Genomic DNA, 71,630 nt, shown 5'->3' with positions numbered 1-71,630 from the left:
CATCGCTATGCATATTTATCTCGTGACTGCAAGTCATTGAAAAGTTTACTTTTAAGAAACTAGCTTATTTATTTGTTGCGTGTTTATTGACCTATTCATCCATATAATTTTTGTTTTTCTGTTCATATATATTTTTTTATGCTGTATATTTAGTGTAAGGCTAAACCAAGTAATACGTCTCGCTCAAAGCAGCTGTTGGAATTCATGTGTAAGACTGGCCATTAGTGAAATGAAAGTTATTGAATATTTGCTTTTGCGCGATACTGTATAATACTGTACAAGGTTTTACTAACGTTTAACGAATTGGATGGAACCCTCTATAAGACCATGCATTTGAATGAAACCTGACAAAAGATATTTGTCTGCTGGCAAGACGCGCCCTAGCCTGTTCCAGACTCCCGGTAGTTGGGGACGAGCGAGTAAAAAAAGGCGAGCGAGAGAAACAACGAGGGAGGACTAAGGCGAGGAAGGGAAGGGACGTTCCTCGCCTTAGTCCTCACTCGTTTTTTCTCTCGCCAGGAACCCATTACCCCTTTTTTTTCGCTCTTGCCCAACTATGTTTCATATAATTCCCTTCTAGTCTGAAACGTCTCGCCCCATACTCTTTGAGAGAAATCGGACTGCAAACACAAGCACTCAAAGAAGTTTCAAAGGACTCTAATTAGAACTTACCTGCAGAAGGGGCTTGGAAACTAGGGGACGGAGCGCTTGGTGTACTGTTTCCAACGTCGTTGATAGAGACAACACGGAACGTATAGCGTACCCATGGAGACAGTGCTATTTGTGTCCAGCCCTTCTCGGGTTCAGTTTCCTCAGCAATCATGTGCCATGCTTTGGGCGCAAACTGTGTCGTGTGTTCAATGATGACTTTCTTTATTGGACTATCATTTGATTTGCCCAAGGTCCAGGTTACATTGACAAATTCTCCTCTGGTTTTTCCATAGTTGATATTCACGTTTGTCGGTGGATCAGGAGGACCTGTTTGAGATAGGCGAAAAAAAAAATTGAATTCTAGTCCGGCATAGGCTAACTAATTATTCGGTCACCAACGGACCACAAACATCTGGGCGTATTAACGAGGTAGCCGTATTAAAGGGGTTCTTTAAACAAGAAAATGACTGACTGAGCTTTTGTTCAGGCCAGAATAACGAGGTGGCCGTAAGGCAGGATTTCACCGTACAGTCACTGCAAGAGGTTATTGTGTTTTCCATACCTTAAAGTAGCTAGGAGTGCTGCTATCTGTAATCTCTCTGGCCAATCACAAAGGACATAGACAACACAGAGAACCAATCATAACTCGAAGCAAATTCATGTAGCTTACGCGAAGCGCGGGAAAACGTCTGCAAGCGAGTCACGATTCGTGGTGGTTTTGGCCGTTCTTTAATCTTTTTAACAACAACACTGTACATAAACATATTTTTTTTACCTTTAACTTTCAGTATCACATTCTTGACAGCAATGATCTTTTTGCTGCCCACTATCTGGCAGGTGTAGAGGCCTGAGTCAGAGTACTGGGCGCCAGTGATTTTCAAGTAGCCCCTCATGTCACTGGTATGCGACAGACGGTCCATGCTCTCCGTTCTGGTGATTTGCACGTGATTGTTAGACACGATTGGGACAACATATCTGGACCACTGAAATGTGACCTCTATTGCACCAATTGTTTTTACACCGCACATAATCCTGATGTCTCGCCCGAGGACAACTGAAGTCGATCGATTCATGTTTTTGGTGAAGATGATGTAGTCTAGGATGAAACAACGGTAAATTGGCTCAACGCTAATGTCATGGACAGGGTTTCATTAACGTTTTCGCAGGAGGGCAACTGGTTTTCACAGGCGGACAAAACTATCGTGTACGGTCATACTTCGAGCTCTGTTCTGACCAAAAAATTCCCGGGAGGAGGGGGGAAAACTGATATGAAAAGGCCGGGGATACTCGTCGGAAAATTTGAATTAAACCCCTATAAAGGAGACCAATCTGGGTGTGGCTTGAACTTTTTTATTTCGTCGATTGCACCCTGAAAGATAATTTGACGGCTAAAAATAGTGGCGTTTCTTCATGACCACTCTTAATATGAGAGTTCCTCCACCCTTCCCCCCGCACTTCGGGCCAAAAATGTGGCGAAATCACTGTTATAGATTCCAGGGGGTGGAATTCAAACAGAACCGAAAGTATTTAGACCTTACCGAGGACGTTGAGATGTCCCTTCCTTGCAGCTTTGCCCAGTCTGTTAGAAGCCTCGCAGATGTAATAGCCGGAGTCTGCTTTCGTAACATTACTGATTCTTAAATTTCCATTTGACAAAATCCGAAACCTGCTGTTGCTTTTGAGGTTCAAAGAGCCATTGAAGAGCCAGCGAATGGTAGGCTTGGGTTCTCCTGTTGGTCGACATGTCAGCTCAACACTTGTGTGGATAAGTACATTTGTGTTGGGTTGTGGAACTTTGCTGCCTGGGCCAAATCCAGCAGGAATTTCTGAAGAGATAGAAAGCAAAGAAAATGTGCATTTGCTAAAACCTTGAATGTTTAAAGATCCCGTTTGTGCTTGAAGTTTGTTGAGGTACTAGATATATGCAGTTTTCTCATCGTGCATTGACATTGAGTACAGTTTTGAATATGCACCAGAAGTATATTTATGGACTATAGAACTACATTCAGTCATTTAATCATTTTCTAATGGATGGTGCTATCAGTGATTCAATCAGTTCTTCCGTCCGTCCGTCTGTCCGTCAGTCAGTTGAATGTATCCTGTGTGACATGCAACCCCAGATCACTGTTGCTTTTCCATCTACTGTCTGTCAGTCTGTCAGTTAGTTCTATTCACCAATCCGTCCCTGTGTCCGTCCGTCCGTCAGTCCGTTTGTCCATTCGTTTATGTGTCCATCCAGGGATATTCAAGCTTGCAATAACTTTACATACGAATTCCGTAAATATTGATAATTTTACCTGAAACAGTGAGCTCAATATCGGCATGTAACTGGCCATGTTTGTTGTTAACAAAACACTGGTACATGCCATTGTCTTGACGTGTCAAGTCTTTTATTGTCAAGTTTCCACCAGTAATGTTGTGTCTGTTTGTCCATATGAGGGGTTTTCCATTCAAGAACCACGTGTATGTTGTTCTTGGTATTCCGAAGGCGATACAGGGTATGGTGACTGTGGTGTTCGATCCTGCTGTAGTGTGCCTTGGCTTCAGGATCCACTCCGGTTTAGCTGTAGAAAACAAATCACACTTTCTGTTACTCAAGAAGATCCACACAGTCAGCGAAGTGCGTTCCAATCATTTTGATAGCAAAACAACAACAACAACAGCAACAACAACAATAACAACAATACTCTTCGGTATTATGAAGCGACCAGCGGTATCGCTCCTCTCTCGGAATGCAGGGTGCACCAAACTCTCTCCGATTGTGCGGAATAGGTCGAAATTAGAGTCGGACAAATTTCAAGGCAACGGGCTTAGTCCCGCGCGGCCAAAATGTAACCATCACGCACTCAACTTGCGTTGACTTAGGTCGGGTGGCCAAACGGTGAACAACTTGCGTCGACTTGCGTGTAAATTTTATCTCGACCAAAGAGAGCGTAAGTTATCGCAAGTCAACACACGTGCACGCAAGTCCTGGCCAAACGAGCCCGCAAGTAGACCCCTGACCCAAGATTTCAACTTGCGTCTACTTGCGACAGAGCAACTTTATACCTTCCATTCTTATTACTGTAGTTTTTGTGTCTGACTGTCCTGCCTTGTCACTGGCCCTGCATTTGTACTTCCCTGCGTCATCGGGACCAAAGCTGTCGATCACCAGTCTGTTGACGTTCCCTGTCGTTTTTCCTAACGGCGCATGGATTCCTTTCTTTACCAGTTTGATTCTGGGGACTGGTCTGAAGTTAAGGTAAAAAGAAAAAAAGAATTGAACCCTTGCTGGAGAAAATTGACACTTTGTGAACTATATTCAAGGTCATGAGGCGAGAAACTTTGTTACTAAACATAGACACCAGCTTTGTGAAATCTACCAGCCAAATTAATGATTTCACGCTGCTGCTGTGCACACTGCTATCGCTAATGCTACAGCTACTGCTAGAGATCAATCATGTCTCGATATCTTTCTCCGCAGTTCAAATACATTATCTTCATATATTTACTTACATCTTCATCATCTACGGGTATTTTACGAACTCACGGCTTGACCAGCTCCCAGTTGGATTGATGGCTCAGTTGGTAGAGAACTGCTCTAGTATTGCAGAGGTCATGGGTTGGAATCCCGTTCAAGCCTGAATTTTTTTTTGTCAGGCTTTAATTTCAAAGCCGCTTAAGCTGTCTATGTAATTGCGATGACCGATCATGTCTTCATGCTAGTGTTATTGTTGCTGATTCTGTGCCTCTTTCGTCACTGCTTCTACTTATGTTAATACTTCATTGTATAAGTGATTTCACAACTGCAAACGCTCAATTAATCTACCGCATCCAAGCTGGTTCAGTGTGCTTACCTGCCGTAAACAATACACTCTAGGACAAATTGTTCTCCCTTTATGGCCGTCCTTGGCGCGCTGAAATCATCAGATACACTTGGTGGCTTGTTCAGTGGAACTTGTCCTGTTAATGTAAATAACGAACTAGTGTTTTTTTGGCTTGGTCAAGTCTCTCTGAAACCAGGTAGGGCATCAAGTGCATGTATCAATAATTATGTATGCAAGGCATAAATTATCCTATATTTTCCTGGCTATACGTGGCAGGAGCATTGGCCTCATGATTAGTGCGCTCAACTCCGGGACAAAAGGTGCAGGCTTTAGTCCTGCCAGTTACGTTGTGTTGAGTTCTGGGCGCATTTTATGCTGGGGGTAACCCTACGATGAACCAGCATCCCATCCAGGGGGGAGTAGAAGTATTCCCAGTCGCTTTATGCTACCGAAACCGGAGGTAAGCGCAGGCCTGATGGTCCACTTCGCTTCGAAAAAATGTTCAAATGTTCTTGCTCATAGTGGTGAATGCACCGGCTTAGTTACGCCTAGCTAGTTCACAGCGCATGTCACTTAAAACTGAAAGAAACAAATATAGCTACTAAACATAATAGGGTTAAAAGTCGCAACAGGCGGGAAGCAGACCAGCTGGCCATTTACAAGCATGACCGAGCAGTTGAACTTTGGTCTACCGAGAAACAACTCCAGCTAAGTGGTCAGAGCGGGACTTGAACACGCCACCTTCGGATTTCAAGTTCGGCGCCCTCAGTGACCTCTCGGCCACGCTGCCTCATTGTATGCAGACTTTAGTTTTTCTTACTTACCTGGCGATACAAAAAGAGAAACCGTTCTGACAACTTTCTTGGTTATGAACACATTAGTGACAGTGCATACGTAAACTCCTGCATCTGACTTCTCTAGAAAAGCAAAGTGCAGGTCCCCCTCTTGGCTGATAGCTCGGCGTGGTGACTGGCTCGGCAGCTGATTCCCCCCTTTCGTCCATTTGATTGTACGGTGTGGAAAAGAGTCTGGAGCATTGCATCTTATGATGAGATGCGATCCCTCTTCGCCGTCAACACCCCAGTCGCCGACACCAGTGAATGGATTAAGATCTGGGGAGGATGTAGATACATCATTGAGCGTGTTGAGGTAAAGAGCTGGTAATACATTATGAACGTAATGCTCAACAGCTACCATTTAAATGGCCACGGACGTAAACCACCTTGTTCAGCATACTGAACAGTACCACATGAAAGTACTGCTCAATAGCTTTCATTTGAATGGTCGCACACTACGGTTTCATTTACAGACCTAAAACATAGAACCACCTTGTACAGCATAATACACACCAACATAAGAAATTACCGCTTAATATCTTTCATTAGAACCGACATACTCCAGGGTTTACCCACAAACTTCAAGTAAGTCAGTCAACAATAAACAGAACCTTTTACTCTTCATCAGAAGGTGACATCCACGCTGAGACTCTTATGAGTCGCTTGGCTCTTAGTAAAAGAAGACCGTGTCTCCACACAAAAATGTTTGTAATAAGGTAACAGTGACGCCACTTACAAGCAAATTTAACCCTTGCCGTCCGACTAATGATTGCCCCTTTCCTGTTGGACACCAGACAGTAGTACGAGCCGTCATCTCTACCTTCCAGTGCGTTCTTGACAAGTATAGACCCATCACTAGTTACGTGTATGTGGTTATTCCGCACAGTATTGACTTGCTTGTCGTTGTGATACCAAGTGACAGTGGAGTCTGGGGACTTGATGCACAGAAGGGAGAAACTGGTCGATACTACGGTGACATCTTGAGGTTCGCTGAGAATTACTGGTTTTCGGGTACTACCTGTTGGTAAATGGAGTAAAAAGGTGTTTTTAAAAGAGATACGCTGTGCACGTGGAACGGAGAGCCTTCATCAGAAAGTCCGGAAGTTTTGTTTTGAAAACAGAAGACAACTGTGGTTCGTAGCAACGGATAGTCGCAGGTACTTCACCAGAATTTCTGGAAGTTTTTTGAAAACGGAAAGCAACCGCGGTCAGTGCGTTTGCGGGCTTGAACCCCTGGTCGGATTGCTGAGCTTTGTTCGTGCAATATGCTGCACCATCACAGTGCCTTTTTCCATCCGGGAGTATCGAAGGTTAATTGAATGTTGTAACGTTAGATATTTTCGCTGGTGACTTACTTCCGTAAAGTTCCCACTTTTCAGTCGATAAAGCGAGACAGTTTCTTTAGAAACTGATTCCCTGTAATAATTTTATTTGTCAAGTACCGATTTAGTAGTACTCCTATTCTTTCAGTCAGCTTTTAAACACATTTGCGAGCATACGACATTTTTGTAACGTACTTACCAACTTTCAAGAGCAGTAGTAGCGCAAGTAACTTAATGATGAATACATTATTCCACCAGCTGGCGCTCATTTTGTAGTTGATTCATACCTAAAAAGACCGTCAAACAAAGACACAAATAAATAAATAAATTAAATAGATCAAGAAAAAATGTCTAGTTTCTATCAGTAGTAGGCTCGATTAGCAGCCGCTGTTCAGGATAGGAGCCTGTGCTTTTCCCCTTGGGGAGGATCATAGGCCAGACTCGAGAGAGGGGCGGAAGTCGAGTCTTTCAGTAGCCGAAGAGCGCAGTCACTCAATCTCTACAATCTATCGTCGTGTAACGAAGAGTTTCCGGAGTTCGTTGACGGGGCACTAGAGTTTTGCATAGTAGGGAATGTTAGCATGAGAGAACTGAATGCTCTAATACACCACAAGGAACTGGGCCAGCACGTGGGGTGTTACTTTAATCCTACTGGTGGCTCAAGAGATGGTACAAAGATGGACAACGTTTTGATTGCTATTATATCACCACCCTAGTTTTCTTACTTTACAAATTTTATCGAATGTTAAGGTTCGAATTACGTCTAGTCTACAATTTACAATTTCAATCGCAATTAGACGGATCCTACTTATAATTCACAAGTCATCCCAAATAATTCAGCTTAATCGGGACATGTTCCTCTCTTGGTAAATGATGACGGCTCAGGGAAACCAACGTTGAAAATGTTTATACTAACGACATTCTTGTCTGTCTTAGCTCTGAACCGCTTCGAGAGTTTGAGAGATAAATGTTGCTTATTGTATCCATTAGTTTTTGAGCTCACGTTTCTTTCGAAGAGGTTAAATATTAGTAGATTTTCGAAAAGCGCAACGTGAGCAATTGGCTTTCATGTTGGAAACCGTAGTCGACTTTTGCATTGGTCTTTTTTGCGTATAGTTTTGCAACAATGCTACCGTTGAAACACTGGTGATTATCATTCGATGCATTTTTTTCCTCCTTTTTTAATTGCCTGGAGTCCTTCACGTGACCTGCATATAATGTTGCTGCAAATAATATTCTGCTTATGTGTAATTGTAACCACGCTCTTGTGTGAAAAATGGCAGATTGTTTTCCGTGAGCTGCTAGAAAGTGATTTTAAAGGAGCTCAGTCATGACATTTATGAGTTATTTTGGCCCCGTAAAAAATTACCTTTAAATTGAAGGAAACCTGAAAATATCAGTTTACTTAGACTGAAAAACGCCAAAGAGATAATAATAAACCGTAAAAGAACAAGTATGATTAAGGATGGAGAAGATTGACGCGGATTACAAACGACGAACTTAAAAAATTTAGGCAAACCTTTTCAAGTCGCGCAAACCGTGACGTAGCTCCATTAAACATTAAACAAACTTGGTGATCGAGTGATAAAACAATTATTGAATTCGGTTATGGCGAAATATCGTGATTTCAGTATCTCGCAGATCGACTGTTAGCCTTCGGCTTCTTCAAACAATTGATAATCTGCTGGCCTCTGACAAATCACGATGTTTTGCTCAACCTCGGCCAATAATTGTCAATTATGTGCTCTAATATACTTAAAATGAACACTCTAGATAGTTTTCCGTTCAATAAGTAAGACCAGATTATATTTTTGAAGAAAATTAACTGAGAATTTATGTAGATCAGTTTCGCCTCCACTTACGTCAAATTTTATCGAAACTTTTACTTAAAGTAGCCTTGCACTGAATACAGTTTTTACACTTCAAAGAACGAGTCCAAACTGCTCTTGGTTAACGAAATTCTGCTTCTTCATTTGCTAAAAACGCTGTGTTTCACTGCGTTCCACACCGCTTTTGTATACGGCAACTGGAAAACTAACGAACTGTAGTTTACCTTGAGTTTCTGAGATCCAGGTTTTGAGAAATGCTCCTCGCATTCTTCAGAGATCATTCCCTGCCATAATCAAGTATGCTACAAAGTAACTTAGTTTATCTCAGCGGGTAAAGAATGTAGTTAAATCACTGTGGTCACCGAGACCCCAGGTGTCGGAAATTTCCTGCGAGCAAATGGAATATGGCACGTGAAATATCTTTTTGTTGCCGTAGTCATTTTGAAGATCAATCGCAACAGAGATGCCTTAAAATCCTTTGAAAGGTGCACGCAAATGTTCACAGTGTTCGATTTAGCCCGTGCTGATTCTGCTAAAGTTGCTAATAAACTGAGAAAATTAGCTACCTTAAACTGCGTTGCAGTCTTTTCCAGTGCAAGAAGCCACTGGCTTAACTAAATGACTTTAAAACATATGGCCACTTTCTAATTTCCCGAAGTTTGTGAACGAGTTGTAGCGAAAGTGATGAAATATTATTTTAACCTCGGGCGCATAACTTTTAAATATTTCTCATGCAAAACCTCAAATACCCTTGAAGCTTTCATCGCGCTGGCAGTTTTGAGTTTCGTCGTAAAAGGAAATTAAATCTCAATTAGTTACTTGTGCTTACAGTGTTTCGGAAATGTAGTAATTAAATGACAGTTTTCACTGCAAGGAATCCTGTTTACCGTGCAACAGTGTCTTTCACTTTGCGGTGAATCTCTTTGTTTTAAAAATCTCTGGGTGGTGGTTGAGACACAAGGCTGTGGCAGGTATGGTGTGAAATAGAGTTGTTTACCTAATACACTCCCTTATAACCTATTTATTGAATTTTACCAGCTCGTGTGCCTACCTGCTGTAGTTATTGCCGTATCGGAAGCTCTGATTAACACACTACCTGCCAACTCGTGCAATTCATTAAATATTTTGTCTTGCCTGCATGCGACTGCCTCACTACCGCTGTTCGCTACATAATGGGATCTTATTCAAAGGGCAAACAACAATTCATAAGAGAAAAAACAATTGTTTCGTTGCCTAGAAAGCCACATTTTGCATTCAAATGGAGCCTGGGAAAATTTCTGCCTTGTGATTTTTCTCAGAAAAGCCAGGTCGATTTAATGAATTAATCTCGTTTTTAGAAAATAATTACAGGTACATAAAATGCCTCGTGTAGTGATGAAGTCGGCAAACTTAAGTCAGTATTTCATGTGAATCAGTTTTCAAAAGATTTATAAAGATTTTCGCAAACTAAACTTTCAACATTGAGGTAAACATTTTCCGAACAGATCTATTTTGATGACTTTACTTGAGAATACAAAGTAATTGACGAATTCCTTCTTTTAAACGTTTTAAAGTTTAAAAGCATTAGAATTCCCTCGCGCGCGAAGACTAAATTAGCGGGTAGGCTCTTAAACCAAGTTGAAATTTTATGTTCGTCATGAGAGGTAATCCACTCTTTTTGTGAAGAATAAGCCTACTTATCTTCCTTTGACAGAACAGGGTCTTGAAGTTCCACACTTGATTGATATGCAAATAAAGTTTTCTAACACATTCATAATTGAAAAGTGTCAAATGAATGGAAATTTCTATAGTGTAGTGAAAACAACACTTAGGCACGTCTTTATTACCTATCACCTGCGTACAGATTCAGTCGAAACGTTTTCTTTCGGACGCGTTGAATAACTTTCACCTTTCTGTACCATTCACGCTATTTTTCCTGTGCTAGAGTTTTTTCAATTTTTCTTTGCTTGTTTTTTCCATAAAACCACAGGAAGCAATTTAAACAATTTTGCCACTCTAAATGGCAATTCGCGGACAGTAAATATATATATGTAGAGATGTATACAGATTTGAAACAAGGGCTTTATCGTTTTTCGGGTATAAGATCTAAGGTGCTCAATTTGTCTGAGAAATTCGCTTTGTGTATTTACAGTTTGTGGTGTGTTTTTACACGCTGAGAGACGAAATAAAAATATCTTATCGTAACTTCCGTCCTTGTCAAAATTCTTCGAGTAATCATTAAATTTAACTTGAAGTTTCCAACCTTAAGACGTCAAAACAGGAAACAAAATCTTGAAAATTCAAAGACGGTTTCACGTACGAAAACTGGTTATAACCAGGCAAATTTTGTGAGGCGACTTTGGAGTAAAGATTTAAGTCGTACTTAAGAGAGTTAAAATCAGATTAAATTTTTAAGGCGCAAAATTGCACGTATTTAAAAATAGTGTTCGTACTCGGTTATGAATGTTTACGTACCTTGCTGTATTTCAACTTTTTTTTTTTCTATTCTTGATACTATCCCTTTGGGCTTGAAGTGTTTCAATCGATCCTCTTGGGAGTATCACAATTACATATCTTAAGAACAACCGCAAGCACAAGTTGAGAATTCGTTCGAAACAAACGAGCTTGATCTCAACAGCAGCACGACTAATATCTAAATGTTAATGTTATGGAGGGGGTCAGGTTATCTTGAGCAAATTATTGTCCGTGCCAGATGTCCTGAAGCCGTCTTGATACATTTACATAGATCAATTAACACTTTTGTATGGATTGCTTTTATCCAATTGTTTGCCCGAGATTGTCCTCCTTATTACAGCTTTCACTTCCTACCAAATTATACTGCGATTGTTGGGGGTTATTTTATTCGCCGCGCTCCTCTTGGCACCGTTCCTCTCGTTATGTGTCGCCTTGTAACTGGTCCACGAACAGGAACTTTGAACATCCTATCAGTTTTGATTATCGCATCTTGTCGTGAATTAAATTTATCGCAACGTTTTTGTCTTTTGGAGTTTTTCGTGTGGTCGTGCATTAATTAAACGTGTAGTTCTGTTTTGTGTAAGCACTGTACCCCGCAAATTTGGCCAAAGTTAATTGAAATAATCTATTTTTATGCCCTATCTAACTTAGTATTTTTTCCGCAGAAAAAACTGATTGGGCAAAGTCTGCAATTACGTGGAACCAAGGTTTCTTACTGGGCAAAAGATTTTTAATTTGCGGCTTGTACTGTTAAATTAGTTCCGAAGTCTATGTCAATTTTATACATTATTCACGCGATAAGCACTACTGCAAGAATCATCATCGAACCAAACACAAAGACATGAAGTCTGCGAGCTAGACCTTAACAGTATTTTTCTGCCATTATAGCTGCTTTGGTTAATTTGAGGAATTTGCGAGAAGGTGAACATTTTATGAGCTTAGTCCATCTCTCTCCTTGCGTCATCGTAAAACCCACACTATAAACTTTCCGGAAGATATTTATCTATTAGCCTAGGGTAGAACGCATTTGGACAACGTTTCATTTGGTGTATATCCGTATACAAGCGAGAGCTCCCTATACGTAAACGGACCCCATCGGCAACCTTTTGTTTTTCTTCCATCGTAATTATCTCACCGAGTGAACAGCTGCCCGTTGTTGATATGATAAAAATCGCGAAACTTCGCGACGTTCGAAACTTTTAAGAAGATGTTTAGTGGATGAGAAAATTAAAAAATCTGTTGTCTTGGTGGATGGAAATGCAGCGTTTCACTTGACTTCATCTGTAAAGAAGCGCGTTTTATTAATGCTATTTCCGGCGCTTGCAGCTGTACTGTAGCGATTTGTTTACCCTGAACGAAACCGTTGACGCGAGGCACTGAGTGACTGACTTCCTTTTCAATATAAAACGAAACTGAGATTTTAAAAGTATATGTATAAAAAGAAAACTTTAAATTTAACACTCGCTGATTCAGGGGGTGTAATACGACAAATTATTTTACACTTTAATACTTGCGCTCCTTTCTGCCTGCAGCTGAATCTTGTTTAGCCTACAACAGGTCCACAGGTATTTTGGCTCACTTTCAGTGTCTTACTTAAAACTTCTGCTCCAGTTTCTACCGCGGTAAAAGTGTTTATGGCCTCGTCGAAACTTAAATGGAAATTGTAGTGCAGGACATGTATCACGCTGAGGTGCCCAGCACGATTTTAAAACAGATGTATTTCGCCAAGCGACAATTTGAATTTGACATCGCGTGATCTTTACTGGGCGATGTTTCCAAAAATTTGATTCACCATTCGATCCTTGAAAAACGCGTGCGTTTTGTTACAAAAATTGCGCTCTAATTGTGCGATAAGTAACGAATTGTTTTCCAAATAGGGGTGGGTTATTTTTCGAAAACAAGAAGCCGCCAAACGAGACGGGCGATTTTACTGTCTCCTCCAGCATTGTTTGTTTGGAATTGTTCTTATCTAAGATGTCATCTCTTAGTGGGTAACACAAAGATGGTTGCAGAGTGAGACTTAGTTGAAAAGAGTGTTTAGATAACTCTCAGCGCAGCTGTGCCCTGCGACCACGATTCACGATCGATGACAGCTGGCCCCTGAATTGAGATCTAAGGGGATTTTTTTTTCTTACCTCTTAATAATGGAAAACCTGCTTTCTGAAAAGAAAGATAATCTCATTAACACCATTAGCGTAGGTGTTGATAAGTGCTATTTAACTGTATTCTAATTTACGCGGAAATAAAATAAGTTGCATACTGTACTATACACTACCGTCCGCCCCTTTGTGCATTTTCGCGCCCATTGGAAATGAACATTTTTCCTACGTAATGTAGACAATGATATCAGTCCGTTATAAAGTAAGGGCCGTATCTACGGGCTGATATGGACAAGTTATCAACTAATAATGCCGTAGTATTGTAATTTCATTGTAGTTATTGTTAACATTCCATGCGGTTTTCGTGAGCAAGGGGTTGCTCCGTGACTCTGTGCAAGTACAAATGTGAAGACAATAAGGAAGTCACTGAACTTTATAGAAATGAAGATGGTTTGTTCGACGCAAAAACTTTGGTCAGATTCTATGGGTTCATGGCATCCGTTCACGTGTGTCGGAAGGATCAGACTGTTTTGCACGCTGTGAAATCCTATTAATAGTTGTTAATCGTTTTATTTTGAGATTTCTTCAGATTAGCTAAAGGGTGATATGATCAGATTGCACCGAATTACTTCGCCAGTTCGCTTAAAACCTGCATTTTCCCCCTACTCGATTCATCGCTGTTCTCTTCGCATTTCAACATTGTTCATACACTTTCCAAGCCCCTCATGGGGTTAAACGCATGATAAACATAGTTAATGCAGATGAAAGTAATTCCGTACTCGAAAGGCACGCGAGCAATGAATAGAATACCTGCTTTTAAAGGACCTATACTGTAATAATAAGCTGTGATATTTACTGTCACTGCGGTATTTAACACTGTGGTTCACTGTCGAGGTGGTTTATTTTCCGCAACATTCTCTGCGTTGAAGCCACTAACCGCAAGACACTGTTCCTGTTGAATTATTCTAAGCAACATAACTAGAAGCAAATTGTGTAAGACTGGCGACTGAGCGGAGTCTAAATTAGAGGCCGATCCTAAAGTGAGATATTTTTAGTCCGGCGGTGTACCGTAACTTTGTATAAGCGCTGATGCTATTTTAATACTGTCCCCAGACTTCGAACTGTTGAGAAATCGTACTTTAAGAATGTACGAAATCGATTTTAATTACACAATGGAAAGAATATTAAACAGTTCGGAGTACTGTCACTAAGTCGGCACTTGTTGTTTGAGGAGTAAGACATGGCTTAATGGAGTCTCTTCAAACGAAAGGGTGCGATTTGTAGACTGCAGAAAAACAAGTTCACTGCTTATACGAATGACTCCTGTGCTCCATATAAACAGCAAAGGAAAACAAATACTCAGGGCAATATTCAATGGCGCTGATGTTACACTACGTTGAAATATGTACTTGAGGGTTAATCCACTTTGTAAAAGAGAAATGCTTGAAAGCGCGCGCACGGTTGGACGAGAGCTGCGAACTTAACACGGCAATCGAACACACCTGATGGAAATGTAGCCGCGAGATTTATAAGTGAGAGAAAAATCCGGCAGAGTGTTAAGCAAAACAAAATACTCATGCCAAGCCTGTTATTAAGCTTCTTTAGTACTGGCTTTAACGTGTTTTCTAGCCTACCTTTCGTAGGATGCCTCGTACCATCCCCGTCATAGGTTGCGAGGAAGTGTAGCCTCTGCAGTGGATGATCTGCCTCAATCTGCCGCTCGCTAGTGCTTGTATAATACTTGGTTTGTTGTGGCGAAGTAAAGGTTTCTTTACGCGCAGCGGGGATGACATTAATACAATGCATGATTGACAGGCGGCCTTACCCAACAGGGCTGTTAAATTAAGAAAGAATGCTATAAATCAAATTTCCGATCATTTATTTTTAACGAGCTTCACTCGCCAGCGAGTTTCGAAGTTTCAGGCGTGTTAAATACGATGCCTGCGTTTGCCCGCGAGAACTCGCTCGCTGCCTTAACCTTACTAAACCATTCTCGTCGATAGCCCTACTGAATCTTCTTCGATTTATCGACATCTGTGTAATCTTTGGGCGATTTATGTGCGCCACAAATTGACCTTAGAAAGGCTAGAGTTGATCTCTTTATCATATACTTTACAGTCTTTCCTTTTCCACCCCACGCGCTTTTTGATCAAATTCGCGATTACCTTTGGTTAACTACTTGTTTTGAAAGCTGTCTTGTTATCAGGTTGAGTCCCTTTGAGAGCGTTTGGTCTTTGTTTTCTAAACAAAGATTCACACAAAAGAAAGCGTTTCTATCATCAAGTCTTTTATGCCCCTAGTGCCAGGCGTGAAAATTTAAATTCTTAATACAGATTGTCTAACATTTCTCTTGATGTAAGTGGTAAGAATTTCGTGGTTCATATTTTTCTCTTTACTCGCCGCCTGTCTGGTTGACAATAGAGTGATATTGAATTTGTGATTCAAAGGATTTTACAACGATTATTACAATAAAATATTATAATCTAGTATATTTCTCTTGTATCAGGTATCATTAGGCCAGCTATAGTTTTATCCCTAAGTTCCTAGGAGTGATGCGGCATCTAATGTGATGTTCTATCAAATTCTCACAATTGTCACTCATAGCAATCCATAAAGTCAGTAAGGAGAGTCTACAGTATGAAGTAAAGAGTAAAAGAACCGCCAAGATTTGGAAAGATTACCACCTAATTACAACAACACGCGATGCTTTTTCGAGTGTCATTAGCAACCAACTTTCATTAAAATGACTATAGTGCTTGCTAAATCCAAGGTCAGCTTCAAAAGTCTTTAGTTTCCACCTGTCCCGGGGGGCGACGGTACTTTCTCAAATGGGCTTCATAGGTTTAGGGCCCCCGCTTCGATTAGCTCTCCTGGCTCTGGAACTAGTTGCGGGGCAGCAATTCTTGAAACTGTATGTAAGGAAATAGCATTAGATTAAAGTTAATGTTAGTTATGTTGAGTTAGTTGAAGTTTGTTCTCAAATAGGCTATGGTTTTTGTATTCCAGTCTTAAACTGGGTATGTTTTTTTAGAAGAAGCTACTTCTTCATCATTATCGATGAGACCATCAACAGTACTATAGCCCTCCACAATGCCTTGAACATCGGTCTGAACTGGTAACTAATTGTAAGACAGGTCTGAAACAGGTCAAGGCTTAAATAGGGCCGGGGAAATCGGGGGAGGGGGGATTGGGAAGCAGGTCGCACACCCCCACCTAATTTTTCTGGGAGACCGCCTGGATGTTTCGTCAACCTGAGATCATCGAGAGTGTTGACTAAAGAGGGTTTCTTGGTAGCCATGATGTCTTCCAGATTTTGTTACCCGAGTAGATAAATCTGTAAAAAGTGGATGGTGGATTAGTAATGGATCGAGGGTTGGAGATTGAAGTTTTTGTAGATATATTTATTTCTGCGATTAGAATAAAAAAGGTCATCACGTTAACGGGTTTCCCGAGGCCTGGGTTTGGAGAATCCTCGGGGATGTTCGTTGTCCCGCTTAGGGATGTAAATCACGGACATCGCTCTTAGTTATGTGGTTCAGGACAAAATGCCCTTATTTTTAGCCGTCAAGGTATCTTTTGGGGCCGCACTCGAAGAAATAATAAAAAGAAACGCCCTCTGTCCGTTTTATAGTGTATATGCAGTGGGTCAAAGAAAGCTGTCCACGCCCAGTTTTTGTCCTTCAGGGGTTTAATCAAAATGTTACGATGAACATCCCCGATCTTTTCATATGGGAGTTCGCCCGGGGTTTGATTCTCTGTGCATGGCATGCACCATTAGCGGAAAATACGACCACCTTGAAGAATACGGGAGTTTCGTCTTATATCAATAAAAAAAGAAATCGTTATCTTTGAACTGACAGGTTTAATAATTTTGTAAATCTTGCATACCAAGTTAACAAGACAATGTAATGTAGCACAGAAATGTGATTAAAACTAGATGGCGAAATTCGACTGAAATGAGATTATTTCTACAACTTTTATATTCTACTGATTATTAGGTGCTTCTTTCGAGCACTTTCCTTTTCTTAACCGACACTATCTCGTTTTAGGGGAGAAGAGAAAACTAATGCTTATCGAGTTATATCTTCGCCTCTGTTTCTTGTTTTTCTGTCAAAAATCAATTATTAGAAAATCTTCGAGTTGGCCAATTCGTTTACGCTAGTGAAATGCAACATTTTCCCTAGTTCAAGTTAACCTTCATCCCCTAGGTTTTGTTTAATTCCTCAGTTTATTATGATAAGTTCGCGGAAAAACGTTTTGTATAAGATTTTAAATAAACTTGTTGGGGTTGTTATTGTTTAGCACAGGTTTCGTTTTACCGAAACATAAACGTAGGTCATCTTCGCGTGCTGGTATTTTAAAATGTCTTGAGTTAATGTTCAATTATCGGCTTTTTGGGAGGATTTACTCTATAATCCGCTTATCATAAGCTGCATTGATCTCTTTCAAGATAAATCATCGCAAACTGAGAGGAAATAAACAACAGAGATTTTTTTTATGATGATCTTCCGTAACCCTTCATTGGTTAAATGTAACCAATGCCTGTAATTTCTCTTTACAATATCACTACGTTGTCTACTGGACACGTGCTGAAAGTTAAAAAAGTGATCATGTACACACTAGGTATCTTAAGTTTTGTTCAAGACTGCACTGTTTGCGTCTCTGAGAAAGAGACTATAGTCTGGAAACGTCAGGATTTTATCCTCAAAACATCTGTCACGGGCTTGACGTGAAAATATGCCGCTAGCCTGCGAGCAGGCTCACTTGTTGTTTGGGTAGCGTATCGCGGGCAAGGGCGGAGGAGCCGTAACCGCGAGCCGGCGAAGCCGGCAAGAAGAATGGGGAGAAGAATGGGCGAGAAGAATGGGGCCATTCTTCTCGCCGGCTTTGCCGGCTCGCGGTTGCGGCTTCGCCGCCCTTGCGCGGCCCGCGATATGCTACCCAAAAACAACAATTGAGCCTGTTCGCAAGCTAATATGCCGCACTTTCAACACGGCGCTATTGAAAATTTGAATGGCCGCCACAAAAGTAACAAGAACTCACAGATATTGGAATTCTGATCTGCTGTAATATCAGCTTTTCTTCACAGGGGAGAGTGAAAGTTGGGCGCGAATTTCTCGGGGTAGAACACCGCTTGTCTTCATCTCAGGTTTTCTGTTCGGGGATAGTTTTAAGAGGAAGACTGCGAAAGAGCAGAGGGTGAGGTAGAGGGCGTCAAACAAAAGGAACATATTTCGTTGGGGTTGTGACGCTTATTGGAAAACAACATGGGGCTTATTGGAAGGGAGCTCTTAGCGGTTATTGGTATTCGGTGGCCTAATAGTTAGTAGCCTGAGTATCGGGCTCTTTGAAGGGAAGTAGGTAGGGAAGGAAAAAGGAGAAAGAAAAAAATTAAGGAAGAAAAGGCCTTCCTCCGCTTCTATGCTCCCCCCTCTCCCATCCCCTTGGATTCGGGCAACCTCGCTCCCAAGGGTCCTCTCTCTACCTCGAGAAGTACCCTGGTTGCGGCTCGTCACGTGCCTATCAGTACAAATCAAATCCGCACAGAAGGTGGGTCTTTGATTTAATTTTGTCAACACTGTCTATGGAGGTGAAAGTTGCGCTGCCTTACAGACGTTACTTTGAAGTTAAGCAAATTTGTCAGAGATCCTGCCTGACCGGTGCTTCGTTTCTATCTGAACATCTATAAGTGTGAGATGTTGATTGAGTGGGAAGTTTGCTTATTTTTCACTATTTTTTCAAATCAAGCTTTAATATTCAGCGCGCAAACGTTGTTGATGTCAAGTTCTTCGTAAAATCTTTTCGCCGCAAGAGAATGGAATTACCGTCAAACTGTCGATGAGAGTAATTCAATCAAATTCAAAACTACCTTTGTAGTCGAACATACGACGTATTTAGCTCTAACGGAACGAGTAAATACCTTCGTTGTGATTCTGCCGAATGAAAAATAAAATTAAATTCACCGCGCGGTTCATTTATTGTGGTGGTCGTCATTGCTAAGTTCTTTGCCAAATTTTTTCACTGCCACAAATTCTAAAGATCGTCCAACTATCGACGGGGAAAATTCAGCTAAATTCAGTGCTAATCTTTTAGCCGAACATTGAACGCATTGAACTCCTATATCGAATGTGTCAATGCCTTCGCTGTGATTTTTGCCGATCCACAACGGTAGGGTTACAAATTTCACTCCCTACTGGGCTTAGTAGGCAAGCTCAGTGCTGAGACAAACTGTAACTTTCCAGCCACTCTCTTCAATCGTATCTCTTGAATCTGCTAAAATCTAGCAGACACGTGACCAGCCGCAACAAGGGTACTTTCTCGAGGTAGAGAGAGGACCCTGGGAACGAGGTTGGGACTCGGGTTAAGGCGGGGGTCTACATGAAGGCCATATCTCGTTCACGTTTCAAGCAGTCAAGAATCTCTCTGCTCATCCCACATATCTATGTTTTGGGCTGTTTAGTAAATTTTTTGTTCATTTTTAGGTATATTTGAGATAAATAGTTTTTCTCAAAGGATTAGTAAAATTTATGGGAATAGGAAATTTTGAAAATTTGGTGTTGTTTTAAAATTAGAATTTGAAGTTAAAAATTCGTAGACGGCGCTAAGCTTATTTTCGTCCTATAGTACCATGAAATTGCTGTTTCTGCTGAATTTCTAATCTTGACAGACGTGTTAAACTTATGATTTTCTTCACATCCATTAGCTTGACAGTAGCTACAGCTTGAAGGACCTTAAAATCTTTTTGGTTGGTGCCCTGGACTGGACTTTTTGGTTAGTGCCCTGGACTCCAGATTGAGCGGCGCTGAAGGGTCCTTGAGGAGATTGTGTGGTACAGTCCTCTGCAAAACACAACTGCCTCTTGCCACCTACAATCCTGGTCACAAGTTTTGGGACAGTTCACGGCAGATGACTTCACAGGCAGCCTCTCTTAAGACCAAAACCGCGTAAGTCCGCCTGCCCCCTCCCCCCTGCCAATGTTGATAAAAATCTTCAAAACAAAAAAAACTTGACAATAGCTTCAGAAGAGCCACGTTTCAAGAATTGTTCGCCTCCTAGAACAGTATTCGCCAACTAAAGTGACGATAAGATAGATATTCACGTCTTATTCCAGAAATAACGATTTTTCAGCAATCATGTTTGGTTTCAACACAACTGTCTAACCACTTTCTATTGCCCCTTTTTCCTTTTTAACACTCTTCACTCTTCAGAATAGCTTCTTTTTCTTTCAGCATTGCTCTGGGGGAGGGGGGTCTATTATACTTGCTTCTATTCATCTTTTCCTTAAAACGTCAAGGACATTGTTGAAATCGTGTGTTTTAGCGCGCATTGTCACGCGTTTATTTGGAAAGATTGAGATGGAATCGAGATTCCCGTTTATTCTTTGCTTCCGTATGTGCATGACGTATATGCATCTTGTGTATGACCTTTACTTGCTAATGCTTATGCCTGTGCTGATTCTTATAGTAAAAACCAATTTTAAATGAGGGTCCAATTAACAATGGACATGAGATGGTAGACAGCTATAATCATTTCATAACCAACAAGCGCGACTGGAATAATTGTTTCATTAAAAGCGCCCCCAGTATATATTAAAAAAAAAAACTCAAAAAAAAAAAAAAAAGAAAAGAAATGAAAATAACCCCAAAATTCACGCATACGCTTGCCCTATTTGTAGAGCATGGTATAACCCATGATGGCTAAGCTATTGAAAACTCTCGAATTGCATTATCGAATAATCGTGTCATAACGTCATTCCGAAAAATTAGCCGTCAACCGTCAAAACGGCTTATTTTTAACAGTCAATCGTCAAAGGGACACCCCCTCTCCCAATTGAGACCCTGTTAAAAGGCGTTAGCTCTCTATGGTCTCAAAAAGCTAGGTACAGGGGCGCTGTGTGATAACATCTTCAGTTATCGATTTCTTGTTTCACCACAGCGTACCCAGGTGCACGGCAGGACTAGGCCATGACCATAATGGGATTTACATGGACTTTTATTACCAACTTGGAGACACCGGGGGATTGATAGTGAATGCATAATTTGCTAGAGAAACATAACAGTGGATATAAAGGAAACAAAACTACACCAGGGGCCCGTTTCTCGAAAGTCTCGAAAGTTTTCGCACCCGGAAAGCCTTAACAAAATCTCAAACCTTATGATTACAGAGCTATTTTATTAACATATTTTCAATATGAAGAGAGGTACTCTTCATACAAAAAGTTTCAGGCGTTTAAACCTCTCTGTTTTTCTGCCCGAAATGGAAGCTCTTCGGATCGTCTCACAGGATTGGCTGAGAACATGATATACAAACAATAGTAACAATGGGCCCTAGCCCTAAAACAACAGAGCTTCGTGCTAACAAGATCCAATGAAATTAGAGGTTCTAGAGTGCTTCATGACAACAAGGAAAGACGGGCCCCAGGTTTGGAAGTATTTCACTATTTTGACTGAGTAATGTCACTTTTATTTATCATAATATTTATTAACACTAACAGTTGTAGGTATTAACCTTTTAAGCAACTTCTCATGTTACAGTCTTACCGATAGGATTTTTGTGGATGTACATACTACGATATTCAGCTACAGCTTCATCTATGTACGTAAAGTACTGAATGAAAAAATTATCATTATTTTGATCCAAATGTCGACTGCATCGTCACATCATTTCAGTTACAAACGTTATACCTGATCTCTCGTATCTGCTCAGTTTCCAAAAATTATAGCGTCGAAAACGTTTTTTTTTCTGAATAAATATACGGGGGGTAGACTTCATCTTATTAGTTTGGTGATATTTTGATTTTTCTTTTCAAATTTTAATATGAGTCTGAATATCAAGAGCGAGGGAAAAATGACCGCGAAAAATCTGGGGCGAGAAGCGCACGCAGATTATGCGCGACCATATTTCTCTCGCACATTTGAGTACTCTTCACCTCTCGCTCCTTCATCGAAATCTTGTTTTCCGCCTACAAGGTCTCACAAAGTTCTAGAAGTAAATTTTCAAGTCATCTCCTCTTACCCTGCTTATTCATGAAAAAAAGGCTGAAACGTCCGGAAATTAAAAAATTAAGCTCGAGTAATACTGGATGCTGACACAAAAGCTGAAAAGCGAACAGTGTGAAACCTTTTAAACAATTAGGTTGGGTTCCATTTTACCATGAAGCGAAAATAAATAAGTCAATATGGCATATAAACGGATTTTAGGGAAGAGTCTGTCTTATCTTACCCAGGTGCTTGTTAGAAATGCAGACGTGAACGGAAGAACAAGCAGGCATGGCCAATTAAGCTTGTCTGCCTCCCGGGGGGTACTCCCAGATAAGTTGGGTGGGGGTGTGAGGCCCACTTCCCAAAACCCTTACCCTATTTATGTCCAAAATCTGCGATTTTCCCTACCCTATTTATGACCTGGCCAAAAATTCGATACCCTGTTCATGATCGCTGGCGCAGTTGTCCTAAACTTAAGTTATCAGTGAAGGGCTTTTGTTGAGGTTCTTATTGATAATGATGAAAACGTGGCTTCTTCTAAGAAACATACCCAATTCAAGACCAGAGTGCTAAAACCATACCCTATTTAAGACCAAAATGGCCAAAATCGATACCCTAATTATGACCAAAACGATTGAAAACCCCTCCCTTTGGGGCCGCACATACCTATATAGCCCAGATAAGGGAGTAACCCTCCGGGTCTGCCCCCAATTCAAACGGGAGACGTCTTTCTGAGTATCGACTAGCTGCCTCTGGAATATGGTGCCTGCCCATATTAAAAACCAACCTAATCTTACAAGCTTAAAAAACAAACAAACAATTTTTAAACATTTTATGGACATCAGTTATAAGGAATTGGACCATTTTATCACCTAAAGTTGAAACTGTGGTTAATGAGCTCTGTAGTCTACATCATAGCTGTCATGTAAGGTTGTCACCAGGTCTGTCATCTTCCCCCTATTAGCCATTGTGCAATAGCCTTAGGTCAATGTCCAACGAAACGCAATCGTTTTATCATATGGGAAATCATACGACAAAGAAGCCTGCAGAACAGGCGGATTTGCGGGCTCAATGGTGTGCTTGTAGGCACACCATTGTTTATGCTCTACCGCCCCCTTGAAATGATTGGCATGAAAAAATGAGAGGGAACAAAACAATTCAATTTACTGGCGCGAAAAAATGTTTCAAGTAACCAATTTACAAATGTATACATGACGCAAAACAGTCAACAGACGTGAACAACTAAATTTAGCTAAATTTAAATCGTGGTGCCAAAACGAACAAAGGAGGTATAAACCTAAACATCGAGCTCAGGAGACGAAAAGCTCGAACAAATTCAGGATGCAAGAAACATAACTTTGACGACACAGAACGGATCTCTAAGATTCTCGAAGTAACACAACAGCAGTCTTTGGCGACGCTGGACAAAGCTACCGTGAATATGATCCGTGGTAATAAGGCACATAACTTAACATAGTTTTAAGAGACCCTGTTAGGGGTAAATTCCGACAAGCGACATGGCCTTGAAACGGCGACATGAGAGCTATGAATTGGCGACGATCGACAGACTACTCCAGCGAAATAGGGAAAGCGACCCAATGGCGAGATAGACAGACAACGAATTTCGGAACTGAGAATGAAGGTTTAGGACTATCTGAAGCTTGTAGATTTTTTTCCTCTTTCGGACTTTTTTGATTTTTCGACCTAAGATCTTATCCTCTTCAGACAGTGGCAAAGAGTAGAGGAATATTCATTCTAAATGTTGGTTTTACTCAATATCACGAGCGATATTGGACAAGTGATGAGAAAAGGATAGATGATAAAAAAGGATTCAGCTTACCATCTCCGTTTTTTCCGCCATGCTCTTGAATTGTGAACGTTTTTGGTGCTAGGGCCCAGTCTCACTCTGTAAGGGCTGGCGTTAGAAGCTCCCCGAAAAATCCCACCACTTATTTGACAAATCGTTACTGTCCCCGTCCCCCCGGAGAAGTGCAGCGTTACAATAGCGTAATTCCACGGCCATGTACCCCTTATTCCCCCGCTATGTCCCGGGGATCGGTGTGTGTGTGTGTGTGGGGAGGGAGGGGGGGGGGGGGGGAAGGCGTGGACGTAAGGGCACGTGTTTCAGTTCAGTTGCATGAAATCACGGCAGGAAAAGCGATGCAACTCAGAAGAGATGGGAGCGAACTGATAGCGTCTCGAACAATTCACCTTGGAAGTGGTCGTGAGAGCTGCACCGTGCGGTGCGACGAACGATGGCGATGTGGTGGCATATGCAATTGTCGTGAGTAGCAAACAGTACGCCGAAAGTGCAAAAGAAACAATTAATAAATATCGTACTGTCTATTATATAGCTCCGGAGAGAGACGCAATAATTTTCTCATCCTCTGGCTCGCCGTCTATGTGCGATTCATGGGTCGGCATTATAATGTTATGTGTAGTACGACACACGATCCGTTTCCATGGATTACTTTCCATTTCGATAAGTTCTGGTAGGCAATAGCTCTTGATCTCTTGCTGTCCACGTGGCTAGCCTAGTTTCAACACGAGAAATCAGCCGAGATTCATAGTGAACGCAAATTAATACCTTGCAGTCGATTTCATAATTCTAAAATATTTGTCGAGAGTGAGTTTTCCGGTTTGCTGTGATTGGGTCACTTTGTACGGTCCAAATCAAGCCGTCTGTATGTATGTATTGTATTTCCTGTTCACTGATGACAACTCTTTGTTTCACCAGCCAATAGTGGTTGACGTCATTTTGTTTCGGATTCACTCCAGTAGTTCGCCTGTGTCGTCGAAACAAATTCTCACTGGTTTATCGAAAACATTTTAAAGTTCGTAAAAATCTTAAGTTGACATTTTTCCGCCAACTCATTAAGCATCATGACTTCAATGGGGAGTTTAATTTCTGTTGGGCCCTGCAGCTCCGAAGGACTTGACGAGCGACCAAGAGACAGAGAACTATTACGAAGCAGGTAAGACAATTCACCAACTGATTTTGTAGACTGCGATGTTCATAACTGCTCTAAGGATACTTAATTATATAGCTGGATAATTCACATGACTTAAAAGTATTTCGTATTTATCACGAGCGTTTGAATTTTGACACTGCGCTGCAAAAGCTGTGAGTACCCCGTGAGTCATCTGCACGAAGATTCATATAAACATGTCATATATTTCCTGTTCCAAAAAAACGAATAATGACAACTCTGTTTCACCAGCCAATCATCCTCTGGTTTGCACAGTAATAACAATAAGTAACGTCATTGATGCTGATATTATTAAAAGTTTGTTACCGATGCACTTAGTCGTTATGGTCTTCGCCTGCGTGGTCGTTACAAATCTCACTGTTAAAGTCTGGTTTATCGAAAACATTTTAAAGTTGGTAAAAATCTTTAGTTGACATTTTCCCACCAACTGATTAAGCATCATGACTTCAATGGGGAGTTTTATTACGGTCGAGCCCTGCAGCTCCGCAGGACTTGACGAGCGACCAAGAGACAGAGAACTATTACAAAGCAGGTAGGACAATTCACCGACTGATTTTGTAGATTGCGTGTTCATAACTGTTCTGAGGATATTTAATTACATAGCTGGATAATTAACATGACTTGAAAGGAATTCGTATTTATCACGAGCGTTTGAATTTTGATCTGGCACGGAGCATGGTGGCTTCACAATGTACGGATTTGCCTTGATATGTAAACCAGCGAGGTATCGTTTCTCCTACATCTCTTACATTTGAGGGAGCAAGGATGGCGCAGTGGTAAGAGTGCTCGCCTCCCACCAATGTGTCCCGGGTTCAATTCCCGGACCCGGGGTCATATGTGGGTTGAGTTTGCTGTTGGTTCTCGACTCTGCTGCGAGAGGTTTTTCTCCGGGTACTCTGGTTTTCCCCTCCTCAAAAACCAACATTTCCAAATTCCAATTCGATCCTGGAATGCACGGGCATTTCTGAACGAGTTCTTGTGAACTCCTTGGTGCTCCGTGGGTAAACAAATTGCATATTTACATTTTATTTACATATTTACAATTTTTTTACATCTTCAAAACTTATTGGTCTTTTTTTAGAATAATGATGAAGTAATTCCGGCTGGCTTGCTCTCTACGGTAAGGAACAGCGTGAGATTCAACACTCATCTGATTAAACGCCCCGAGTATCACGTTGAACACGTGTACTTAATTTATTGGGGGGAAATTCACTTACACGTGGGTCGTTGTTTTCGCGGGAAAACTTCTTGCGTGACAATTCCTTTCCAATTTTTGTTTGGCAGTCCATTTCCGATTGCCTGTACGATATGAAGAAATGGACCTTTCACGGTTTCTGACGCCATCTTGCTTGGGGGCAAACACGGCAAAATTGCACTAAATATATGGAAGAGGTTAAAAGTTCGAGACTCCTGTGAAGTATTGAAAATAACATCAGTTGACTGAATAAGATAAGAATCATTGAATATAAAATGAGTTTCACTGAACAAAAATGTGAAACATTGAATATTTAATGAGTTTTACTGAACAAAAATATGTATCATTGAACAGGAAGACTACTGACAAAAAGATATGTGAAATTGTGTTACCAAGCTAACGTCAAATGGCAAAACAAAAATTTTTATTTCCATGTTTAATATAAGAAATAATAAGCACAAAGATCAGTGTATCACTAGTAGTTGATCGTGTTTGTTTCTTCTTGGCTCTTATTAATGATTCAATGTAAGAATCAGTCATTCCTGAGAAACCAACTGTTACGATATTATGTAAATTTCTGGAGACATTATGTAAATTATGTAGCTGTAATTGTCAGCGGACTTTCTGGCGTACATATAAATTATGTATTTTGAATCGTTAGTTTAGTCTTCCACCGTTAGCTGCGTGAATAAAGCTTCGAAACATGGTGTCAGGATAAAAAATCGCCGCGTAACTACAAGATGTCAGGCGACGAGGGAACCACGGCGACAAATACAACTAATACAGCGTCCGTTGGAAGTGCACAAATGCAGCAAATGTCTTCTTTGCCGAGTGGAATACCAATGCCGAAACCGTTAAATCTTGACAACGTTGCCGCTAACTGGAAAAAATTTAAAAGAGCCTGGAATAATTACGCCGTAGTTGGGAGGCTCCAGCAGTTCGACGAAGAATATAAGACTGCAACTTTTCTTTCTGCGATCGGCGAAGAAGCTCTTGAAATTTATGAAGGTATGACATTCAACCCGCCCGAAAGTTCGAAAGTACTCGACTCTGTTGTTCAAAAATTCGAGGAATATTGCATCGGACAAACCAATGAGACCTTCGAGCGGTATTTAATTAAAGGAGCTACGTCACGACCCGCGCATGTGCGAAATTTGGCTCCGTTCTCATTGAGATTCAAATGCATCCGCCATCTTGAATTTATCGGAGTTGTTAAATTTTGCGCGAATTTAGCCGTTCTTGGTTAAAATCATTACGTCTTTTTGTCGCGTGTGTGGATTTCTTCTCGTCGATCTACTTATTTTATCGCAGAGGCAAAATTATGGACGCAGAAGAGGCAAGAAAGGCTACGGTGGCGAGTTTCCTTCGACTCCATTACGTGACAGATTTAAATGTGTGAACTGTTTCGTAGTTTCTGGGAATATGCTCTAACGCAACGTCCATTTTCTCTTTCTTCTGTTGTCATCCTCTTAGGAAAATCGCATCTCCTGTTCGTGCGAAAGCGCTTGTTCCACGAAACAGAAAACAAATGCAAATCGTGGCTGCCCTTGTAAGATGTGGAAGTGAGTGCATGTGTGGTTCGACAGCAAATCCGTGTCGAAAACACGGTGAGATTCCTTATTTATGCACTTAGCTTTGATTTAAGATAGTTTGTAAGTAGGTATTGAAGGCTGCACGCGAATGGAACGACTAGATTTCTGGCTATTTTTGGTTCTGTTTGTGTTCAAGTCGTCATATGTACACATGTTCATGTGTACAGCATGTCTTTTTCATTCAGGCCAAACATTTCGCCAAGCATAGAGTAGTTTCGAGTTTTTGCAGTTTGAATTGTCTTTTCCTTGAGCTGAGAAGGTTTCTAGGAGAGTTTGATTTTTCATATACAAAGTACAACAGCTTTGACATGACTCTTTTTTTCATATCAATGCTGGTGCAAGTACAGCTTCATTTGTGGCTGAAAAACACAGCCATACCAGACTGACAACAGGCCAAGTGAAGAGCAGGAGAGGATAAAATAAAATAGAGATGTAAGGGTCTGCTTGTATAGAAATATGTTTTTATTTGTTATTATTCCAAGAAGAAAAATATGCCTAAATATGGAAAAGACCACAAAAATCAAAGCTTGAACACCAACACTTGATTTTTTTTATTTCTAGGCCCACTTGAATTGGCAAAAACTCTGTGCTTGCTAGCAAGCTGTCAAACTTGAATCTTTGACACAGTTGTTGGCTCTACCTAAAATAAATCAATTACAACACTTAATTTTGTAAGGCCAGCACAAAATACTTTACAGTACTGTACTTTATTGGTGATTACCTCCATAATGTTCTTTTAGGAATTCATTCAAATGCTTGATGAAGCAATGTGTGCAAGCTGTGTGCGAGAAGCCTGCCTAGAAGAATTGACAATTTAGATGAGACCATCAGTAAAAGCGACATTTCTCAACCCACCCCTGGTACATCCACAGAAGGACAGATGACAAGTGTGGATGGAATGCCTAACCCTGCACCTCCTTCTAGCAACTCGGCAATACCATGGTGCAAGTGTGGCATGTACCAAATTATGCTACAAGAAATAGACTGCGATGACGATAGCATGCATGTCTTCATGAACGCAGACTGTTGGCAAAATGTTCTCCATAGATACGGTTATCTGAGGAAAGGAAACCAGGTGGGCCCTTCCTGCATACTAACAGTTATCCATTGGCAATAGCCCTCACACTGGAGTTTATTTGGGATTCAGGGCTGATTAAACCAAAACAAATGCAAGTAACAAGTCCTTTCCCCCTGAAGAAAAGCCTACAAAGAAAGCATTATTTTATAGTAATGGTGGAAGAGGCATTTGTTTTGTTAACGTAAATCACCTCCACACCTCGTTTTCATCTTTATCATTGCACATTCAGGATGGGTGTTGGTTCATTATGCCGAAATAAAATACATGCTCAAGACATGGTTCTGAGCTGAAAATTCACCAACAGCTAGTTCATGAATTTGTTCCTTTTATAACAAGGCCAATGTTTATTACAGGAAAAAAAGTCAATACAGAAAAAAGATCAATAAATTCAAGGTATAGACAGAAATAAGATCAATAAAACAAGGTATAGACTAGAAGAGCACACTGGGAATTTTAATGAGCCAGATTTTCAAGCTACATCTCTAGGCAGGCTTGTGCAAATTTTAAAAATATTTCCCTACAACTGATGGCTGTGCTAAAACCCAAAACAAAACCACTCAAATGAAACTCCTCACAACTGTCAACAGCCAACTGTAACCTGAGTGTTTTTCAGGCTAACCAGTGTTTTATAGAGCTAACCTGAGTGCTATCTTGTTGTTACATTTTGTTTGCAGGGCTGCAAATAACAGTCGGTCATCAGTCATTGGCCGACCAAAATTTGCTCATGTCCAACGAAATCCTAACTGTGGGTGGACATGACGTCTTGACAATTTTTTATTGTAAATTACTTTACAGTAAGGGTGAATAAAGATCTACTGTTAGTAAATCTTACTGTTTCGGTGATGCCCAACCACAATTTGTTTTGTCTGACCGAGATGGTGTTTTAGTAGGACATATGTCCTTTCAAGAGAAAAAAATTATTTGCAGCCCTGGTTTGGTTATTTTGTTTCTGGTTTAAGTACCTGACCTATGCAATTTTTCCATTTTTGTTAGCAATGTTTCATAATATCCAGTAGTTCCAAAAGACTTTGCTTTCATCAAACACCCTGGGACATACTGTGTTCAATAACTAGTCATGGTCAGCACAGTCACCAAATAGTAATCAATAAATTTTATTGACTATATACATGTACTTTAGTGGAGATGTAATTTATGTTAGTGTGGGAGAGAAGTAAAAATTGGTTTGATCATGTCATTGAAATGAAAGAATATTGGTACACATTGTAAAAAATAAACACTTTGTATGTTTGAGGACAATTTGGATTTTAAGCATCTACACTGTATTAGAAAAATAATTTGACAGTATTGAAAGACAACTGTTCCCATGGAGATGCTCTAAAAGAAGCCATATCTTGTAAACAGGACTTCTTTATATGTTCAATAAGATGCTGATATGCCTGTGATATCAACATTGGTAGAACTCGCTGTAACATCAGTATCCTCTCTGCAACAAAGACATTGAACACAACACATATTAATCATACAATCAGTACATATATGTATAAGTGAAGCCTTAGAGCTGATGGCTCATAGCTGCCAGAGCTTATCCTGGTTTCTGTAGCATGAAGAGGCTAGGAGTATTTCTAATCCCCCTGGATGGGATGCCAGTCCATCGCAGGTCACCCCCCCCCCCCCCCCGTAATTTGTTAGGTTTCCCCAACAATTCACCGGTGCCCATTTATACTCCTGGGTGGAGAGAGGCACTGTGAGAGTTAAGTGTCTTGCCCAAGAACACAACACCGTGTCCCCGCAGTTCAAATATGAATTATTTCATATATACTTCACATCATTTCACTCACGGGAAGATATGAACTCAATTAATTGACCTCGCTCCCAATGTGTGGCTTCATAGCTCAGTTGGTAGAGCATCGCACCGGTATCGCGGAGGTCATGGGTTCGAATCCCGTTGAAGCCCTGATTTTTTTTTTTTTTTTTTTTTTCAGGCTTCTTCTTTCCAGTTGCTTAAATTGGAAAATTTACTGCGATGATCATACTTCACTTTCATCTACTACCGCAGTTCAAATATGAATTATTTCATATATACTTCAAATCAGCGATTTAACCAGTCATATCATGATACCAGGAGCAGGCTCCCTCGCTTTGTTCGGGCTCACCGGGAGCCGCTGCTCGCAGGCTACTCGTCTCGCGGCTTCACCGCTCGATTTCGCGCTCGCAGCTACTCCGCGCGCACTTGTGCTCCAACTGAGCCTGCTCGCAAGCTACTTCGTGGCTCTCTCAGGCTTTCTTTCGGCTCTCTCATGTGGAGAAAATCAAGAAGAGAGAATAATCAAGAAAAACCTCAGGGACCAGGGCTGACTGTTTTGCGTGTTGTATGTCATTGTTCGGCTTAGTTCAACATGAGACATAAAAACATACCTTGCAATAGAAATGAGCCCAAAAAATGCACAAACACATGACAAATTACAGAGGCGTCAAACTATGCAGATAACATCAGAAATCATGCAGACCTATGACCTCTAAAAAGTCACGGCTCAACTCTACTTAAAATTCCTCCTTATAACACATGATGAAGATCCCTTCATAGATACAAGTGAAGCAACAAAAAGGGCGAGGGACCGAACAGAGAACGGCAAATGTACAAATGTCACAAACCGTAGAAGTCGTGCAAGGCTTGAACTTCAGACGTACAGAGAAATACCGGCAACTGATGAGACCCACATGGAGGATCAAAACCATGGTCTTGCCTGAGTCAAGCCGAACACTAGTAGTAAATACAACACGCAAAACAGTCAATAGACTTGCGCGCGAACTTACTTTTACGTGGCGAATAAATTGTAATTATCGGTAATTGTTGACAGAGGGTCCCCTATACTTTTTTCGTGACGCGTGAATGGGCATTTTTGCTTTGCGTGAAACGTGAATTAGGATTTATTTTTTCCGTGATTCGTGAAAATATCTTATCTACACTTTTCCGTCCTCGGGAAACTGGTTTTTGATTTTTTTCATGATCCGTGAAATATGCATTTACTTGCGCCTGATTTGTGAACCAGCGACTTTTGCGGGAATAATTTTTCACTTTTTTGGAGATTTTAGCGTCGTAAAGCTCGTAAACTTGTTCAGAAGTGTTTTTAAAAGTTAGTAGGCTGGCGTCTTAGCTCTACAGACAAAACGGTTACAGAAAGTTTCCTAGCTACTCTAGGTTACGCATTGAAGAGAGTGCCACTCAATTCTGTGGTTTGTGCGTTGATAGTTTTTAGCAATATGAAAGCTGATTAATTACTATCACGGAAGTCCTCAGTTTATGTTTATGTTCAGAGTTAATGTGCTTCGCGTAGACAGGCATTCATTAAAGGGACACCATGTACTTGAGCGCAAAACAATGTGGTGATGTTTTTGTGTTTCGTCATTAAAAAAATCTTTAACATGATTGTCGAACTTGTTTTCAAATATCCACAAGGTTTATTTCTAATTTTTAAAGATATGCAAACCAGAGATGATTGTGTATTGTAAGGTCGATTAAAGGAACAATAATGTGACCACAGTGTACGCAACCCGGCTCACAGTTTCTCTGTGTGTTTCTTTTTGTGTGTGTAGTGGGGGGGAGGGGGGGGGGGGGGTTAAGCAAGAGACCGTAGGTTAAGGGATGAGGGGGGGGGGGGAGGGGCTATAAAAGAAACCCTTGGTATCTGGATAAGGGTAGGGGGCTATAGAAAGAGACAGTAGTCTCAAGTTATTTTAGTGGGTCCCTTATATGTATAATAGTTTTGACCACTTCCCTTAAAGAGAGTTTGTTCAGTAGAAGTCAATAGGGAAATATTCAAGGAATCAAATGTACACGATTATGGCGTCGATAATGTGCAAATGCTTGATCTTTTACTTACATTTTGCAAAGGACAAGGCAACCCTTCCATATCCCTATACTTGAGGTATTTGTCATCGTAAAATTTGATCCGCTTTAATATTATTAGACCATGTCTCTTTCGTGGACATAAAATCAGAGGTTGCATTGTTGATAGCCATCTTTTGTTACTTATACCCGTCATCCTGGGTACATATAGTTGGCTATGTAACAAGTGAATCGGACAGTAAATTGGACACTCAGTGTACTGGGCCGCTACTTTAAGAGACTGCTTATTGTTCCAGTTGGTCGGCAACTACCTATGATTAGGACTACAAAATATTTCTTGTAGACCTCTCAGCATGCCATTCAAAACCATGTCTGGATATCTTGTAATGCAAATTAAACAACAAACACTTTTGTAGGTCTGCCGATCGTGGACATTTTTTTTAACGTGCCGCCGATTTAAAATCTCCTTAGTTTTGGTACAAACATTACAGCCACACGCTGAGTGCGTGGAACGCAAGCTTATCGAAAAAGTTGGGGATTCCCCGGACACGATGTGACGTCTGTGATTGGTGAAGTTAAATCAACTGAATCGGCACCACTCAAGCTCCTATGCAGATGTTTATTTCTCATCACGTTCGACGAGCAAGCATGTGTGTAAACATAGGACGGCTTTACGCTCTTCCACGCGGAAACAGACACATTCACTGGAAGAGCATGATGGTATAAATCTAGATTCTTTCAGTTATCTTCGTAAGGAAAGGGTGGTCTCGCTTCTTCTATTCTGTATTATTGTCACACCCAACCCACGTGACAAACGAGAGAAACTATGATTACTAATTTATATGTGATACATTGACACTGAACGTGTAAAACTAACATTCTGGCCCCTGAAGGCGCACTTGGGGAGAGCCTTTACCAAACAAATAAAAGCGCCCTAACTTGCAAATGGTTATATGTTATATCGTCCTTTACCTAAAGTATGGAATAGATTCAATCACAAGCTAAATCAACTTGATCACATTGGAATTCTTAAATTCTAATTGCTAAAGCTCGTAGTCGAAGGCTTCAGCCTTCTACGATCCAAAAGATGCGTGGGAGTTGTGTGGAGCGCGTTTAGCAGTGACTTATTTATACGGCCCATTACCGCGCGAATACCGCCCACACATATTCAAGAATGCTTAATTTAACTATAAAATGTTTAAGCAAGCAACCGGAACGATGATCCTGCTGGTATACGTTGGATCAATAGTGATCTAATCGGCTTTACATATAAAATGAAGAATACAAAAGCAAAAACCGACACAACGTAGAATGATTTTTTGAAGGTGTACTATATTTCGGCTGGCCAAACCAGCCTTCTTCAGGTACAATGGAAGATTTTACATTGGTGCGTGTTTTTATGTAGCCGATATTTACGTAATACCGGAAATACGCAAAAGTAATAGATAGTGTAAATTGAAGATAAGTATACGGTAAAATAAAATAACATGATAAAAGAACATAATAAAAGAAAACAAATGGAAACAATTAATATGTTTCTTCGCGGATGTTCAGACCATTAGGATCAATTGTTCTGCCTTTTTGAATTAAAAAAGCTTCCCTGGCCTTACGGATAGAGTCTCGGTTAGAAACGATTTTTTCGATGGGGATTAATTGCATGTCGTTAGCAGTGTGGTTAGGAGAGGACAGGAAATGTTCGACGGCTGTAGTAGGTTTAGATTTGTTGTTAGGGTTATCTATGGTACGGCGGTGTTCATTAAATCGGTCTTTTAATCGTCGTTTCGTCTCTCCTATGTATTGTAAATTACAGCGGTTACATTGAATCATGTAGATGAGGTTTTTAGTGTCACAGGTCAGGTTGGATTTTATGGCGCGCGTTTCCCCGGTAGAAAAGAAGGTATATGTAGTAAGTCCGTGAGAAATGTAGGGACAAGTAGCACAGTTTTTGCCACAACGGAAAGAACCAGAAGGTAGTTGGGAATTAGAAGAATTAGAAGAGAGTTTAGCTGTAACTAGTAAGTCACGAAGGTTAGGGGAGCGTCTGAAGGCTACAACAGGCAAATGCTGAAAAACGTTTTTGCAGCGGTTAGAAGAGAGCAACAAATTGTAATGTTTTTTAATGATGTTAGAGATGTGAGAGAGTGATGGATTGAAGGTAGTTATAAATGGTATCCTTTTAGGTTTGTTGACGTCTTTGGTTTGTAACGAGAGTCTGCGGGGGATGTCGGCGGCTCGTCGTATTTGTTTGGTGACGAAATTACGGTTGTAACCTCGTTTAAGGAGGTAAGTGGTAAGTTGAGCCGCGCGAGTATTAAACGTGGCATCGGTAGAACAGATACGTCGTAAGCGGAGTGCTAGACTGAAAGGAATGGCTTTTTTAGTATGTAAGGGATGACAAGATGAATAGAGTAGATGTTGGTGTTTGTCTGTAGATTTGGTGTAGAGGTCAGTAGATATACTACCGTCGTTAGTCAAAGAGACACTAACGTCAAGAAAAGGTACGTTAGTAGAAGAGCGTGAACTGGTGAAGTTAATGGTGGAGTGAATGTTGTTAAGATAATCGATGAAAATTTTTAGGTTGTCTGGACCTTCGGTCCAGATCATAAAAATATCATCGATGTATCGTAGCCAAGTGTGGGGTTGAAATGGGGCATTTTCCAAAGCGTTGGCTTCGAAATAACCTAGAAAAAGGTTAGTATAAGAGGGGGCCATTTTAGTACCCATGGCGGTGCCATGGATTTGAAGATAGTGGTTATCATTAAATGAGAAATTATTCATGGTGAGAATCATGCGAATGAGGTCACAGAGTGTGCCAGTAGGAATAGTATTGTGAGAGGAAGTACGTAAAAAATGCTCACAGACATTTATACCTTCATTATGTGGGATATTAGTATATACTGATGAAATATCATGTTCGAGGATAACTATTAAGGGAGCGGGTAAATTACCGATGGAGGAGTTTGTTAAGGAAGTCGTTAGTGTCTTTAACAAAGGATGGCGGTTCATGAACTGACGCAGGTGAAACCGTCTTGCCTTTTGATATGGGTTGTGTGAAACCAATCAGGACGAATACTACGAGAATATAAAGAGAGCACTTCACTGCATTCGCTGCTCATTTCGTAAGCCTGTAAGCAAGTGGTACTTCTGTTGCTTCTTGACAAATTTCAACAACTCAAAAATATCATCTTTTAGACATTTCTCACTTGTTTAAGACGATGGATTTTCGCAGTACTTCGATCAGTTGGCCGTCTTGTTCTAATTCACTCTGGGAAGGAAGTAATGTCATGAGGTACGAATGTCTTATTCGTTGTTGTTGTACGGTTTCTCGATCGAGCGGCGGTCAAGATAAGCTGTAGCCAAATATTTTGTATGGAGTGCATTTCACACTTCAAGGTACAAATGTAGTGCTACGTTGTAGAGTTTGCAAGCTTTGCTCGCATGAAAGAGGTGCCGAAGCCTGTGTCTGGGATGCCTGACGAGGCTGCAGTGGAATTTTGTTCAGCGAGTGGTACTCACATATAATAATATTTATTGCTAAATCGGTGTTTAGTCGTTCATTCTGACTCGTTCTTTTGTACTTTCACAACATCTTTAATCAGATCAATTCATGCTCAGGAAAAGAATGTAAATATAGTTATATTTTGGTGACGCGAAAACCCTTGAGGTGACAATGCGCTTCCAAAGCTGTGAGGGCGTACGCAGTTAGTCATCCGTGCGAAGATTCGTAAAGGCGTGCGAGTATGTTCCCTGTTCCAAACAACAAATAATGACAACTCTTTGTTTCACCAGCCAATCATCTCCTGGTTTGCAGAGTAATAACAATAGGTAACGTCATTCATGCCTACATTATTAAAAGTCTGTTACCGTGCACTTAGTCGTTGTGGTCTTCGCCTGCGTCGTCGTTACAAATCTCACTGTTAAAGTCAGGGTTATCGAAAAAATTTTGAAAGTTCGTAAAAATCTTTGGTTGACATTTTTTCCACCAACTGATTAAGCATCATGACTTCAATGGGGAATTTTATTTCGGTCGAGCCCTGCAGCTCCGCAGGACTTGACGAGCGACCAAGAGACAGAGAACTATTACAAAGCAGGTAGGACAATTCACCCACTGATTTTGTAGATTGCGGTGTTCATAACTGTTCTGAGGATATTTAATTATATAGCTGAATAATTAACATGACTTGAAAGGAATTCGTATTTATCACGAGCGTTTGAATTTTGATCTGGCACGGAGCATGGTGGCTTCACGGAGCATGGTAGCCATGAGCTCGAAATCGGGCGGTGAAGCCGCGAGACGAGAAAATACTTTCTTGCCACCTCTTCATTAGACTCCTTCACGCCTGATCGCTCTTCTCCTCGCCGCACGCGCGCGTAACCCAAACGCGAGCCTCCTCACAGGCTAACGAGGAATATAAGCGGCGTTTTTATTCAAATTCTTATGACCGGTACCCTAGATCCGGTTACTGACAGCAATTTGAAAAGATGGCTTCAGCAAGACAATCTTCTTCGATGGCAAGTGGCGTGACAATGCGCTTCCAAAGCTGTGAGTACGCAGTGAGTCATCCGTACGAAGATTCGTATAAGCGTGTGCGTATATTTCCTGTTCCAAACAACAAATAATGACAACTCTTTGTTTCACCAGCCAATCATCCTCTGGTTTGCACAGTAATAACAATAGGTAACGTCATTCATGCCTACATTATTTAAAGTCTGTTACCGATGCACTTAGTCGTTGTGGTCTTCGCCTGCGTCGTCGTTACAAATCTCACTGTTAAAGTCAGGGTTATCGAAAATATTTTAAAAGTTCGTAAAAATCTTTGGTTGACATTTTTTCCACCAACTGATTAAGCATCATGACTTCAATGGGGAATTTTATTTCGGTCGAGCCCTGCAGCTCCGCAGGACTTGACGAGCGACCAAGAGACAGAGAACTATTACAAAGCAGGTAGGACAATTCACCCACTGATTTTGTAGATTGCGGTGTTCATAACTGTTCTGAGGATATTTAATTATATAGCTGAATAATTAACATGACTTGAAAGGAATTCGTATTTATCACGAGCGTTTGAATTTTGATCTGGCACGGAGCATGGTGGCTTCACGGAGCATGGTAGCTATGAGCTCGAAATCGGGCGGTGAAGCCGCGAGACGAGAAAACACTTTTGTTGCCACCTCTTCATTAGACTCCTTCACGCCTGATCGCTCTTCTCCTCGCCGCACGCGCGCGTAACTCAAACGTGAGCCTCCTCACAGGCTAACGAGGAATATAAGCGGCGTTTTTATTCAAATTCTTATGACCGGTACCCTAGATCCGGTTACTGACAGCAATTTGAAAAGATGGCTTCAGCAAGACAATCTTCTTCGATGGCAAGTGGCGCAAGCAACAACAGAAGCGCAGGCCGAGAAAAATCTGCTCATCCAAAAATGGACCGAAAATCACGAGTTTCTGTGGAGCGGAAAGTCAAGAACATGCAGCGTGGAGAAAATCTGCAAAGAGTTAAACTCTCGCATGGAATCCAACAAAATACTCAATTGAGAAAAATAGATCTTGTGACGTATATTTCAATCAGTAACGTTTTGGTTCCAACATATTGGTCTTATGCGACCACTGCCAAAATTTGGTACTGGCGAAATTATTGCCAAATGTTTTCCTCGCCAAAAAATATTTAAATGGAAATATTTGAATTCGCTCTGGTGCGACCCGGCCCTTAGTTAGCCCATCTTTCATACATCATACGAAAGACAAAAAAATGCTGCTGATTTAACTGAATGAAAAGCAGAAATATCACTCTGATATAGTAATCAGGAATGCTGCAAGGGGACGTTTTTTTTTTCGGGATTTTCTTGGTGGATAAACATCTGGTCTACTTCAGTAGTCATGACTGACACTTTTCTACCCCAGTGCGACTTTACTCAGTTTGACGCGAGTTTTTGCTCTCCGGTTGCGGTTTTAAATTTTCTGTGTTTTTTTTTGGTTGGCAAAGATGAAAACTTTGCCCAAGTGCGACCCATGCCCTTCTAGCTATCACTGCAATTTACAAACCTGAGTTACTAGAAACCAGTGATGCTCTGTAGTGTAAAAGCGCGCACAGCAACCTAACAGGGATCACTAGTGCTGCGAGTGTATGATCATATCGAAACAAGCCTTAAAATACAATGTGAATTCTTACTAACCGACAGAAACAGTGTGCTATATTCTTACACATTTAAAGAGAGTTTGTTCAGTAGAAGTCAATAGGGAAATATTCAAGGAATCAAATGTTCACGATTATGGCGTCGATAATGTGCAAATGCTTGATTTTTTACTTACATTTTGCAAAGGACAAGGCAACCCTTCCATATCCCTATACTTGAGGTATTTGTCATCGTAAAATTTGATCCGCTTTAATATTATTAGACCATGTCTCTTTCGTGGACATAAAATCAGAGGTTGCATTGTTGATAGCCATCTTTTGTTACTTATACCCGTCATCCTGGGTACATATAGTTGGCTATGTAACAAGTGAATCGGACAATAAATTGGACACTCAGTGTACTGGGCCGCTACTTTAAGAGACTGCTTATTGTTCCAGTTGGTCGGCAACTACCTATGATTAGAACTACAAAATATTTCTTGTAGACCTCTCAGCATGCCATTCAAAACCATGTCTGGATATCTTGTAATGTAAATTAAACAACAAACACTTTTGTAGGTCTGCCGATCGTGGACATTTTTTTTAACGTGCCGCCGATTTAAAATCTCCTTAGTTTTGGTACAAACATTACAGCCACACGCTGAGTGCGTGGAACGCAAGCTTATCGAAAAAGTTGGGGATTCCCCGGACACGATGTGACGTCTGTGATTGGTGAAGTTAAATCAACTGAATCGGTACCACTCAAGCTCCTATGCAGATGTTTATTTCTCATCACGTTCGACGAGCAAGCATGTGTGTAAACATAGGACGGCTTTACGCTCTTCCACGCGGAAACAGACACATTCACTGGAAGAGCATGATGGTATAAATCTAGATTCTTTCAGTTATCTTCGTAAGGAAAGGGTGGTCTCGCTTCTTCTATTCTGTATTATTGTCACACCCAACCCACGTGACAAACGAGAGAAACTATGATTACTAATTTATATGTGATACATTGACACTGAACGTGTAAAACTAACATTCTGGCCCCTGAAGGCGCACTTGGGGAGAGCCTTTACCAAACAAATAAAAGCGCCCTAACTTGCAAATGGTTATATGTTATATCGTCCTTTACCTAAAGTATGGAATAGATTCAATCACAAGCTAAATCAACTTGATCACATTGGAATTCTTAAATTCTAATTGCTAAAGCTCGTAGTCGAAGGCTTCAGCCTTCTACGATCCAAAAGATGCGTGGGAGTTGTGTGGAGCGCGTTTAGCAGTGACTTATTTATACGGCCCATTACCGCGCGAATACCGCCCACACATATTCAAGAATGCTTAATTTAAACTGCTTCTCCCGGAACCCATCGGGGCGAATACTACTTCAAGGTTGCTTAGCATTGACTTTTATACGGCCCAATACCGTCAGAGTGCCCCCCAGCTATTTTCAAGAATCATCGGAACGAATACTAATCATCGGAACCAATTTCAAGGATAAATAGAGCACTTCAACGCTTTCACAGCTCAGTTGGTAAGCCTTTAAATAAGTGGTACTACTGTTGATTCTTGACAAATTTCAACAACTCACAAAATATCATATTTAAGAGGTGTCTTACGTCTTCAAGGCGATGAATTTTCGCAGTGTTCCGACCAGTTGGCTGTCTTGCTCCAATTCACTCTGGGAAGGAAGTAATGTCATGAGGTACGAATGTCTTATTCGTTATTTTTGTACGCTTTCTCGATCGAGCGGCGGTAAGATAAGCTGTAGCCAAATATTTTGTATGGAGTGCATTTCACACTTCAAGGTACAAATGTAGTGCTACGTTGTAGAGTTTGCAAGCTTTGCTTGCATGGAAGAGGTGCCACAGCCTGTGTATGGGATGTCTGACGAGGCTGCAGTGGAATTTTGTTCAGCGAGTGGTACTTACATATAATAATATTTATTGCTAAATCGGTGTTTAGTCGTTCATTCTGACTCGTTCTTTTGTACTTTCACAACATCTTTAATCAAATCAATTCATGCTCAGGTAAAACATATTAATATAATTATATTTTGGTGACGCGAAGGCCTTTGAGGTGACACTGTGCTTCCAAAGTTATTTTATACTTGCTCCGATCGCGCTCCGACTACGCGAGGCAAACAATATCTCGTTATGCCACCAGAGAAAAACTAATTTTTCTGGCTCATTTGCTCTCTCTCAGAATGGAAGAAATATAAAATCCACATACAGTTGGTAATAATGCGTAAAAAAGAGACCTTTCACGGATTCTGGCCCCATCTTGCTTGGGGGCAAACACGGCAAAATTGCAGTTAATATATGGAAAAAGTTAAAAGTTTGATGCTCCTATGAAGTATTGAAAATAACATCAGTAGACTGAATAAGCCTAAAAATCATCGAATATAAAATGAGTTTCACCGAACAAAAATATGAACTATTGAATATATAATGAGTTTTACTGAACAAAATATGAACCATTGAAAATATAAACTGAGTTTTGCAAAGGTTATATCAATGCGTGGGTTTCGTGGTTTGGAAAAACAAAGCAAATACTGACGCAGTGTTGCCTTTTGAAATGCGTTGTGTGAAACCAATTAGAACGAATACTACGAGGATATAAATAGAGAGCTTCACTGCTTTCACTGCTCAGTTAGTAAGCCTGTAAGCAAGTGGTACTTCTGTTGCTTCTTGACAAATTTCAACAACTCAAAAATATCATCTTTTAGACATTTCTCACTTGTTTAAGACGATTGATTTTCGCAGTACTCCGATCAGTTGGCTGTCTTGTTCCAATTCACTCTGGGAAGGAAGTAATGTCATGAGGTACGAATGTCTTATTCGTTGTTATTGTACGGTTTCTCGATCGAGCGGCGGTCAAGATAAGCTGTAGCCAAATATTTTGTATGGAGTGCATTTTACACTTCAAGGTACAAATGTAGTGCTACGTTGTAGAGTTTGCAAGCTTTGCTTGCATGAAAGAGGTGCCACAGCCTGTGTATGGGATGTCTGACGAGGCTGCAGTGGAATTTTGTTCAGCGAGTGGTACTTACATATAATAATATCTATTGCTAAATCAGTTTTTAGTCGTTCATTCTGACTCGTCCTTTTGTACTTTCACAACATCTTTAATCAGATCAATTCATGCTCAGGAAAAAAATGTAAATATATTTTGGTGACGCGAAAACCCTTGAGGTGACACTGCGCTTCCAAAGTAATTTTATACTTGCTCCGATCGCGCTCCTTCTACGCGCGGGAAACAATATGTCGTCATGCCACAAGAAACGAACTAATTTTTGTGGCTCATTTGCTCTCTTCCAGAACGGAAGAAATATAAAATCCACATACAGTTGGTAATAATGCATAAAAAAGACCTTTCACGGATTCTGACCCCATCTTGCTTGGGGGCAAACACGGCAAAATTGCAGTTAATGTATGGAAAAAGTTAAAAGTTTGATGCTCCTATGAAGTATTGAAAGTAACATCAGTTGGCTGAATAAGCCTAAAAATCATCGAATATAAAATGAGTTTCACGGAACAAACACATGAACCATTGAATAGATAATGAGTTTTACTGAGCAAAAATATGAACCATCGAGCATATAATGAGTTTTACTGAACAAAATATGAGCCATTGAATATAATATAATGAGTTTTACTGGACAAAACATGAATCATTGAATGTAAAATGAGTTTACTGAACAAAAATATGACACGTTGAATATAAAATGACGATTACTGCACAAAATATGAATTACTGAATATACATTGTATGTTATTGAATATTGCAATAATCCGGCAACCATACCATGGCATCTTTCCGGAGTATTTCTTCATTTGGACACTGCAGTTTGGAACGATATGACGAGGGATCGGTAGATCTGTTGAAATGCAGGTACGCATCTCATTCTGTAGAATTGGCTTACCTCCTTTTTAGGTCGCGTCTCAAACGAGTGATGTGAACTTAACGTGGCCGCGCACACCACATCAAATCATAGATTGAGATAAATTAACAACGCGACTGGACGCTTTGTGGTACAGTTATATCTCTCGCATTTGGTTAATGTGATCCTTTGTCAAGAATCTTAACCTTGCTATTCAATTGTTTCAGAATTCGACTTTACAGGCGCGATTTGTTTAACAACTAAAGAAGCCTAAACCGTGTATTACGTAATAGATCAAAAACGAGTGCGAGTTTTTCATCAGGGGTTCCAAACACCGAGAAACAGATGAAAGCACGACGCCGAAGGCGGAGTGCTTTTATTGTTTCGAGGTGTTTGGAACCCCTGATGAAAAACGAAGTACGAGTTTTTGAGCTGGCTTCTCAAAGTAGCATGAGAATTTTTTTCGAAGAATAGGTAATTAGTAGGCGTGCTCAATAGGTTATTGTCTGTTTTTTATTCATATGGTAAATGAAATGAATCTTTTATATGCGGCCATGTGGGCAAGTTTTAAAGGTTGAATTTTTAATAAATTAACATTATGCCGCGTGATGGAGATCGAGTGGAGATCAGAACGTTTTCGAGTTCCAAAAACCTCTTCTCAAGAAAATGTTTTGGTGAATGATGCTGTTCCAGTTTCAACTAAGTATAAAAACAAGTGGGCTGTGAACATTTTTGCCGAATGGCAGAGGTTGAGAGAGGTTAAAGTTCCGGTATTAGATTGTGGCGGTCTCTTCAAGGACTACGATTTACACAATGTTACCGCTGTGAGTGTAGATATTGCTGGAATGGACGCTCTGTCGCTGAACTATTGGTTGTCAAAATTTGTGATGGAGGTAGCTAAAAAGTCCGGTGAAAGATACCCTCCGAAGTCTGTTTATGGTATCATTTGTGCCCTCAAGCGTTATTTGGAGGAGAAAAATGGATCAGAAGCTTTGAATCCTCTGGACGCTAGTGACAAAAGGTACTTGACAACTTTTAGAGCGAATTGGTTAGTAATTTAAAATGCACTGTTTCAGGACTTTAATTTTGTGTGTTATTTTTTGAAGGTTTGTCCTTTTCCGACGTTGCTTAGATGCCGAGATGAAGAATGGCGTTCGAGAAGGGCTTCACATTAAGTGTAAGAAAGAGGAAAAGGAGTTTGTGAGCGAGCAAGAAGAAGCAGTATTCTGGCAAAAGAAATTGCCGGGAACTACATCAGCTAAGTCGTTATTGAACACGATCTATGTCTACAACGGAAAAGTTTTTGGGTTGCGGGGGGGAGATCACAGAAATATTGTTGTAAACAACTTTGAAATTGGTCCAAATTTTATTAAGTTTGAAGAAAATGCCTCTAAAACTTATCATGGAGGTCTTTGTGATCTAAAGTATGTGCCGCGAGTGGTCAAGCACGTTTGTCATTCTATTGAGGAAAAGCACGAGCCGTGCCTTGTTGAGATATTCAGATTGTATGTAGGGTTAGTTGAGACTCATGCAAAGGAAGTTACTGCATTTTACTTTAAGCCATCAAAAACTAGGTTCGCATTCGATAAAGCGCCCGTAGGCATCAACAGCTTGAACAAGATTTTGCCTGACATGTGCGACGCGGCAGGCTTTAAACGCAAAACCGCTCACAGTTTGCGCGTTACTTGTGTTTCCTCCCTGTTCAATTCTGGGGTTGAAGAAAAATTGATTCGCGAAAGGTCGGGGCATCGTTCTAATGCATTGTTGCAGTACGAAAAGCCTACAGAAGAAAATGTGTCTAAAGTTTCAAAGATCCTAGGTCCAAGTGTTGTTAGTACAACTACATGTTTTACCACAGAGAAACAGGATCAATCTTTAACGGATGTTGTTTTCCAGAAAGGAAAATTCAAAAACTGTACAATTAATGTAACGATGTCTAAGAAGGAATAATATGTTGCTGTATTGTTGTTGTAAGCAATGATTTAAGCGGGAAAAATGCTGTATTTAGAATTATAATTAAGACTGATTAAAATTCAAGTTTCTTGATCAGTGTCTTGATCAGTTTTTGAACTAATCTACCGTGTGTTGATCGGTATGTTCATTGGGTATCAACATACATGCACCTGACCCAATTGATGCGAGCTGATTGGGTCATCAGCTCATGAATAATTAATGAGTTTGAGAAATTGTGAGAAAACACGACAGGCATTTGAGAACATGAGGGAAATGTAGAAAACACGAGCCGCAGGTACTATCTATATTATAAAGTTAATCCTTGACTGTTAACAAATAGCAGCCCGAAGATTTGTGATAAATAACTTATAAAAGATATTTTGTTATATAAAGCAGAAGCATCAAACACATCTTCTAACAAAAGGCCGCGCTAATTTCATGCTCAAGACCGTTAAAGATTATGCGCTAGTTAAAACAGGCTAGACAAGATAAGATAAAGTTGCTGATAAAGTTGCGATTTAGATAAAGATGTCCTGTTTGACAGCAAATTTAATAGTTTTGCATGTACTTAAAACTGACCAACTTTGGCAGACGGAGTTTCAACTGATCGAACAGGCCAGAACTTTTTATACTGTCATTGTGAGAACTTGACTTTTTTATACTGTCATTGTAAGAGTTTGAGAATTTTTAAGTCAATGAAACTGGTCGGAAAATCAAAACTATTCCCGAAACTCGGATTCAATCTATACTGATTTGAGTCCTAATGTCTTTGGTTTTAGCAAAGGATACTCCAACTGAAATTAGACTTAAGCACGAAGTTTAATAGTTTGAGTGTATTATTATAGTGGGGCATCATATCTAAAATAACTGTTGATACCTTTCAAACGTATGCCATGTGCAGGTATTCAGGTATTCGGGTTCTTTGTGAAGCGAACTCAGTCAAGGAACTAAATTATTCTTCGGTATTGAAAGCCCGCCGACATGGCTAGTTTTGAAATTCAGACCGGGACATGGGTACCCCATTAACAGGGCCTTGTTTCAGAGTTTCTCTGTCAACAGCATCTTGGCGAAAACGTATTATGAGACCACAGCGCCGACGTGGACATAGAGCTGAACGTCGGTTCAAATCATGCGCTATAGGCAGTTTATAAAATAACTGAGATACTACGCACGCTCTGATCGGTCGACAGAGTTGCTAAACCTATATTCTATTGTAATAATAATAAGAATAATAATAATAATAATAATAATAATAATAATAATAATTTATTTCTAGCGCATTACATTAAAAAATCTCAATGCTCTTACAGAATACAGAATACCGGTAAACCATGGTTCCCGATCTAAGGCAGTCTACCCAGGAACTAGAGAACTCGGAACTCTAGCGATTACAAATGTAATAAACAGTTTTGCCTTTCACTGGCTGAGATATCAATAACACGAATATCTTTCCATTCAATATATACATGGAAATTTGCTAGGAAAAACAGGACCAGAAGTTGCTCATCATATAAAGTTTTATCTTTTTTTTTCCACAGCGAAACTGTTACACCGACTCCGGTTACACTCGAGATTAAGATTAAGTAAGTTTTAAACCCTTATTTAGCTGCTTTTCACGGTCTGTGGAGGACGAAGTCAGTTGGGCTTGACTGATCAATTTGGTTTGTCAAAAAAACAGGGAAAAGATTTCTTTCTATCCGAAGTTTTGAGTTTAAACTCAATGCATGCATGCATAACACGATAAATAGATTTGATTTCCATGAGCTTAGCTTTCAAGCAATAGTTTTCTCTTAGCAAGAAAAGAGAGAAACACGGACTTCATAGCCTTCAGCAAAAGTAAATAAATTCTGAATAAATTTCGGAAGCAGCGTTTCTGTTACTAACCTTTATTCCATTCGCAAAACTATGGAAAGTTATCGTTAAACACTGCGTTGAATCGCTTCGCCAAGCACATGAAGTTTGGACTACTTGCACACTTTTCGTACAGCCTTTTACTTTCGTGATGACCGATTCCACCTACAAATCCCTGCATTTCCCCGTCAGAATACTTTTGAGTTAATTAATATGCCTTGTGCCTTTCACCGATAACCTTTTCCTTTCCTTTCTTAAAACTATCTTAACGTGAAATGTTTTCGTCGCATTGCTCTGCGGATTTCGTGTCCGGCGGGGAGTCTTTGTTTTCATTCTTCCACTCACTGTGATAAGTTTGACGCGTCATCTCATGAATTTGATGAGAATAAGCAACTTGATCACGAAAGTACAATAAATTTTCCTCTCATTGACAGACTTTTTCCATATTTATTTCATAAAAGCGATAGACTACTCTTTCTATGGGTTTACCGGGGCAATAAACCACTTGGGACGTTAGGAGAACACGCGACAAACTTGTAAATCACTCGCCTAACGGCTCGTGATTTACAAGCTTTTCTCGTGTTCTCCCAACATCCCGCGTGGTTTATTGCGCCAGTAAACCCATAGAAAGAGTGGTCTATTGCTTAGAGAATTCATGAATTTGAAGAGAATAAAGAACTTGGTCAGGCTCTAATTCATGATTTAGAAGAGAACAAAGAACTTGATCATGTTATAACAGGGGCACCCAACGGATCGTTTCGGTAAATTATCTGTTCGGAAGGCTTTTAATCCCCTCTGATTTTCTTGAGAGAATTGGCACCTCGAACTTTCGTGACATGAGAAATTTAATGTCTGTTGTTTTCGGACTGTTAAAAATGTCGTTTTGAGTACCGAAAAAAGGTCAGCTATCATTTTCGGAAAGGCGATAAGACCTAAGGTTTTCGGGAAATGGACAAAAAAGCCCTAATAAATTCGAGAATACTCAAGTTCCCCTAGAATATCCGAACAGATAAAATTTTTTTAGTGCAACCTAAAATTAACCTACAGAGCTTTAAAAGTACTCCAGATAGCCTAAAACAGCATCTAACAGCATTAGAGAGAAAACGGTCGTTGGGTGCCCCTGTTATAACCAAAATCGCGTCTTTCCTTCTTCGCTCTTATTCTCGTAATTATTTCATAAAAGTAATGGACCGCATTTCTGGGAGTTTATCGGCGTAATAAACAAACTTGGGATGTTGGGAAAACACTCCGAGTGATTTGCGAGTGAATTTCGGGTCGTAGTAGCTACAATCATAGTTATGCTAAAATGTAGGTCGCAAACCACTGACCTGTAGCTAGAACCTAGCAATTTTAAAGACTCCCACGTGGCTAAGATATGTGTCAAGGGAACAAAAGAGAGAAAATAGGATTGGTGGATGAAGATCATGACAGGACTACTTGATTAGGCATGCTAAGCTGAAGGTCATTTTCAACCCTTATCAGTTTCGCTTTTGCGGGTATCCTGTAAACTTGGGCTGCACCGTGGAGTACTTGCTTTTTCATTCAAAATCTCTGAAATATGGGCTGCTACAAGAAAACACCTTTCACTATCCATGGATCATTTTCGGCCACAGTGGAACTGAGGGACAACAAATGCGTGATTTGCTGTTCAGTATTGCAAGAGCCAGTACGAACGTCTTGTGGCCATCGCGTTTGTAGAGAATGCTTTAGGTATGTTTCACAATACTACCTTTCTTTATTATCATTTAATGAATGTACTATATGTTAAACGTACCCTCCCGTTATCTTATGACTGCCTCCAAAACATTTTAGAAAAAAAAAAAACTGTTTTTGTGAAGTTTGTAAGGTTTGTGAAGTTGAAGTTTGCGAGGAAGAAATTGTTCGTTGATGTCACATTTTTGGGCAAATTTATTCCATTTATGCAAATTATGCAAATTATGACGTTAACAGATAACTTCTGATTTTGAGTTCTTTTCTTTTAATCCGTATTAAATAAAGCACACAAAAATGGAATAACTTCTACTATTCATTGCAAATACAAATAATTTCACTCTACTGTACACACAACTGAAGGGAGACGGCAAGTTTCACTTTTGCCGTTTGTCCCCAATCAAACTGAACTATGGTAATGGTTGTTTATACGTCAGCAGCGAGCAGAGAATCAAAAAATCAAAGGACTAGGAGAGTCTACTTGCTAGATTACTCAGACAGCTTAATTCAGTTATAATGATATAACTTAGTCTGTAAAAAAGAAAGCTCAAAAGCTCAAAATATGGCCCATTATTGGCATACGTGTTCTTTTTGTCAGTTGAGACTGACGAGGCGGGAAAAAATGTTTACATGAAAAATTTAAACTGACAATTGAAAACCGGGATACTTACAAGGTAAAATTGAAAAGTCCCATCCTTTAAAAATGTAAAAAAACAGAGGGAGATGTACTCTCACAGAAGTCTACTCTTGAAAAGCAGTAATAATTGTCATGAGGTACACGACTTTCGTATTCAGTGTTCTTTTTGAGGGTTTTCCTACAATTAGTAGAAACGAGGTGCGTGGTTACAAATTCTGTAGAGATCATTGTGACGTCTTATTTAACTGAACCCCTTGAGAGCATTCTACTATGTCTACTATAATTCTGCTATGTCCTCGACTCTTACTCGCAGTCAGAAATTACAAGAAATTAATTAACTGTTTTCGACGGAAAGACTTCTTCAAACCTCTTATAAGTAAATTATGTTTATTTAGCAATGCCAGGCGATTTCGAATCTTCTGAGCTTGGGAATACTAATATTGGCCTGCATACGCCGTGATTATTTTGGTCAGACTTCTAATGGACCGATTAAATTGCCTGGCAGTCAAACATTGTTACAGAATTTCGACGGAGCGACTTCTTTATCAGTCAACGCTGGTTCAGAGAATTTCGCTATTGAAGTTGGCATTTCAGAATACTTTCACCCTCTGCCAGTTTTCGAGAGTGTTCATCGCATATTTAAAAGTTGTGAATGTACTTAAAAGATGGAAATCGTCAACTGAATCAATTAAACCGGTTGTGGCTAATAATTCCCTTTGGCAGACAGTTTCAACTGGTCGCTGGCGGTAAATTTGCAAACAACTTCAGCTTTTTTTCTCTCACTACGAGAGTTTGAAAATGTGCAAGACAATAAAAAATGGTCGGAAAATCGAAACTACTCCTGAAACTTGAATTCAACCTATACAGGTATCAAAAGTTAGTTACATGCCAGACTGAGCTTAAAAATGCAAATGCAAATAAATATAATAGAATGCTCTATCCCAATGTCGTTTCAGTATGACCTCTACATACCGCAGCTGGTATTTACATTTTGCAAGAGCTGTGTTACTTGCATATCTTTCAAATGGCAAGGAAAATTCGGAAAGTTATCTCTCACTTAGTTTTGACAGAAACGTTTACATACAGATCTTTGCGAAGGAACTACGACAATAAAACCACCTAATTATTGAGAGAGCAACAAGAAAAGTGCCAATGCTTCAAACTTAACAAAATTTTAAGACATGGAACCTGCAAGTAAAGTATTTACTAACTCATCTTATAAATATCCGCCGATTATTTAGACTATATTGCCGATTGTACAACAGTGCCGTCGTATCATTTCACTTACTGATGGGGGAGGCTGGTTTCTACATGTTTGGCGAATCTTCAGCAAACACTCTCCGCTGAATATTTTGAATCTGCTTTAAAACGATGCAATTGTCGAGTTTATTAGCTCAAAAACCATGCAGGGTGAAATGGTGCATTTCGACAATGTTCTTTTGGTATAAATTTTTTGAACCATGTTCGACCGTGCAGCGTTTCGGTAAAACTAGGGACCTTGCGCATGTACCACGGCAAAGACGAGGACGACGACTATTACAAAATGTATTCATATTCTACTTCAGAATTTCGTAGTTATCTAGATCTATTCGTGTGTCTCTATCGGTATAAATTTCGTCTCTGTTGAATATGCTACGAATGCGTTCAGTTCCAAAATGAAAAATTAGCCGTAGTGTATGCTGGCGAAGCTTGAACAGACTTTCCGCTGAATATTTCCGCTAAAATACTATGCAACTTAGAGCATATGAGTTCAAAAATGGCTGTAAAATGGTGCAGTTCAAAAATTGGGTTTGCACCTAACATTTATTGAACCGTTATATACTCTGACGTGTTCAGATTCAACTCTTTGAATAACGATATTCATTGAATGTTTAGCTACAGGTATGTAACATGGAGCTGTTTAGAGCACGCAATGTTTGATAGATGGGTGTCTTTTACACACGAAAGTCCGAGGAAGACCAATGTCGGCTGTAAAGCCATGTTAGAAATCAAACTTAAGTGGCGAGCCTATGTCGCTAGAGCGATCAAACGAAAAATGTAAGGTATGCAAAATAACAATTCAAAATTGTTTTTCAAAACTATTTGCACTAGATAAGCTTAAAACATTTAATATCACCTTGTGGTCAGTAAAAATCATGGATACACATACTTGAAAGTTTTTCTTCTCCAGAAGGTCTTCAGAGTATAGTTTGTTGCCATTAAAAGTCCCAAAGTAGAAACGCCAAGCGTTTTGTTGATGTCTCGGATCGAATACAACCGACCGCTATCGATCTTTGCCACTTCCCTCGTATTAATGGCGGCTCGCAATATCGCTAACAAGTACGAAAACTTTAACTTTTCGTTGGTTACTTCGACGATCAGTGCCACAACTGTCCACAAACCACAGTTATTCCCTTATAAAACAACTAGGAGCTCGGCGTCCCTGGCCATGCAAATATTACTAGCGGTCACGGTTAGTTAGAGGTGTTCGACAAAAAGGCGCTGCCGTCAGTGGTGATCAATTATTCCACAAAGCCGTTTGCCAGATAACGCTGGGGCTTTCATTTTTCGTCGAAGAATACTTGCTGAAGCTTTCCAGAAGACCAAATAACTGGGATCTGAATACGACAATGCCGCAATGCATCGAAACAATTTCATGGTCTGTCTAGACGTAAAATATTCTTTTCAGTCTAAAGGAACGTCACAAAATATGCATTTCGGGAATGTCTGGTTAACATGGTCACGCTAACATATTTAATTTATTAAGAGAAACGCGTTCAGTTGCAAACAAAAACTGCAACACTGGAAATTCGAAAATAACGAAAGCCTTATTAATTAATATGTCCAAAATAAAAACACAATAGAAGAGTCAAGATAGAATATAATATAAGGCGATGCAGTGGATGTGTTCCAAGTAGCCTTCAATTTTTACCTTTTGAAGGGAAAATGGCTCTCGGCAGATTCCACGTTGATAACGAACCTCCAGTAGATTCAGAGGTAAATATGGAGTTATTTGCCATAGACATGTAAGCACACATCTTTTTGTGCAGGGCTAAAAAGTACATTTCTTTTTCGGTAGTTTAATCCGGCAATTTAACAGATTGGCGGTCACAAAACAAAAGTTGATCAATGTTTACGGCGTGCCTCCATGTGGTTTGACCTGCGTGACATTGGAGAAATTTTAATCCATGAAAATGTTCATTCAACGTCAGCTGATTGGTCTATCTTTAGAAAGGTCGTCATCAGAGTGGACAGTAAGTGATGCAGTCTAGTGCAAGTGACCAATGACTAATCTGGCTGATTTCTTGTATGTGACTAATAATATAAAAGTTGCTCACTGCAGTTTTTTCGTCGTTGTCTTCGCCTACGTCTTCGTAGAAAAGTCACGCTGCAGACATAGAAATCTTAAGTTGATAGTTTTTTTCCAGTTGAGCGTCATGATTTCTGTGGGGAGTTGTGATTCTGCTAGATCTCGCGATTCGGAAGGACTCGGTGAGCGTCCAAGAGAACTCGTAGAAAACAGGTAGGAGCTATTGGCAGGAATAACCTCAATTAGCTTCCTCTATTTGCGCTAGATTTTTGATTGTGATATTAGATTTTTATAGTAAGATATAAATTCGTGTTTTTCATGAGCCTTCCACATCAAATTTATCCGCCCGCGAAACGTGGTAGCACAGTTACTATAGTATTTTTTTGGAGGGGAACAAACTCAGGAAGACAGAGCCAGAGCCAGAGTATTTTTGGAAAGGTCAAGTATCATTTGTTAGCCAATCATCCGCGACAGCTCCATTCTATTTTACCCCGATTGTGGCTTGCTGTGGGCTGTATTTCCTTTAAGAATTATCTCAATTATTTTAAAATGAGGTTTTGAAGTATTGTTAATTGAATACTTTGATTGATTTAAGAACGCAAGTACGTCGAAAATTTATATCGGTCTTGACCAAGTAAAGGGAAAAAAATTGAAAACCACGCTGGCGTCAATGGCCGTCCGGTCAGTGATTCCACGAAGAATCACGGGTTTGCCTGAAAAGATCATTGGAGCTTTCATTTCTTGTCGAAAATCACCCTTTATGTTGAAGATTTTCCGAGAAGAACAAGTAACTAGAAACTGAATACGACATTGCAGCAGTGCTTTGAAACAATCCGATGATCTGTCAAGATCTCATATTATGATTGTTTCCGCTTTCGATTTCCTTTTCATCTTGTTACCATGGTTACGCTGACACTTCACTGGGTGAAAGAACTTGTTGCGCTGCAAACCAGAGCAAGCAATTACACTGGCAAAAATAATACAAAGAGCACATGCAATTACAAAAGTCAAGATAACAAAAATAATTTTAGACAATGTCAGAAATGTCTTCAATGTAACCTTCAATTTTTACTTTTTTGAAGGAATGGCCCAGGCAGATGCCCTGTTGATAATGAACCTCCATTACAGTTAGAGGTAAATATGGAATTCTTTGCCAGATAGTATGTAAGCATATACCTCTTTGCGTATTGCTAAGCAATGCATTTCCTTTGAGTAAATATGATTGCAACTAAATCGTGAAGCAGTCTGTTTTTGCTGGTTGGTCTCTGAAAGCGCGTAAAGCCCTGGTCAAACGGACTCGCAAGTAATCGCATGTAGCCACAAGTTGAACTTGCGTAGAGACTTGCGTTGGGTAGCCAAACTGACTAGGAAGTTTCCTTGCAAGTATACACAGGTCGCAAAAAAACCCATTTCAACGCAGACATATCCTGTATTTCATTGGCTAATAATAGGTTAATGGACGTCACTCAACTTGCCTTGACTTGGGTTGGGTGGCCAAACGGTGAAAAACTTGCGTCGACTTGCTTGAAAATTTGATCTCGACCGAAGTGAGCGCAAGTCATCGCAAGTCAACCCAAGTGCACGCAAGGCCTGGCCAAACGGAGTCGCAAGTAGACGCAAGTTGAGAACTTGCGTCTACTTGCGACTCCGTTTGGCCAGGGCTTAATATTATATAACGACTGTGCAATAATTATTAGCAGGGTGTACATGGTTGGAAAACACGGCCTAAAAGCGCGAAAAGTGGAAGCCGAAAGTTCCATTGATCTCCATCCTGATCGATTTGTTAGTTTGTTCACGGATTATTTGTTCCTATAGCTACGAAAGAGAACGATTCCTTTGATTGGCCCGCTAAAGCTTGTTGACGTCAATGCAAATGTTTCCTATCGAAAAATATATATCGGCGTTCACTGGGGCTTTCCCAGAATAAAGGTGATCTCAACAAGTCATATCTGGGAAAGAACCAGTGGACACGCACGAAAAGTAAACCAGTTTTCGATGCTCGATTACACCCACTTGCTGGATCAGTTTAAATGCTAATGCAAATGTATCCCATTGAATAATATTATCAACGTTCACTGGAGCCTTCCCGTAATAGAGGTGATCATTGACATCATTGGGAAAGAACCACTGGACAAGCGCGAAAAGTACACCCACATGCTGGATTTGAATAAAACCCCAGCTTCGAAAATAAGGATGTGACATTTGAATTTGCCTGTGCCTGTGGATACAAACTCCAGCAACGAGCGAAGGTTTCTTTCTGGAGCAGCGAAAATGCCATTCCCCAATCATTTACATGAATCAGTCAGTGACTCCATCGTAAGTTCAAAATTTTAATCTCATTTTCAGTTATCTTCTCTCTATGCTTTACCGAACGGCGCTTCTGTGATTAAACTTGAAAGGGACACTATCACGCGCTGCGCATGTGTAAGATTGCTTTTCCGTATCGGCTAAAATAATGGTTTTAGAAGGGATTTTTAGCGTAGTGTGCTATTTTATAGCTAAGAGAAGGCAGATTTCTCAAGACAAAATTATTTTGAGATGAACCATGTCCAGTATACCCAAACTTTGTCCATTCGTCCGAGGTACCTGACGATTCCACTCGATTCGCAGGAAGTCGATCCACACCACCGGAAGTAATGAAACATTCACTGCTACGGGACCACCGAAATCAAACCGCTCTTTGCAATGGACTTCCGTCAAATAAACAGCGGTACCTCACATTCACGGCGAAAGTACTGGCGGTGGTGAATTCTTCAATAAGTTTGAGTGCGAACAGCGAAGATAGGTTTGATTTTATATTGTTGTTTGAGCCCAATCTGGAGTTGTTGTCGGCGGAGGGCTTCCGTGGGAAATCTATCGGTGTCTTGCCGATACTTATCATCTATTTTTTTTTAGCCCAATCGTACTCACACATTAGCTTATAACGTGCTCTAAAGTCCAGCGGTGCGGCAGAAGAAATGGGACGTGTTCACGATCTTCTACATCTCACTGACGTTTTTTGCCGTGTACAACACGACTTCTCTCCGCAAGTGCCGGTTGGGATATGAAGTTAGTATCTTGCAAAAGGTCACGTTAATTCGGCCTTCTGCCGGCCGACTACAACGTACTGCAAATTGATTTCATGAAACAACAATAAATCAGCCGTTACTTTTATATTCAGACTGTTCAATTTTTGTGTTCCTTCCAGTGATGGTAGTTCAAAATTCAATTTTTCAAAGCTATCTTCGCTGTTCTCGACATTTTCGCCGTGGGTGTGAAGCCGTTTCTACTTGTCCTATTCGTAGTATTTGTTGTACTGTCCTCAATTAGCACAGCAGTGCTAAATGCATGAGGTTATTTGCTTGTATTTTATTTATTCTAGCGCAGAGATGGTGGTCAGGGCTGTGTCACGAGCGACAACACTCCTCCAGCTGAGCCACCCGCCGAGCAGGGGATCCCTGAGCAAGGACAACAGCCAGGTTATCCGCAGGGAAATGACGAGCAGGGTGTTGGACCATCTCTTCCTGACATGGAAACGGAGCAATCCCTCAATCAGGAGCGGCATCCGACCAACCAGCAGGGCGATGATGGTCAAGTTAACGGACGACCCTACCTCAGGGCAACTGGCAGACAAGTCGGTGAAGTATCTCGCTCCATCCCACAAACGGAAGAGATCGCAGGGCATTTGCTGAATGCGCGTGAAAGGCAGCCAGTTTACCAGCAGAGCGATGTTGGAGGAAGCAGTGGTGTGAACCAATCCATGTTAAATGGTGGAGGGGTCACATCCAGAGAAGAATCCTCCATCCAAGAACCGGCTGCATGTCAGCTGGTGAATGGACAACAACAGCAGGCCAGTTACGAGCAGAGTGCACAGGCTAATGCACCGAGCCACCCCACTCAGGAGATGGGCCTGGCTACATGCCAGAGCCAAGATAGACAGGAAGTGCCTTACCCTATTCAGGAGACCGTACCTTTTGCAGAGCGGACGCCAGATGAACACGGAGACCTGCCTCCATGTCACCAGCAGCTAAATGGTGCCGATATAAATGCAGTGAGTTCCACTGGTGAGAGGGGACAGGCTGTGGAGCATACCTGTAGTCGCCAGGAACTACAACTGTGGAGACCGGAATCTGACAGGCAAGCTGATGTTACGTCTACTACATTCCTATTGGAAATAAAATACAGGGTCATATATGTTATATCTTGTGACTGGAGGCAACAATCACTATTTTTTTAACTAGCTACCTTATATCGAATACTACATTGTATCGAATATACAGTAAGCTATGACTAAAGAAGTGATAACGATAGCTTTAATCAACAACATTGACACCGTTATATGATCTTAAAGAGAAATAGTGTAATGTAAATAATGGGTATTGTATTTTATTCTCAGGGCCAAGCCACAAAAGGCCACAAGAAGCAAGAAAAATCCAAGGGAAACTTTTTTTATTCTGGAAATACCAGAAGTTCAACAGCGTCGCCAAGGTGACGTAAATGGCGAGCCAATGGCTTTCTTCAGTTCAGCCATTCATACTGATAGCTATGAATACAAGTTTGGAATAAGAGTTTATCTCAATGGAGTGGATAATGGAAGAGGCAGATATGTGGCCATCTTTGTTCACATGATGGAGGGTGAACATGATGATCTTTTACAATGGCCTTTCACTGGAACAATCACGTTATCGATCTTGGATCGGAGTGGTGCCAAACACAACGACATCAGTCAGCTCGTGCAAGCCACGTCAAATGTATCTGCATTTCACAGGCCCAGGGAAACCATTTGCCGTAAAGGATGTGGTTTTGTAAAGTTCGCTCCGATTGAGCAGGTCTTTGGTCCTGATTACGTAAAGAACGACAAATTGTTTCTGAAAATTGAATTTTCCGACTAACTGACGATAAGTTGCTGTTGTTATTGTTATTTTTGAATTTTTTTTGGTCGGTTAACTCATTTGTAAGGAGACGTTGACAAGCATAATACTGATTTGCTGATGCTGGCCAACATTTTTCACGATTGCTCTCTGCTGGCAAAACTGTTGAATATGCGTAGTTAATGATTAGCTTAAAGCAATATATAATCACCGTCGGCCGACCGAAATATTACATTGTGCTCGGAACATTGTGTTTCGGCGGCTTTGCCTTCCTCAGCTGTGTGTGTCACTGATTCAGAATAGTCACGAGTATAAACACCTTACTCGACCGTTTATTCAGATAATACGCGTCGCAGGGCCTGGAAAAATGAGGAAAATCAATACAACATCTTGTTTTTGAGTTTCGAAATGGGGCACAGGACCGCTCACAGTCGGCCGCGTTGGATATGAGATGAGATAGCCAACGAGGCGCCTAGCGCCGAGTTGGGTATAGTTATCTCATACCCAGCAAGCGCGAGTGGAATAATTATTTTATTAAAAAACAGAAAAATAAAATAAAATAAAAATGAAAACACCCCCCAAAATTAAGCGTACACATACCAAATTTTAGATCATGGTATAATCGCTCATATGCCATGATGGCTAAGCGATAGCCAATGAAAATTCTGGAATTGCACTATCCAATGATCCAGTTTTTATATTTGTATATTTTCTTCGACTTGCTACCTGTATTTTATGCGATAGAGTAGTTTTTGAAAAAAAAATGTTGATTGTAATAGATTTTGCATGGAGCTTTTAAATGTAGCATTTATTATATGGTTGTTCGCTGATATATCTTTTAACCCTTTGTAACTATGCTACTTGATGAGAGACGATAATCTATAGATAGTGTAATTTTTAGTGTCATTTGTATTACTTGAAATGGTTTGATTCAAACTGTTCAGTACAACGTTTAAACTTTTAAAAAAAATTGGTGTGATTTGTATTCTTTGAATCATTAATTCGGAAAGAGAAAATCATTCCAATCAACAAAAGAAATTTAGAAACTCAAAAAAACGCTGTTTATACTTTCCAACTTCACTAAAAAAATGTGCGAAACGGATACAAACCGGTTGGTTATATTTCTCTGTCATTCTTTGTACCGCACACACCGGTAAAACACAGGTTAGTCTGGTTTTCAAAAACACAAATGTTGGATAACGAATCTGTTATTAGACAGTTTGAGCATCGACGTACATTTTAACTTCTCATTTGTTTGTTTGTTTGTTTGTTTGTTGTTGCTTTTACAAACAAGTAGCTATAGGAAGCCCTAATTAACCAAATATCCACAAATAGTAATACCAACCACACAAATCTCTACAAGCAACGTAACATATACTACGCTTCGCTTCTGGTGTGTTAGTCCCTCTAGCCTGCCTTTGGTGGTGAGAGAGATTGTGACTTCTCAATTTGTTTACCTCGTTTGTTTACTCACTACGACAGTTATTCTTTAATCACTTGTGACCAATTACAGCGGAAGTAATAGTTACAAGTTTTCCTGGTTGCCAGCGAGAAAACGTGTAACCGTTTGCTAGTGCATGTTAACAGGTAGCACAGGTAGCGCATAGTAACATGTTACAGGTGTTGGGTGTAGGAATATACCCGTAAGCAAGTCACGATTGGATTTAGTCATCATTAATACAGCTGTGATCTTTTGTGACTACGTTAACGATCCGATTTAGCGCACGGGGCCCTAAAAGCTTAAGAGAGCGCACATATTGTAGAGGAGGCACTCGTTTCTTTTTTAACATTATGTTTCTGTATGTGGTTGAATACATTAATGAAAAGCAACAGATACTTTTCCTCAAGAACGGTAACAATAGGAGCCCTGATGGTTAATGTTCAACATTACGTTCACATTAGAAGTAGACTTCATAATTCATTCGTCTAGTAATTCCATTTGTCAATGTCTTAAATGTCACTTTTCCCTACAGCGGCGCTTATAGGAAAAAAGGCGCTAAATCGAATCACTGACGGTATTTCTTGCTTTGAACGCTGTATTATTATATGGCTACGTCTCACAAGGACTGGCAACTACCGAATTCACGAATTTGAGTGGCTGAAATCGATATTGACCGCGGGCCAGATTTTCCCATCTACATTTTGCGGTGAAAAAGTTGCAAACTAAAATACAAAAATATTGACTATTTTGTTCTAAAAATATTAGTTCCATGGAAGTGCCAAAAAGCCTGATGACAAAAAAAAAAAAAAAAAAAAAAAAAAAGTAAAGAGGACGAGCAAACTTTGGCAGATTTAAGTTCAGCTTATCGTCGTTCGCAAGCTAAATGTCAGCTAGTACAAACCAGTTACATTAAACGAATTGTTTGCCATGTAATAAACATTTTATATAAACCGAGCTTAGTAGGTCTGTATGGGAAAATATTGACCTCGGTCGTGTGTATAGACCTCACTGCGTTCAGTCTGTACTCATCGGTCAGGATTCTCCCATACAGACCTCCTGCTCGGTTAATAAAAGCTATATTGTACGGAACGATTCCTGGCCAACGGTCGATAGGACTTTTGGAACGAGGGTATGGCTTTCCTTGATGCCAACCTTATCTCCACGCTGAAAAGAAATTTGATTGAATACTCACTGGGAAAGTTTATGAAATTAAAAGGATACAAAGTCCTGAGACAAAAAAGATGCAAGCTAATTGTCTATTTTTCATTACTGGCCTAGGAAATGATTTTCTCTCTACCGAGAAAGAGCTTGATGCCTCGATATCTGAAAATAATTCAGGTATTGACGTGACAGTCTGTTTTTGAAATTCGTCCAAATTTTGCATTTCACTTGGGGGAGAAAATAGTTCAGCTGTTTCACATAGTGGACCAACTTGTCTTCTAAATTTCAACAGTTACGAAGCAAAGTACAAATTTTTGGTTAATAGCCCTTTTCGCAGTTAACTTTGCTCATTTGCATTACAAGAACATCTAGCATGTATGTGAGGCAATTTCGGACTATTTTGTAGTTTTAGCCCGAAATTGCCTCGCATCCACGCTGGATTACATTGTAATGCAAATGAGAAAAAATAACCGTGAAAAGGGGTATTATTACGAGTGATACACTCTTCTGATATACTCTGTTATTATATTTGCGGGTGTCCTCCAGAAAAACAAACAAACAAAAAAAATTGTACGCGCGCTGTTTTCAAGGCAACCCCTACCAATTATATATCAAAGAAAGGTTATGGACAGAAGCCGCTAACCCTAAAACTGTGACGACCGACTGAAATTCCAGGGACTACCCCCTGTGTCCCGTAGAGGACTGGGTCGAGTAATGGCGACGTAAAGACGTGCGTTGCTGCCGCCCGCCGATCTTTCTGCTCTGTCTTTGGTAAATGGCCGTTTTTTTCGGTCAGTTTTTGAGCAAAAGAAAAACCATATCCTCAGACTCTTCCGACGAATCATCTCTTTCGCCGGAAATCAAAAAAACGAAGCCATACTCCTCGCCAACGCATCACGAAGACGAAATAATGACAGCTCTCAGTATGACACAAGATGTTGGTGCAACTCTACAAGCAATCTTAGCAAAGCTGGAAAAGCTTGATTCAATAGAATCCGCCGTGAAGAAAATGGAAGCCAATCTCGAGAACTTAGAGAAACGAACCCAAAGGCTAGAAGATTTCCAAACAACAGCGAAGAAAGATATTGACGATCTAAAAGAAGGGATCAACTTTACTGGACAACAACTCAAGGATAAGACAGAAGCTATGGAGAAGGTGCATCGACTCTATGAAACTCAATTAGCAGAGCTCACGACAAAATGCCAGAAAAATGGGGATTTGTTAGACGAGATCCACACTAAAAATCTTTACTTAGAAGCCTACTCTCGCCGGGAGAATATCAAATTCACGAACATAGAAGAATCGACAGAAATAGGCGGCCGCACTAGTGAAGACACCGAAGAAGTTCTCCGAACTTTTCTGGAGCGTGATCTTGGTTATAGGGATGCAAGGAATGTAGAAATTCAGCGAGTACATCGCATCGGAAAAAGCAAGGATGGAAATCCGCGTCCTATTCTGGCCCGTTTCCTTAGATATAAAGACTGTCAACAGATCTTTTTACTGGGTCACCGGCTTAAAGGCACTAACTTTCAAATGTTCCGAGACCTTCCCCAGGAAATCATTACCCGTCGCAAAGTACAGATGGGAGCTTTTAAGGATGCCAAGAAAAATGGAGTTGCTGCCTCCTTCAGCCAATCTCAACCGGATAAATTGTATATCAGAGGTAAATTGTGGCCGATCGGGCAAAAATTTACTATTTAATTAACACTAAATAAACTTTGTTCAGATTGACCGGTAAATTGTTCAAACTTCTCGCAGTTTCGTTATTGCCAATATGCTTTTCACCAATTAGAGGCGGTCGGCAACTTAAACGGGCTAATAGAGTTGCAGGCTTTTTCTCTTTTTTGCTGTAGCAAGCAATCAAGTTGCCTAATTTCTCCACCATAAGTCCTTTAGTAATTTTATTCATTTTGTGTGTGTTTTCGTTTTACTGTCTCCAGGGCATAAAAATCTATCTAATTAACAATAGTTTAAAGGCATGTGGTCATTTAGATATCTTTTATTGTGAAAATGCAAAACAGTCAACTCAGCCTCCTTCATTACTCACAATACAACAGATCTGAAAATAATTTCCCTCAATGTCAGGGGATTGGGAAACAATGCCAAAAGAAAAGAGGTGTTTAACTGGCTGAGAGCGAAAAAGCAATCTATATATATGCTGCAAGAGGTCCATTGTTCTCGAGAAACTACCGATATATGGTCTTGTGAATGGGGGTACAAAGCGCTCTTCAGCTGCTGCAGCAGCAACAAAGCAGGGGTTGGTATTCTTTTCAATAATAATTTCAATTGCCAGATCCACAAGGTTTTCTCGGATCCGAATGGACGCTTTTTAATATGTGATATCGTTGCTGATAGCAAGCGTCTGACTGTGGCTAACATCTACGCTCCGAATGAAGACGATCCAAACTTCTTTCGGGTTTTTTTCGATCATTTATCAAACTTTAAATGTGGTGAAATCATAATTGGTGGGGACTTTAACTTAGTTCTTGACGTCGAAAAAGACAAGAGGGGTGGCCTTGCCAGAACACACAAAAATGCCTTAAAAGTGATTCGAGATTTCTCTGAAAATCTTGGTTTGACTGATATTTGGAGACTTTTCAACCCAGAAGCCAGGAGATATACTTGGCGCCAAAACCAACCAGTCATACATTGCCGACTCGATTTTTTTCTAGTAAGTGAATCATCTTTATGTGATGTGACCCATGCAGATATTTTTCCTGGTTTCAAAACGGATCATTCGATGATTACCCTGAATCTAGCTTTACACTCGAACCCCAGAGGCAAAGGTTTTTGGAAGTTGAACACGTCCCTTTAATCCGAAATGAGATATGTCCAAGAAATTAAAACAACAATTGAAAGCACTGTGAAACAATACAAAGACGACACCTCAGTGAACCCAGCTCTGCTTTGGGAGATGATTAAATTAAAGGTGCGAGAAAAATCAATATCTTATGCTGCATACAAAAACGCGACAACAAGGAAACGCGAAGAAATGTTGGAACGCGAAATCGCCTTGTTAGAAAAACATTTAGACAATGCAAGCAAGAGTAACCCCTCATATCATATTGTTGCTGAAAGAATTTTTACCTTAAAGAAAGAGCTAGAAAACATTTTTGAGTATCGAACCAAAGGTGCTATCATTAGGTCAAAGTCGCAATGGTACAACGAGGGCGAAAAGAACTCCGGATATTTTCTAAACCTCGAAAAAAGGCACTGTAAACAAGGAACAATTAGTCAATTAAAAATTAATGACACCGACTTTGTCACCACAGACAAAGATATCTTATCTGAATGTACGGCTTTTTATAAAAATCTTTATACGTCAAAAAGCCCCGACAGCATCCAGTCAACATTCCTCTCTGAAGTGAACTCCACTTCTTTGACCAATGAAGAACAAACTTTATGTGAAGGCCCCTTAACTCAAAAGGAATGTTTCGAAGCCCTGAAGAAGATTGAGTCTGACAAAACGCCAGGCACGGATGGACTTCCCGCCGAATTCTACAAAGTTTTTTGGAAAGACATTTCTTCTTTTTTAATCTCGGCCCTCAACTATGCTTTTGACTCTGGCTGCCTCTCAGTAACACAAAGACGAGGGGTTATAAAACTAATTCCAAAAAAAGATGCGGAACTATACTTCATCAAAAATTGGAGGCCTATTACCCTTTTGAACACTGATTACAAAATCGCAGCAAAATCTGTTGCAAACCGAATTAAATTAGTACTTCCAAACCTTATCAATCACGATCAAACAGGATTTTTGAAGGGCAGATTTATAGGCGAAAATATCAGACTCATTGACTCTATTATCCAATATGCCACAGAAAAGAATATCCCGGGCCTGTTACTTTTTATTGACTTTGAAAAGGCATTTGATTATCTCGAATGGTCCTTCATACATGGAACATTAAGATCCTACGGTTTTGGTGCTTCGCTAATTAACTGGGTGAAAACCCTGTATAGTCATACTGAAAGCTGTATTCTGAATAATGGATGGGCAAGTAATTTTTTTGAAATTCAAAGAGGTGTTAGGCAAGGCTGCCCGCTCTCACCTTATTTATTTATCCTATAGGCAGAGGTGCTGGCCACGGCAATTAGGAAAAATACTAATATAAAGGGAATCTCTGTAAATAATGTGGAAATTAAGTTAAGTCAGTATGCCGATGACACAACACTTATATTAGACGGGTCACGTGAATCTCTCCTTTCATCCCTTGCAATGCTTGACGATTTCAGCAAAGTCTCTGGCCTCAGACTCAATGATAAGAAAACGGAAGCTCTATGGATTGGCGCAAGTATTGGAAGTGATAAAATTCTGTTATCAGGAAAAGAGCTTAAATGGCCAAAAGACAAAGTAAAATCCCTAGGTCTATGGATTTCAACAGATCCCGAACTATCTGCCTCTTTAAACTACAATGAGAAACTTGAAAAAGTGAAAGAAATCCTGAGATGCTGGAAATACCGCCGACTCACATTGTTAGGGAAAATCACTGTTATCAAATCACTAGTGGTCTCCCAATTGGTTTATCTACTCTCGCCTCTTCGCTCAAACTACAGGGTTTTAAAAGAAATAAATGATTTACTCTACACTTTTCTATGGAATGGTAAAGGCGACAAGATAAAACGGAAGGTAATGATCAATGATTTCGGTGGTGGTGGCCTAAAAATGATTGATATTAGTTCCTTCAATAAATCTCTCAAAACCACATGGATTAAAAAATATTTAGATAACAACAATAAGGGAAAATGGAAAATCTTTTTTGATATAACCCTAAAAAAATATGGCTGTCAAAACTTTTTTTCCTACAACCTCAACATTAGAGACACCTTATCGACAATAACAACTTCGGATGCCTTTTTAAAAGAACTATTAGGAATCTGGGCGGAAGTTCACTTTGAACCTGAAATAACATCGAAAGATCACTTTCTGGATCAACAACTTTGGCATAACTCCCTAATAAAGATAGCCAACAAAACAGTTTTTTTTAAAAATTGGTTCACCAAGGGAATAACTCGGGTGAAACATCTTTTAGGACCGGACAACAACTTTCTCTCGTTAAATGATTTCCGCTGTAAGTATGAAATAGACCCTCGCCCTCTCAGCTTCTACGGATTAATATCGGCTGTAAAGTCTCTTCGGACTGATTCTAATTTTCAAGATTTACAGAACACCGACCACGAATATGAGCCACTTACAACAAGAATTTTGCAGGTCAAAAAAGCAACTACAATAATATATAAAAAACTGATTAGTAACAAGAGTTTAACCCCAGAGTCAAGTCAAAAGAAGTGGCTAGAGGATTGTGGCCTACCAATAAATGACAACATAAATTGGAATGCTGCCTATCTTTTAGCTAAAAAATGCACAAAGAGCACTAAGCTGATAGAGTTTCAGTTTAAATTCTTACATAGACGTTTACCAACCAATAACTTTTTATTTAGAATAGGTCTACAGGGCGATGAAAAGTGCAGTTTTTGTCACACCTCCTCTGAGTCAATAATTCATCTTTTTTGGTCATGCCGTCAAACATCTCACTTTTGGAATAAACTTACTGAATGGCTGAAAAACTTAAATTTACTTCCTAGAGATTATGCTTTGACAAATATTACTGCTTTGGGTCTGAGGCCAGATATCTCTCAATTTGCGCTTCTTATAAATTACTGCTTTCTCTTAGCACGATATCACATATGGCTCGCTAAAACAAAAAATGATCATCCAAATCTTACGCTTTTCATATGCACACTAAAATTACAATATGAGATAGAAACAAAAAGTGGAGACACGAAGAAATGGAAACCTCTTACAGGATACATGAGGATTTAATTAATATTTTAGATTATATTTTCTGTAGGGTTATCTATCTCCTACCCATTAATCTATTTCTAATCTCCTGTCAGATGCATAACTCATTTTACTTTTAATGTACCACATGCCTTTGGTCTGTTTTTTTATGTTTCTGTACTACAACCTCAAGCTGTAATGATAACTAGCTATTTTTCTTCTCAATTTTTTTTTTCTTTGCCCCTTGTCGTCACTGTATTTCTTGATTGTGTAAGTCGTGTAACTGTATTTGTTAGTAATGTAAGTCGTTTAGTTATTGTAATTTAAATAGTGTAAATAATTAGAGCAATATAATGTAAATAGAGTTAGTGTTGTAAGTAAGCATTGGTTTCCCTTGTGTTATTGCAAATAAATAAATAAATAAAAAATAAAAAAATAAAAAAATAAAAAAAAATTCCCTTTATTGACCGAACTTGTTAGGTCAACATGGCTGGATATTTGCCTCGTTCTTTTTTTAGCGTGTTTGGTTTTTGTACCAAAATAATAAAACTGGCGACTAAACGAATCCCGTGGGAGTTCAGTTCGACTCTTTCCTTATGTAAACACTTTGTTTTGTTCCGATAAATTTGCATGTCTGCTGGCATGTGAAAATCCTGAGATGTTTCTATGGAGTTTCGGATTACATGTAGGTATCACATGCATTTTTTTTTAATTACTTTACTATATTAATTTACAAACACAATATACATAGGAAAAAAATAAACAAAATAAAAAGAGGAAAAGAGTAATATTATAGCACACTACCTACTTACAGTATAAAATGATATTTAAGACTACTCACATCGTTTAGTTTACATAGCTAAACAATGCAGTTTGTGAAATGTCCATTTTTTTTTTTAACTTTCGAACAAAAAGGGTATCACATGCATAATACCTACGCAACTGATTGGTAGATTCTCACAGCTTTAAACTTTGAACATATCTCTTACAGATCATGTGCAATAAATAGCAAAAACAAGAATGAAGCGAAGTACTCAGGCCCACGACTTTGCCTGACTGAAGAGCTGCTTCGCTTCGAGTACATATTCCTTTTAATCGAAAGATTATAATCTCGAGCTTCAATTAAAAAACTCTAAGGCATGGATTCCTCCAGGAACGGAACTTCAAGCATCCGTGGATTTAATTCAGCGGCAGTGGAATTGAACGACGACAAATGCGTTATTTGCTGCTTGGTGCCTCGTGAGCCCGTAGAACAGGCAACGTACGTGTGGCTATAGGTGTTGTAAAGACTGCTTGACGAGGCGAGTGTTAAAATGAACTAGCTGTATCAGAATTTTAAAGTTTAGAATATCGCGCTGTTAAGGAAATTCCGATTCCCTTATTTTCTTCAAAAGTCCTTTTTATACGATTTTACGTTACTACAGAATGTCGATTAGCGTTAGAAGATATTATTCTACTATATACTACACTTTGAGAAATTTTAATTTCTTAATTTGGTGTCCAAGAGAGGCTAATTACACGTTTTTGCGATGTCTTTCTTGATGTAAGCTATCTATTTTGTATTCGATTTTACAACACTATATAATTTTGACTATTTGGCTTAGACTGCTCTCGGTTCCATTTTGTGGCGTGCTACAAACATTAGTGAATGATAACAGGCTTAAGCTAAAACCGTGTAATACAGGTAATGTTATAAAGAAGATCTACAGTGCCTTGATGTTGTAAAGGTCTTTACGAGTGTTTCTGGCTTAAAAATGTCCGACACGAGTTTTTGCAACGCATATCCATAATATTTCACTTCAAGAGAAAATTAGGGCGGTTAAAATGTGTCTTTCGTGCAAAATGTTTAAGACTAGGATTGCTGTTTATGTAATGTTTAATAATCTCAACATGATCTCAGTGTTATCCGCTCTACTCCGCTCTACTCCGCTCTTCTCCGAGCGTCGTTGATATTTCTCTCATTCCGAGCTCGGCTCTCGCAGCTCCACTTGTGGGAGTGAATGAGCTTTTCGAGATTTGTTATCCTAAGACAGGCAAAAGCCGGAAATCGGTCTGTGTTCGCAGGTTACGAGACTCGACCAGCAATTTAAATAATAATTTTGCAACATAATACAAAACCGCGGCCGGCCCCAAACACACCTCCAGTATAAGCCAATTAAAATCGGGCTCTGTGTCCCGCTGTCAATGTGATTCGATCCACACGAGTAAGCACACGATCAGTATTCAATTACGTACTGGGATTACAGAGATATATTGTAGTAAATCGTGATTCTAAACGTTACTGAACCCTCTCTCTGTGTCTGTTCCGTGGTAAATGAGGGTTTGATCGTAAATTAATCTTGGAATTATTTTCTTTGACACCGGAATGTTCTACGGCTTTGAGTTCTTTCAAGAGTAGTATGAACAAACGTACTCTTTGGGCTTTTACCTAGATAGCCACGATTCCAGTATCAACACAATGCCTATAGTTAAAAAAAAATCACTTCAATAATGCAGATGTTACTGACCAGTTCTGAATTTAGTGCACTCTAAAAGTTGACTTCAAATTAGAAGATGTAAATTTGGGTTCCTTTCGGATTCAGGGAATCTAAAACTCGAACTAACATCCTGTAAACTAAACTGACTAGGATGTTGGAAAATTTATGTTCTTCGTGAAGCGAACTCGATGACAAACATAAAGAAAATACTTTTTTTTTTTGATACTTAGAGAGCAATTAGACTAAAAGTTGTGACTAAACTTGGCAAGATCGTAAGACATAGACTACCACTAATTATTGACTTATCTTTATTCCGTTGATTATTTAGATTACTCCTAAGCGGACTTGCGTTGTACGTTCAGATTTGACACCTTAATTTTCATGTTACGAAACAAACCCAAATTTTCTTAATGTTGGGTACAAACTGAATATGTAATTTGTTTACAACATTCTAAGCTTTTACGTGAAGGAATAATTCACCTCTTTATGGGGCAGGCTGTTTTCAGAATGCAAGCAAATCGTGCATCGACAAAGTAAAGAACCAACCTTCCGCAGAATAACTATTCTGTAAAAACACCCTGCAACGTTGCAGCTTATTATGAAGCATCTCAACAATTATCTTTACGCCGACATTTTATTAAGGCGTCAAACACAGTGATGTCTTCATTCTGACCTTGTAGGAAGGAAATTTGCTGAATCTCTAGCTGAAGATTTGTAACATAGAGTTGTAGGAGCATGCATGGTGTGTTTGATAGATGGTTTTAACAGACATGATTCCTAGCAAGGAAGTATTGGCCGCCAAGTGCTGCCTGCCATCACTATGAAATCATTAAACTAAATTTAAAGGGTGATCGTCGCTAGAGTGTTCAAGCCAAAAATAACTCGTATACAAACTGATAGCTGGGCCAATTCTTTTCAAAGGAACAACTTTATATACCATAAAGACTCAATATCATGGCATAATCAGTAGAGATATTGCATACATACTTGAAACTTTGTTCACTTCAGCAGTTCTTCCATAGCCAAAGTAGAAAAACGAAATGTTTTGATAAAGTCTTCCATCGAATACAGCTATAAACCACCGTGGACCTTGGCCACTTTGCTCGTGTTAATGGCGGCTCGTGGTGTCGCTGACAAATGGAAAACCGTTCACTATTCCCCAGTTTGTTCATGCGACAATCAGTGCGAAAATTGTTTACAACCAACACTTCAGAAGGTAGTCGTATAAAACAACTTGCAGCCCGAAGCTCAAGTTATGCACAAATTACCAGCTGTCGAGGCTGTAAGAAGGCGCTGGTAGCAATACAAGGTCCCTAATAATTCCACGAAGAATCACAGACTTCTGCTGGATTAAAGTCAACTTTCATCTGTTGTCGAAAAACACTCCTCATGTTGAAGATTTCCAAAAGAACAAATAACTGGAAAGTAAATGCGACAATGATCTGTCTAGGCCTATTTAAAATTGTTTTGTCAAGCAACTCCATAAACTACGTCACCGATTCGATTCGATTCGCTGCCAACTTTCATCAATTGTCAAACGACTTGCACACGTGCTTTGCCGCGTGTGAACGTTTGAGACACTGGTCCGTATTCCAAAAGATTTTATTGAAGAAATTGGAATCGCTGCGACGCGTATCGTATGTAAATTCTCGTGAAGAGAGGCTTGATTGGATGGTTACCATGACCGATGGTCACGTGAGCTGACAATTAATAGCAAAACTTTCACGGAATTTCCACTTATAAGACGTGTGAACGTTTGAGACACTGGTCCGTATTCCAAAAGATTTTATTGAAGAAATTGGAATCGCTGCGACGCGTATCGTATGTAAATTCTCGTGAAGAGAGGCTTGATTGGATGGTTACCATGACCGATGGTCACGTGAGCTGACAATTAATAGCAAAACTTTCACGGAATTTCCACTTATAAGACGCCGGCCTCGTTGAGTGAACTAGCACTACGTACGCTGCTCCGTTTGGAGGACATATTCCCTTTAATTTTAAACCTCCGATATGGACTCCTACAGGAACGGAGCTTCAAGCATCCGCGGATTAAATTCAGCCGCAGAGGAATTAAGCGACGACAAATGCGCTATTTGCTATTTAGAGCTTCGAGAGCCCTTAGTGCAGTCAACTTGTGGACATAGATTCTGTAGAGACTGTATGATGAGGTACGATTTTGAATGAGTTTAGAATAGTGTGTTATTTACGAAGTTCCGATTTCATTTTGACTTCATTTACTTTCTTGACTTGTTTTAAATTCGATTTTACGTTAGTATAGAAAGTCATGTAGAGTTTGAATATTCATTTTCAAAACCAAGGCAAACTTTTGATTAATTTGGTGTCGACAAAGTTCCAATTTCGAACTACCGATCACTTAAGCCATCTTTTTCTTACTCGTTTTTTCACCGTCGTTACTGCATAATTTTGAGCATTTGGCTGAGACTGCTGTCATTTTGGTTTTCGCAAGTTAGCCGTGACGCATATCCGATTGTAATATTTCAGTTCGCCAGTTTGAAATTTGTGTGAATTGGTTTGCTGTTTATGAGAACGCGACACGACAACATGATCGCAGCATCGATTTCGGCACTTTGCTGTTGTAGTCACAAACTCAAAGAATTTAAGAACAAATAGACGATCCGACATTGTAAATTAGTTTTTATATAATTTCATTTAAATGTACTTAAATGTACTTAGTTTTTCTATTTTATGATTAAGTATTTTCGGAGATACTAGCGCAACAGTACTATTTAAAAATCCGAATAGAAATAAAGTTTATGTATGTATGTATGTATTCCTCGAGCGATCGTTTTCTTCGCACTCGAGTTTTAAATGTCGCAGCTCGATTTGCAAGTCTGAGTACGCAAAAATATTTTGATTTTGTCGGCAATTTATTCCTATTCGTCAGACTGTTGATACACCTCCTAACAGACCTCCAGTAAAAAAAAAAACAATTAAGTTCGGGTTCTGTGTCCTGCTGTGATCTGATTCGATCCACACCAATAAGCAAATTACATACCGGACATATTGCTGTAAATTCTAACCGTTACTGAATTGTGACTCTCGCCCGTGGGAAATGAGACTGTGATACTAAATCAAACTTGGAAATATTTTCTTTGGCACCAGAATGTTCTTTAATTTCTTTAAAGAATATGATGCCACTTTAAATTTGACTGACCAATTCTGAATTCTGTGCACTCTACTAGTAAACCTCAAATAAGGAATATGTTTCGGTTGGCGAATTCAGGAAATCAAAAAATTGAAACAAAATCATGTAAAACATAAACTGCAAAAATACATATTCCAGCTGAATATGTTCACTGATTGCATTATTATCGTAAATCATTGCCCACTCTTGGAACACTGACTAAGTTTGCTTTAAAGCTGTACGAGACGATTGACGCATAATTGAAATGTCGAAATATAATATTTGTAAGAATCACTGGTTCAGAGAATTTTGAGTAAAATGTCAGTCTTAAAGTCGTCTATCTCAAGTTTCAAATGAGGTTAGCATTTCAACTCTAAAGAAGCATCGAATAGCACTCTCATCCTGCCAACTTTCGAGAGTGCTATTTCACAGCAGATGTAATAGCTTTGAATGTACTTAAAAAGATTTGTAGGAGCCGGTGAGGGAAATCTATTACAGAACTACGTACAGTCCAATTCTTACCAATTCTGATAAATTCCAACCAGCAGACAGTCCTAACCGGTCGAAGTGGCAGATGGTGAATTGGAGGTGAATTTGCAGGCAACTTCTCCTTTCTCCTATCGTTATGAGAGAAAATGTTTATGTCAAACTAGTCGGACAATCGAAACTGCTCTTGAAACTTGAATTTATCCTATACCT

At 39.9% G+C, this 71,630-nt stretch overlaps 4 protein-coding genes and 3 long non-coding RNA genes across 7 annotated transcripts in view; 4 read left to right on the top strand and 3 right to left on the bottom strand.

Annotated features, from left to right (window-relative positions):
• Positions 1–11,738, bottom strand: part of LOC110066798 (contactin-2-like) — a 21,375-nt gene extending 9,637 nt beyond the window's left edge. Inside the window, exons 1-10 of the mRNA XM_020774046.2 lie at positions 10,899–11,738; positions 6,815–6,902; positions 6,030–6,311; positions 5,282–5,569; positions 4,488–4,593; positions 3,700–3,881; positions 2,949–3,215; positions 2,190–2,477; positions 1,427–1,747; positions 673–978 (exon numbers count right to left, since the gene is read on the bottom strand). Of these exons, the coding sequence (XP_020629705.2) occupies positions 673–978; positions 1,427–1,747; positions 2,190–2,477; positions 2,949–3,215; positions 3,700–3,881; positions 4,488–4,593; positions 5,282–5,569; positions 6,030–6,311; positions 6,815–6,884 (2,110 nt within the window). The 5' untranslated portion in view covers positions 6,885–6,902; positions 10,899–11,738. The remainder of the gene's footprint in view (positions 1–672; positions 979–1,426; positions 1,748–2,189; positions 2,478–2,948; positions 3,216–3,699; positions 3,882–4,487; positions 4,594–5,281; positions 5,570–6,029; positions 6,312–6,814; positions 6,903–10,898) is intronic.
• A 3,121-nt stretch (positions 11,739–14,859) lies between these two features.
• LOC110066799 (uncharacterized) lies at positions 14,860–16,628 on the bottom strand. The gene is made up of 2 exons (XR_002298620.2): positions 16,211–16,628; positions 14,860–15,906 (listed from the first exon to the last, which is right to left on the bottom strand). It is a non-coding gene; the product is annotated as an uncharacterized LOC110066799 (long non-coding RNA).
• An 11,152-nt stretch (positions 16,629–27,780) lies between these two features.
• On the top strand, positions 27,781–30,162 carry LOC149101406 (uncharacterized). Its single transcript, XR_016203071.1, has 2 exons — positions 27,781–28,187; positions 28,496–30,162. It is a non-coding gene; the product is annotated as an uncharacterized LOC149101406 (long non-coding RNA).
• On the bottom strand, positions 28,195–28,554 carry LOC149101407 (uncharacterized). The gene is made up of 2 exons (XR_016203072.1): positions 28,477–28,554; positions 28,195–28,395 (listed from the first exon to the last, which is right to left on the bottom strand). It is a non-coding gene; the product is annotated as an uncharacterized LOC149101407 (long non-coding RNA).
• Positions 30,163–43,063: 12,901 nt separating the features above from the next.
• LOC149101405 (zinc finger MYM-type protein 2-like) lies at positions 43,064–44,686 on the top strand. Its single transcript, XM_089276277.1, has 2 exons — positions 43,064–43,658; positions 43,744–44,686. Exons 1-2 carry the CDS (start codon positions 43,246–43,248, stop codon positions 44,585–44,587), a joined length of 1,257 nt encoding a protein of 418 aa, XP_089132403.1. The 5' UTR covers positions 43,064–43,245; the 3' UTR covers positions 44,588–44,686.
• Positions 44,687–51,713: 7,027 nt separating this feature from the next.
• On the top strand, positions 51,714–57,511 carry LOC149101404 (uncharacterized). Its single transcript, XM_089276441.1, has 5 exons — positions 51,714–51,764; positions 52,196–52,290; positions 53,160–53,211; positions 55,439–56,203; positions 56,460–57,511. The coding sequence occupies exons 1-5, from the start codon at positions 51,714–51,716 to the stop codon at positions 56,946–56,948; spliced, it is 1,452 nt and encodes a 483-aa protein (XP_089132567.1). The 3' UTR covers positions 56,949–57,511.
• A 2,724-nt stretch (positions 57,512–60,235) lies between these two features.
• Positions 60,236–61,951, top strand: LOC149101403 (uncharacterized). The gene has a single exon (XM_089276447.1). The coding sequence runs from the start codon at positions 60,305–60,307 to the stop codon at positions 61,229–61,231; it is 927 nt and encodes a 308-aa protein (XP_089132573.1). The 5' UTR covers positions 60,236–60,304; the 3' UTR covers positions 61,232–61,951.
• The last annotated feature ends 9,679 nt before the right edge of the window (positions 61,952–71,630 follow it).

This window comes from Orbicella faveolata, unplaced genomic scaffold, assembly GCF_042242905.1.
Source record: "Orbicella faveolata isolate gen_17 unplaced genomic scaffold, um_ofav_v1 contig_4, whole genome shotgun sequence".
Taxonomy (NCBI): domain Eukaryota; kingdom Metazoa; phylum Cnidaria; class Anthozoa; order Scleractinia; family Merulinidae; genus Orbicella; species Orbicella faveolata.
This window is presented reverse-complemented; position numbering and strand designations above follow the sequence as displayed.

What these genes read in the sequence shown, in the direction of transcription:
- LOC149101403 (XM_089276447.1), top strand. Translation starts at nt 60,305, where the DNA reads ATGGCCGTTTTTTTCGGTCAGTTTTTGAGCAAAAGAAAAACCATATCC.
- LOC149101405 (XM_089276277.1), top strand. Translation starts at nt 43,246, where the DNA reads ATGGAGATCGAGTGGAGATCAGAACGTTTTCGAGTTCCAAAAACCTCT. An exon ending in CTGGACGCTAGTGACAAAAG is followed by an intron (nt 43,659 to 43,743) that starts GTACTTGACAAC and finishes TATTTTTTGAAG; the next exon opens with GTTTGTCCTTTTCCGACGTT.
- LOC149101404 (XM_089276441.1), top strand. Translation starts at nt 51,714, where the DNA reads ATGGCTCTCGGCAGATTCCACGTTGATAACGAACCTCCAGTAGATTCA. An exon ending in AACCTCCAGTAGATTCAGAG is followed by an intron (nt 51,765 to 52,195) that starts GTAAATATGGAG and finishes GTTTTTTTCCAG; the next exon opens with TTGAGCGTCATGATTTCTGT. An exon ending in AATCTGACAGGCAAGCTGAT is followed by an intron (nt 56,204 to 56,459) that starts GTTACGTCTACT and finishes CTCAGGGCCAAG; the next exon opens with CCACAAAAGGCCACAAGAAG.